A 72,089-nucleotide genomic window follows, 5' to 3' on the forward strand; every position below is an offset into this window, starting at 1 on the left:
TGACAGCAGCGCCTGCGTTCGAATAGAAAAACTCAGCTTGTATTCCCTGAGTGTTTCCCTAGGCCAGGCTGCGAGCGAAAGCTGGGGGTTGTGCTTGGAGGCCAAGTAGCAACTTGTGCCATCCGACTGACTGAGGAATTACTTAGGGAACTCCCCTACCGGGGAACACCTGTGTCACCATTCTTCTGCGTGGATTGGGGCTGCACACCTCCCACACACACAAGAGTGTCTCCGGAGTCCTGAGTGTTGGGAAGTTCCTCCATTTGACAGCAGCATCTAGGTTCAATACAATCCCTTAGCTTGTCTTCCGTGATGGCTTGCCCTGCCAGAAGTGCGGGGGAAATTGGAGGTTGGGCTCTACAACGAAGTATTAGCGAGTGCCTATCCATGGGATATGGAAGTGTTTAACCTACATCCTCCAACCTAGGAATACCTGTGCCCCAGGAAAAATGCGTGGACTCTGTTTCCAGACCACCAGCACACGTGCGAAGAATTGTTCTCGTTTCCTGTGTGTGGGGAGGCTCCTCCAACTGACAGCAACACCTGGGATCTAATAGTATCCCTTAGCTTGACTTGCAAGAGTGTTTTCCTTCACAGGGTTGTGAACGAAAGTGGGGGTTGGGCTCTAAACCTAGTATTAGCGTGTGCCTCTCCATGGGATGTGGAAGTGTTTAACTTACATCCCCCAACCTGGGAATAACTGTGCCCCCAGAAATATGCGTGTACTCTCTTTTCTCACCTCCAGCACACACACGAAGTCGTTCTCTTTTATCCTGAGGGTTGACAGGCTCCTCCATCTGACAGCTGCCCCTGGGTTCAAATAGAATCCATTAGCGTGTCTTCCCTTTGTATTTTCCTACGCCGGGCTGCAAGCTAAAGCTGTTGGCTGGGCTTGGAATTCAAGTAGCTGCGAGTGCCCCCTGATTGACTCTGGAGGTAATTAGCGGACATCTCCATAACTGGAAACAAGTGTGCCCCCAGCCTTCTGCCTGCTGTTGGTCTCCCCAGCTTCCCCCCACACAAGGCTTTTTTCCAGAATACTGAGTGTGGGGAAGTTCCTCCAACTGATAGCAGCGTCTGGGTTCTAATAGAATCCCTTAGCTTGTCTTCCCTGAGTGTTTTCCTAGGCTGGTCTTACAGGGAATGTGGGGGTTGGGCTCTAAGCCAAGTATTGGCGTGTGCCTCTCTATGGGCAGCGGAGGTTTTTAGCCGATATCCCCCAGCCTGGGAACACATGTGCCCTCAGAAAATGTGTGGACTCTGTTTCCCCACCTCCAACACACACACGAAGTCAAATATGGTGGAATGACTGCTGTTATTTTAGGTTCTACAAACTCTTAAATGGATTGATTTCTATCTCCATTATACAAGCACTCCTGGGTAACCTTTATATTCATGTGAGGATCAAAAGAGTACTCATTAATTGTATTACCATACTTGTACTGAATTAACTCTTCTGTAACAGTATAGTGGCCACACTTCTTAACAACTGCCTCTGTAAGTGTCTTGTAAGTCACAAATATTTATTATAAAGAAATTATATAAAAAATAATAACAATTACAACAACTATGTTGTTTATAACGATGATAGTGTTAGCATCTCCCTCTCATATTAAACAATACCCATCACTGGATTCCTTAGGAAGCAACGCCAATGCATTTTTGGACTCTTCTAAGTCTTCACCCAATGAAGCCTTTTTACTCACGCTGGTCCACCACAGCCAGAATTGCTGTTACTTTCATGGTTGACTGCCACGCTGTGATGTTCTGGGCTTTTTCTGGCACCATGCGTCTATACTTTGTAGTCAAGTTTCCACGTACCGAATCTGATTTCCAATATATTGTTCTCCAGAGCCAACAGAGGGGCCACTGGAAAGAGGCAACAGATAATGTGGTGAACCCAAACTGAATACCTGTTTAAGGGATGGACACATAACATGCAGTGGTGGACGGATGGAAAGACAACATCAATTCCTTTACTCCTGTAAAGAGAGGGGGGCAAATGGTGAACTAAATCCCAAAGAGAAAACACATTCATGGTAATAATAATGTTTAACAGTGAAAGAATCCAAACAAAAGGCAAATATAATATCTCTGGGAAGAAGACTTATTACAAACTGTTTCTTTCACGTATATACCCTTAGTAGGAATAACATACTTAAAAATCTTCAACCAACCATAGTTATTTGCTCGTAATAAACTTGGGAATCTTGAAGCATATTATTCACTATCAGTGTTGAAATAATGCAATCTTGGAAGATAATTTGTAATTGAGGATTAAAAAAAGAATATTGTGGATTTATCTAACAATTTAAATAGGAATAAGGAATATACTTTTGGGAAAGCTCTGCATAGAGAATGTTGGAGGAAATGCACTGAAAATAGGCAAGTGAGCAAGCTCCCTTGAGTCTGGGAAGGTGAGAGCAGCACATTCAGAGAGTCTATGAAGTTATTACAAGTCTCAGAAAGGTATGCAATTAAAGTGTCTTCCTAAGCAAAATATCCTTCTTCAGGAATTTTTATCTTGATATTTCTATGATCTGTGTGGTCACAGGAAGTCAAAGTTATGGTGGTGGCTTAGAAGTTCTTTTCTCTCTGTCTGTAGTTTACAGGGCATTGCTACAGATGGGGCAGCAGAGATCTGCGGTAAGCTGTTCCATGGGGTGGGGGAGCAGTTAGAAATGATAAGGCCAGAAATCTAAAAGACTTTTAGACCCTCCCCTCCTAACTGGCAGACCTTTAAAGTAAACTAGCACAGGTATGTACCTAAGCCAGAGGATGAGAGGCAAATTTAAAGTCCCTTTAGTGTTACTGATCAGTCAAGGGGTAGGGACCACTCTGGCCAGGAACGGCAAGACCGTGGATGGGGTGGATGGGTAGGAGGAGCTGACATTTGCTTCTGATCTGAGAGGCAGGGATGTGTTGCATAAAAGCCGACAGTGCTGGAAAGATGCAGTAGGTCCACAGCCCAAAAGGAGCTGTCATATTCAGGGAGGTCAGAGAGCAAGAACCAGAGTTAGTGATGCCAGAGTGTCAGCAGCGTGGCAGCAGTGATGTCAGTATCTGTGTCCAAAACCCACCTAACCCTACATGAACTCATCTGCCTACAGCGGGCAGGTAAGTAGCAGAAATGTGTGGAGTGGGTGCAGCCACTGGCAAATTGGCAAGTGGACATCCTAAGGAAACACACTGCTCACAGTCACCATATTGGAAAGAGTGCCCCACACTGTCAGATCTCCTTCTCATTGCCAGAAATTAGGAGTTTATTAGCAATCAACCCAGTTAAAAACCCAGAAAAGATATCATTTATAATGACAACAAAGGCACAGACTATTCAGAAATAAATTAATTAAAAATGTTAAGATGATTCTGATAAATGACTTAAAAAAAAGAAAAAAAATATGATGATTGAATGAGCAGTAGAATGCACCATACTCTTCATTGGGCAGACTCAAGCTTGGGGGACATAGAACATTATTTCTCCAAAGTAAATTTAGAATCTGAATGCAAATTTAGTTAATAATCCAAAATGGATTTAAGAAAAACATCTGAAAGGTGATCGTATTGTTCTTCCAGAAATATGCACAAATATACAAATAAAATAATGAGGAGGGAAGTTTGAATTTGCAGTATTAGGGATATTCTGGAAAAAGATTAAATAGGACCAACTCTAGGAGGCATTAATCTATGGTCGTGGAAAAAGTATAGAAATAGTGCACTGAGAGTATGAATGTAATACAATGCATTTCAAGAATAGACGTGGATATATTTGAGATTTTAGTAATATTATAAAACTGACACTTCAAATCAGTGGATTCAAGTACTGGAGTAATTAGCTAAATCATTGGAAGACCTGGCACAGTGTCCCCACTTTTGATATTAAAATAAATTCCAGATAATTTATTAATTAAAAAATAAAATACCAGAAATAACCCAACATGATTTAATCTGTTCAGATATTCAAATGAGAAGAACTTTCTAAAAAGCTTTTGGAACAAAGACCAATAACAGCAAAGGCCTAGGAACTCATCAAGGCCAGAAACGCCCACTGTAAAACAAAACTAACCCTCTCCCAACCCTCTCACGGCCCTGTGTTGCTCTCTGATACTTTCTACTCTCTCTTCTTCCCTTTAAAGTCCAGTTTCTTGGAGAAGTGCCAGCGCTGATGACTCCTCCAGGGCTCGGAGCCCTGCATCCCCCACGGCCCTCACCGCGGCACTGAGACAGGAGTTGCACTGCCGGCGGCTGTGTGTTTCAAACCAGTGGGCATTTTCAGCTCCTGTTTATTTGATTACCAGGTAGCTTTTGCCGTGGACAAATATTTTCCTCTCAGTGGAATGTTTTCCCCCCTTAATTTTTGTTTTACTTAAATAAATTTTAAAAGCCCAGGCAGAAAAGTGTGTGTGCACATATGCACACACACAGATACACACAGATCTGTTTTTTAAAGGCTACCTTAGTCCTCCTCCTCCCTTTCCCCAGTCTCGGCAATTAAAGGTGGGATTTAGCCCTTGCTTTTTTGCCCCACACACCCCCAGTTTCTCACTATGCTCCCTTTAGTCAGTGTTCAAATCCCTCTTAAGCCAGGTTACAGCCTTCTCTGTGTTGCCTCAACTAGCTTTCTCCCAACTGCTCTACTGTTATTTCTCCTGGTGGATTTCTCGTCTCCCATTTGCCATGTTCATGGCCCTTTTCCAAAGGGCCTCTTCTTCAGTCCTCCGCCTGGCAGGACTGAATCGCCCCCACGGCCTCACCCACAGCTCCTCTGAGCTCCTGACTGGTGAATCCAGCTTAACAACAGACATCACCCCTCAGATGTCCCATAGACACTTTGCACTCAAACTGCCACACACAGAACCATCTCAAAATCAGCTCTTCCCCTTACACTGCCCCTGCAGATCCTCTTTCAAGATGGGTCACTGGAAAGTCACCTCAGCAGCTCTGTGGCCCACCGCCCCAGCCCTGCAGTCCTACTGCAGCAGTCATCACTTCTGCCGCCCATGTCCCTCTCCCTCTGCCCAGGGCCTCTCTGCAGGCGTGTGACACTTGTTGTCTGGGTTACCTGGATTGTTCCCAAAACATCCTTTCCCCCCAAAATATGGGCCTCTCCCAAAAATAGTAGCTTCCATTCTGCTGCTAGGATAACCAGATATTCTTCAACATAAACATTATGCAATTCTCTTACTTACAAATATTCCAATATATACCTGTTTCATTAAGGATACATTCAAGTCTAAGCACACAAGGCCCATCGTGACAGACGCCATGTGCACCTGATATTCCCACATATGGATCCTTTGTTCTAGCCCTACTTGTTGTTCTTCAGTCTAGCCAAGCCAGTTCATGCCGTGTACACTTATGTCTCTACCTCTCTGCATGAAGTGTCCACTCCCTCTAACACACATTAGAGAGCTAACTTCCTTTCACCTTTCAAAATTCAGTTCAAATATTTCTAGCTCTAGGAAGTCCAATTTGTGTTCACCTGGTTAGCAATCCATCAACTACTCGCCAAGTCTCGCCTGGCCTGGGGAGTGCAGACACCAAGTCTTATCTGTCTTGGTCTCCCCAGCAGCTGATACAGTGTTTGGCATAGCAGGTGCTCAGTGTTTTTTGGATAGATAAACGAATGAATTGGTAAAGAGATGAGAGGTCTACAATCCCCCCCAGTTACTCAGCTGCCATTTTGGGAAGTTCATTCTGCAGAGTTAAGGAAATGTCAGTGCAGGTGGTGGGCAGACAGAACAGAGGTGAGGGCGTGGGGGAGACAGGCCTGGTCCTGGAGACCACAGGAGAGGCGTGGGTGGGATAGCACTGGAGAGAGAGGGAATGGACGGTTCGGGTGCAAGGAGATGTTGAAGAACAACTGATATTAACTGCAATAAATTAAATGGAGAACATAATATATGAAGGGAAGATCAAGTTAACACAGCAAGGGTGGAAAAGGCAGTACCAGAGACAAAGAGCTCTCACTTCATCCCTCACAGCATTTCACTTATGGCGCCCGCCCTCTGGGAAGGCAGCGTCAAATTTTTGAGAGACTGGTGTTTGTGCTGTGGGTGCTCTAAGTACAAAATGGTATCTTATGGCTTCCAGATTTTAAGACTGATAGATTATTTCTCTTATGTCCCATGTCTGAGTTCTCAGACAGCAGGATCTTTCGCTGGTGTGGGGAGAGCTATTGTGGTTAACAACTCAGGGTTACTCTAATAATCTCAAAGGACAGTGGGGAATTCACTAAAACAAATAAAAGAGAAATTTCACTCAGAAAAAGCCATATGCCATATAGAACCTTGTGGGGCCCTTGGGGGCAATATTACCGCCAACTCATCTAATAGTTTTATGTGAGTGTGCTGAAACTCCAAGCTCAAGTCACTTAAACACGTATGAGGCCCAGGGTCCAGGCTGTGGTGCTCCAGACAATGATGGGAGGATGAAAAGCCTGACTACAGCCTCCGACAGGATCAGTCCAGCCACGGAGCACAATGGACACGGACACGATCATGCACCATCAAGACAAGAATCAAGTGCAATTCATGCCTAGACAGGAGAGCAGATAATCTCTAAAAAGTGGAGGGGTCCCTGCCAAGGCTTGGCAAGAGTCCTTCCAGGCAGAAAAGCAGAGAAAGATACTTCAGGCGAAGGAGACTAGGGTTGGTGGCTGGGTGCGAGGCCTAACGAAGCTCAGGTGGAGGGCTCCAGGATCATCTGTCAGTAGCTGTTCCCCTTCAGCAGCTAAGAGGCATAACTAAAAAGGCAGGTGGGGTGACATTAATGATCATGGGAAAAACTGGGAGGAGGAAACTGAGGTCAGGAGATCACCACCTAAGGCAATTTATTTTAGAGGAACAAAAATAATTCGAAAAGCACTTGGAAATTCTACCTCCCATGAATGAAAAGAACACAATATAAGTTTCACTCCAGCGTTGAATACAGAAAAACAGACTGCCTACTCTCAGAAATGGATTGAATTTTCTAATTCGTCAGGGATTATTTAGATAATAGGAAAACAAATAAATCTGAACAATCTCTCTAGAATAGCTGTTACTCCATCCTGTTATGTAGGGAGAATGTAATTTAGGAAAAAGTAAACTCCCTCTATCTGTAGACTTATAAACAGGAAGCACAAAGAGGTGCCTTTGCAGACATGAACCCGCATGCATAAATGCAAAGCCTATTGACCCAAATCCTTTCTTGTCTCCTAAGCTTAAAAAAAAAAAAAAACTACTTCAAGGCAGTGGTGAGCTGAAAGGGCTCAGATACAAAACGTGCACTTCATCAGCCTTCTAGTAGATAAAAGTGCGCCATGCATAATAGAAAAGATAACGTTTCCTATGGAAATCTATTTTGAGATGCAACAATTTAAAGGCAACTGAGAGCTCAAAACCAAGTTCAACCAAAGAGAAACCGAGCCCAAGCAAATGTACAGAAATGGACAAAGACATTGGAGAAGGAGGAGATGTGTGCTCTACCGATACTCCAGATCAGCAAATTCATCTTGAATTCAAGCCAGTGATGTGCCATGAGGTCACTCAAGGAATCAGGCAGAAACCATATCAAAGGCAGGTGTGAGATGTGGAAGGGGTGACCCTGTGAACCTTGCTGCAATGAGGCAGGATGCCCTTGCGGGCTTTCTGCACAGGCCGGCTGGCTCACATGACTCTGTTTAGAAGGATATCAGCCAGCAGCTGTGCCACACGGGCTACAGCCCGAGCTGAGTCAAATCTAGTAACGGTTCTGAGTTCATCCTCAGACGACATGACCAGAAGGATCTGAGAATCAATGGTGGAGACGTATCTGAATGAGTATTCCATTTCATTCCTTGGAAGTAAACATTCAGCTTTGTACAACATAAATATTGACAAAGATACACACAGGCACCCTATTTGAAAGCCTGACTGCATAATTGCATCTAATGGAGAAAAGTGGGCTCCTTGTCGATATGCTAGGTCATTGTTTGGCTCGGTAACCGATGCTTCTGAGACCCAAAGCATATTCTAGTATAACCGACAGCACAGAAATCTCCACTGATGACTTACTCATTTCAGGGTATTCATAAAATAACCCCAGTTTGCCCATGGGATACAGACGGTTGTCCCATTCCCATCGTGGGGTGGTCTGTTCTGCTTCTGGAACTGAGGCACCATTAGATTAATGACCCAGCTGTCAAACAGATCAAATTATAAGGCAGGATATTATCAGACCAAGGTCATAAAAGTATTACTGACATTTCAAGCTGAACACATCATCTTCCCAAGAATTTAATTTCTTGATTTCAGGATAAATTTCTTTTTATTGCTGCCTCACTACCCTCAAAAATTGTGAAAACTAGTCCTGACCACGTACCTTGGGTTTACCAAAATTGTAACGACTACTGCTACTTTATCTCCTACCTCCTTTTCAGGTGGGCATTTTAGGTTTTAGAAGATGCCTTCCCTCATTTGTCTTTTTTACCCCCATTTCTCTGCTATTATCCACCATGGCCTTTCCAGTCTGAAAATCTCACAGAAAATAAGTAAAAGACAGAAATACAGGGTCTGTGAGCCGGTGATAAGTGCTGTGAAGGAAAATAAAGGAGGGTGAGGAATGTGTGCTAGGGAGGAGTGGGGATGGGGCAGTGACCTTTGAATAAGGCAAAGAAGGAAACAAAGGGGTGGGCAGAGGAGGGGCAGAGGGAACAGTGATTACAGGCCTGGAGGTCTCTCACGCTGGAAAGACAGCATGGAGACTGGTGTGGGCCACAGTGAATAGGAAATAAGTGGTGGTTTTGGGGGTGGAGCCTTAGAGGCTGCCATGAGGATGTGGGCATTTTTCCCTCTGAAGGAATTGCGGAGCCATGGAGGGTCACCGAGCAAAAAAGTGATACTCTAACGTTGGATAGAACAGGTCCAAGACCCTAATTTAAGCTGAACAAATCAAGGGCCAGAGAAGTGGCATGCCACCTCAAATTCAGTGCAGAGCTTGAAAGAAACACAGCCTCGACTCGCAGCCCAGTGCTCTGCCCCCTTCTGGATGCTGTCCCACAGAGCTGTCTCTAACGTTATGTTTTTTCCTCACTCAGAGGCTTGTGGGCCAACTGAATGCTTTCCCCTTTTTCAAATGGCAATTTTTCCTGAAAGGAAATCAGAGTTGGCAGTGAAACAAGGCATGGACCTGTAGCCTACAGAGCTGTTGTTCCTGAAAGCAATAGCTGGCGCGTGGTTTACTCGTGGAGTTCAGCAGAAGAGACAGAGCAACAACAGACAACTTAGCGTCTGGCTGAGCTTCGACTGACTGCACTGCACGTTTGGATGGATTTCAAATTTGGACAGTGAGGCGGCTTCACATGAAAGGCAGGTGTATACATCATACATGCCCACACGTCTGTATGCATACACACGTAGACACACACAGAGCATATGATGTGACTTGTAAAGAGCTGCCTCTTCTTGGTTTCCCACGGCCTCTAATCTCAGCATTAAGCTTTCACTGGCCATGCTCCCAGGTTTGCTACGAGATTTCTTTGCAATGGAACTTGCCCTTCGCTTCACAAACTTTCCCCACTTCTTTCAATGACATTAGGGGAAGAGCAGGGAGCACTGGGAAGTGCTGGGGATATGGACTCGAGATACCCCTGAATCTGAATCCACACTTCATGGCTTATTTTTTATTTAACTTTATTTACATTCAAAATGCAACTGTTGCAGATCTCAGAAGATGACTTACACTCACTGCTATGGCAGAATGTTGCGGTTAGTAGACCCACCACTGGATCCTCTTATTCAACACATTCTTCCAATAATTCAGATATTACTGTATCACAAATGCCCATTTCTATATTTTGATATCTGCTTTCCAGTATAATTATCTTCCTTCTTTATTCTCTAAATCTTATGATTTTAAAACATATTTCTGAGAAGTGTTCCACAGGCACTTTACATATGATAATTTGATAAAGAGATCCTGGAGATCAAAACCACATTTAAATCCTGAGATAAACTCAACTGTGTCATATACATGGCTAGGTTTAGTCTGCTTACTTTGTTACTTTGTTTAGTAATTTTTGTTTCAAACAACAAGATCCTTCTGTATAGCACAGGGAACTACACTCAATAAATTTTAATAGCCTATAGTGGAAAAGTATATGACAAGGAATATATATATATATATATGAATCACTATGCTGTACAGCAAGAATTAACACAATATTGTAAACCAACTATACTTTCAACAAAAAAAGTTGAAATAAAATTGAGAGATGAAACTTCAACTGCCCAGGCTGCTGTCAGGATGAAATGATTCAAAGCAGGCCAGGTATTAGCAACCCCCCTGACACATCAAAACCCCATGGGGGATCTTCCTTTTGAGCAGCACTGGCTAACCGGCTGTGGTCACATGTAAATAGGGTTGAAATCACTTAGACCCTTGGCTTGGGATCACCGTGGCCACAGGGTTGGGGGTCACTGCAGCACCTACGAGAATGATGGGGCCAGCCTGCTGCTGAAGCCGCTCCCCAGGCCGCAGCCCAGAGCACTGCAGGCAGGTCTGAGGTCCGGCCGGGGGCGCGCAGCTCCACAGCCACTCGGAACCCTGCGGTGCGGGTGGCGCTGGGACCACGCTCGTCCATCACCCTCCCTGGCACCCAGACTCGGGATTCTCCTGGGGAAATTTTTCTCTGCCTCATACTTCCTGTCTCAGTCTCTTGTGGAATGAGGTCCATGCCACAGGGAAGCAGGGCTTTTACCCTCCGGGACCCAAATCTATCACGGTATGGATCCAGGGTGAAACTTCCATGTTAAATCACCTGGCGCTCCCTTCTTGTGCTGAAATGCCCTCCCCTGTCGATGGCATTAGGTCGTATTAGAAGTCCCGACTTGCTTGTCCTTAGCTAAGACTCTGAGCCTCTTGCTCAGTCTTCCTGAGTGGAACCACTCATCTGTGGCAGAAAAGCTTGGGCTCTCGTCTACCTATCATTGTCCACAGTCTTTTGGGTTTTCTGTTGGTTTAAGGTTCTCGTGCAGGGATATCAATTTGCACATGAGAAGCACCTGTAGACATTTAAAAAAATACAGACACTGGATCCTCCCCCTTCTCCAGCCAAGGCTTGAAGCTTTCTTCCTCTAGCAGGGGTTACACAATCATTTGCTTGGGAATTGACCACACATATTGGCATAATCATAGTAAATTGCCCTTTACACTGTGCTTGCCACGTGGCATTTTCTACTTCATGTTGTCTTTTTACCTTCATTATCACATTTAATCCCTGAATTATAGATTATCACCATTTCTGTTGAGGACACTCCTACTTGCTAATCTTGAATACAAGTATCTTTGATTCTCTTAATCTATTTCATTCCTGAGTTTCCTGTTCCTGAATTTAAAGAGTGAATTATGGACACATGTATTTATGATTCTCTTATTATATTTCTCTGACTCATCCTCTAACCAAATCATATCTGGAGAAGAGAGATTTTCTCTTTTAAACATTTGCTTTTTCTTATTATATAGTAGTGCATACACACAGTGGAAAATGTAGAAAACATATAAAGTAAGAAAATTACAGCCATACATTATCTAAACACCAAAGGACAATGCTATGTCATTTTGGGCATTTAACTATTTTTCTAAATATTTTATCATAAAATTTCCCTAGGAAAGTTGCTTAACCCTGGAATTGTACTAGCCTTTTGTCCAGTACAGAATAACATTCCCAGAAATGACCCCAACATCAAAATAGTATGTGAGGCTGGGAAGGCCACAGGGCACTCAGCTTATTCTCTGAGTCCTACAAAGAATGCTGTTAATTCACTGATGTTACGCATTCGATGCCTGTGAGTCACTCACTCACTCAGCTGGCTTGGACTGAGACCTATGTTATACCAGGTGCCGATCCAAGTGCTGGGGAGACCCCAGAGGGAGCCTGGATCACGGCATCACTGTCCTTCTTTATTTGCTCCCAGAATCCTACTCAAGAACCCTACATGGGATTGGGGGGATGGAGGCAGGTGAGATACAGTGAAATTCATTTCATTATGTTCCTTTAGACATATTTGAATAGCATGAAAATAGTCGCTAATTTTGATAAGTTTTCTTTTCCCTTCCTATGTATTTTTGAGGATGGGTATAGCTTTGGTGCAGCAAGAGTAATTGATAGATCTTTGGTATGTTAGGATTTTATATGAAAAATTAAGAATGAAACTGCACTTAAACAAAGAGAAGAGGCAGTGAGGAAAACACAAGCCACCCTCGAACTTGGCTACAATTCAGAATTCCTGGTTTTCAAAAAAGGGAATCATAATTCAAATAAATTCCCTAAATATTTTAGCCCCTAGTAGAAATACATGGAGGCAAAGTTCAGCTCACTGGAACCTAGAACAGTGTGCTTACTTAAGCGAAGGTATAAATAGACCACAGATACTATAATGCATCCTTTACTTTAAACTAGTTCATGTGAGCAAGTTTCATTTCACATGAATTGCTCAGTACCAGTTTAGGAAATATATCCTTCTTGATTGGTAAAAATAGCTCACGGATAACCAGATTCAACAAAATTTAGTGTTAAATAATTTACTTATTTCCTTCAGGAAATGCTTTTGAGTAATCTGAGTTAAGTATTTCCTCTATCTGACCCTATATCTTTTCACAGAGAAAAGTAGTATTATTTGCACATGACCTACTTTTACTCCTCTGGAAATATCTGACTGTGAGCTCAGGGTAAGTGTTGTCTACTGCACAGTAGGGAAAAAGAAGATTCATTTCACAGCGAAGATCAGAATCTTTTTTTTGAGGGGCGTGGTGAGCTGGGGGACAAGGGAAATGCCTTTGTTTCGAGACAGACCCCAGTAATCCATACTGAAGCTGAAAGTTGAAGCCATTATGAAGAAATGTGGGAGGACACACTGACACGCAAAGGTGTTCACTCTGCAAAAACAGAAAGAAAGAAAGAAAGAAAAAATAATTTAACTGCCCTATAAAGAGAATGGACAGAAACTTGGTAATAAGGGTAAGAGAAGGAAGGTTAGGGAAGGGAGGAGAAACAATGAAAGGGAACTTGGATGCGGTGGGCAGAAGAGCAGTTTTCTGGAATCTAAAATGAAGGATGATAAGAAAAAAAGTAAAGTTTAAAAAAAGTTACAAAGTTTAAAATAGTTTAAAAATTAAAAAAAGAAGTTAAAAAAATAAATTTTTTATAGTGGCATGGAAGATTTTAAAATGATGGAGGTTTTTTATTTCAAAATTCAAGTTGTTTGGGTTTCTCCCCCATGCTCCAAACAACAGTAAGATCTGCTTGTGTAAGTGGTTTTGGGGGACACCACAGAGAGGGGCGAGCTCTGCAGTTACGTTGGCCAGGAACAGAATGCTGGTGTGGAAGGCAAGACAGAAGAGAGATCAACAGTTTCATGAGAACAGAAACTCAAAGCCAGAAATTATCTTAAAAAGTTTAGTGTGGTAGGCAGAAAAATGTTCCGCCACAATATGTCTATGTCCTTATCCCCAGAACATAGGAAGAGGTCAGATTCCCTGGCAAAGGGGGCCTATGGTTGCAGATGTGGTTAAGGTTGCTAACCAGTCGACTCTAAGAGAGATCACCTGGATTATAGATGTGGGCCCAGTGTAATCACCAGGGTGGTTAAAGGAGGAAGAAGGAGGCAGAAGAGGGGAGAGGGGAGAGGAGATGTTATCACAGGATCAGTGTCAGAGGCACACAACCATGCTGACCTTGAGATAGAGAAAAGTGGTCACAGGCCAAGAGACGCAGGTGGCCTCTGGAAGCCTCAAAGTCAAAGATACAGGTTCCCCTGAGGCCTTCAGGAACAGCCGTGCCAACACTTTGACTTCAGCAGGCTTCTGCGTTCAAGAAAACTACAAGGTTATATTTGTGTTGTTTAGAGGAGACTTTTTCTTTTTTCTTCCTACTACCATGATATTTGGGGATACTAGTTAAAACAGCAACAGAAAGCGAATACAGTAAGCTCCTTGAAATGTTCAGAAATTGCAGATAACACTGGACTGTCCACTTTGATGTGGGATTGGGCTTATGTGAAAATCAAAAAGACAGTGTGACCTTTGCTAACATCTGCTTTTCTCATTTTTAGGAAGAGAACAGTAAGTCAAAACCTCTGTTGCTATTATTTTAGACAAGTGTCTCTTAAAACATTATGTAACCCTGTGCCTTAGGACCCCAAGGGATTCTCTGTTCTTAGAAGAACATGGATTCAGAGAGACAGGGTCTTACATCTGAGTCCCACAGTGGTCTCTTATTGGCAATGAGAGCTTGAGCAAATCAGTTACCCTCTTTAAGCCACAGGATCTTCATTTGCAAAAGGAAGATAAGAATAAGGATTGTTTGGGTGATTAAATTGTACACACACACACACGCACACATACATATATGTACAACATTTAATACAGTGACTAGCACATACTAGGCACTCAACAAATTCCTGTTATGGATTTTTAAATGCATATATAAAAGGAGGAGAAATTTGCAGGAAGTTGTGGGAAAACTTAGTTCATGGCCCCAGAAAGGGCCATCTCTCAATGGGCTCTGATCAATCAGTCCCCAGTGGTGGGCTAATAAGCAGAGACTATAGCACTTGAGGATTTATGTTAAACATAAAAAGGAAGGTATTTAAATATAATTATTAAACAGCAGGTACGTTTATACTGTTGGCTGGATCTTCTTATCTGGAGAACATTACTAAGCAGAGAGTCTCCCCAGTTTTAGAGTTGGGCACGCAGGAAAATGACGTGGGTCGGTGGGCCGTTCTCACCCCAAGATCACATGACTGAGTACTCACGGAAGTAACACCTCTTGTATGTTATTCCAGATGGACTGTCCTCCCATGATTATAGTCAGCTGTGCCATCAGTTCAAGGAGACAGCCACTTGGGTCACACTGGAATATTAGAAAGAAAATCTCATTTAAATTTTAGATAGCTCTAACATGAAATAAAGTCATTATTTTATGCCTAAAAGAATCTAAGGAACAAAGAGTAAAGACACTCTTCATTGGGCAACTAAGAGAAAACCTGAAACAGGTTAGACTGTCAGAACACAAAGCTGTATTCACACCTCTTCATTTCTGTATTTTTACAGGGAATACATCAGATCTCATGGACAAGTCACAAATCTGCCCTTAAAGAATGTGATGTAGAAACACGAGGAGTAGTAGTTGACAAAGTGGAACAAGAACACCTTCATGGCTGGGTTGTTCTCATAGTCAGTCTGGTCCTTGGGAGCTCTGCAGCTAGAATAAAGAAAAGGTAAGTCTGCAAAACTGTGAACGGCTTTGAGACCCTAATCAAAGCCACGGACACATGAGTTAACACCCTAAATATGTATATATATATATATACACAATTCACACTGTTTTCATATCAGCTGTTTTGAATTTCTTAACATATCCACTATGTTAATTCCAACTTTACACACTGTTGTAAGAGTTTCTCCCACTAAGAACGAAATATCCCACAAGGCAAAAAAAAAAAAAAGTCATCCGTTCCTTAAAATTTATAAGCACAACAGTATCCAATGGGCAAGAACTGTCCTCTGTCAGGTGTAATTTGAAAGAAAGCTACTTCTCAACACCCTGCTAAATAATATTCTCTTGTCTCCCTGAACAGCAGTAAGGTAGGACTATTGAAGGAGAAAAACAAAACACGGGGCAACTTGCTAGAAACATTTGGGGAACATAAAACGGTCATCCTCCTAGTTCAGAATTTGAATTGGTCTTAGTATTTTCAGAAGATGACCACTGAGCAGACCACTGGGAGAACCACCCAGCCACATGCAACGTGTGGGTAGCACTTAACTTAGGCCGCTAAGCCGCTGGGTGGGATACAAGCCAGAGAGAAGAAACATTTATTATAGAAGCCGCAGCTGATGAGAATGGAGCTACACTAACAGGAACAGCATGGGGGGAAGACACATAACAGTGTGATTAATTGTCCTCTCCGTAACGCGCAAGCAAATCTGCCTCTGGAACCACAACCCTCTTCCACTTATTTGCAATACAGAGACTATTTACTTTCAACAATAGGGTACATTATCTAATATAATTGAAATTATTATTAAACACTGACATATTTACACAGAGCTTGGACATTCTAAAGGGACCTTTGTCCCTTTTACTAATGCAAAAATGGAGCTAATTCACTTCTCATATAGGCTAGAGAAAATACGTTTACACTTGAAGTTAACTAAAGAGTGTAATGTACTGCAATTGAAGTGCCTAAAAGATAATCTCTGTTTTGACCTGGTTCTAAAACTTGTGTAGAAATTATCTCAGCTGCAGGAGGAGCTTACCAGAGTCAGTCATCATGACTGTCACTTTCTCATATATGGCTTTCAGGGTCATGAAGATGATAAAACTGATGAGGGAACCAGTGATGGGCGTGGCCCACCTGCACAGTCAGGTACTTTTGGATTGGGTCTGTTCCACTCAGGTTCTTGGGAAGTTTTGCAGGAAATACAATGAACACTGAAAGTCCGTAGACAATGATCCCAATAACTGAAGCAATGGTCAACAGGACCTGACAACCCAAAAACCCAGCAGCATGAGACTCACTAATGATCGTATTTTTACACAGAAAACTTGCCCCCAACCCAGCTTAAACAGAAAACATGCATGTGTTGTAAACTTCACATAAACGTGAGAAGTGATATAAATAGCACGTAAATGCCATAAGAGACGTGAATATCAGGCATGTTAAATTTTAGTGGAGGACGAATGAAAGATGTCAAAAAGAATGAGTGCATCCACTAATGTAACACGCTGGCAGCAGGAGCAGCTGTGTGTAGGGCATAGGGAATATATGGGAACTCCACTTTCTGTGAATTTTTCTGTAAACCTAAAACTGCACTAAAGAAGAAAGCCTATTAAGTATATTTTAATGGGTGAAAATGGGGCAACTGGTGGCATGTTCTTTTGGAGGGAAGTCTGTGATAGCAGAACAAATGAAAGTATCCCTTCTACATCTGTAGAATTACTTAGGTTATGAACTAGTTGTAACCCATGAAGGGGATATGCTTCCTTTCAAGGGGGAACCTATCACTGATTCAGGGTTCAGCAGGTGCTAGCTGTCGTCTTCATTCTGAATAGAACCAGTGAAGCTGTGGACATGCCCTGAGGGAAACAGTGGAAGTGACAGCAGGTCTCTGCTGATGAAAGCTTCACATGCTTTTCATACTCCTTGAGATCTTAAAATGGCAGGTATTCCTACTCCCTGCATTTGCACAAGATTCATGTCCCTGATCCACTGTAGTTCTGACTGTGTGGACCCAAGGGCAGCGGGGGTGTCTGAAGCATAATTTCACGTGGCTAATAGGGTTTCAGTTCCTCACTAGGCAGGTTTCTTCCTGGCCACTGAAGAATGCGCATTAAAGATCCCATTTTTAAACAGTTTTCCTTCCATGTACCTTCTTGGTCATAGTCCAGAAGCATGTACTCAGTGTCCCTGGCTGCTCCTGATGGCTGCCCCAGAGAGAAAGCTACAAAGAATGTGAATTTCAGGACTAAGTGAACCACATCATGTTATTTACAGCAGCGGGCGGCTGGCTTGCACCTGCAGGGGAGAGCAGAGGGAGTGCTTACAAGTCCCTCCTGGAGCCACACTCCTGCATCTGGATCCCAGCTCCCGATGCTAGCTGTGGGGCCTTGTGCAAATTTCTTAACCTCTTGTGGCTTCAATCTCCTCACCCATATAATGGGGGAATAACAATAGCAATTTATAGGACTATTATGATGAATCAATTATTTACTAATTGTGAATACAATTGGAACATTAACCGCAGGCATGTGAAAAACTCTACCTAAGTATTAGCTACGAATATGGTGACCAAAGTCTTAAAAAGGTGTTTTACTTAGTTTTTAAGCCATCAGATTGTAGAGAAAGCATTTTATTTTCTCCTCTACTCTCTTTCATCATCCTTTTCTTCAGTTAAATCTTCATGCTTGTGAAAGGAATAACTTTTTGGTGTGTGTGTGATTAAATGTGAAAATTAGTTAAGGCTGAGAAAAATGTATTATAGAAGGTATATTAAGCCTTCCTCTCTTGTACAGCACATATAGGCCATTTAAATACTATGCATTTTTAAAAGTCTACATAATAATTTTTTAATTATGTATTAAGTAAACATAATAGTTAAGAATCCTTAAATGCTTACTATTGCTTCAGCACACATCTATTTTTCAAAATCCTCACAATCACCCTGTGGGGAAGGTAATATTATATCTCTTTTACAGATGAGGAAATACAGCCACGTGGAGATGATGCAATTTGCCCCAAATCAAGCAACTATTCAGTGAAAGTACTGAAATACTCAAAGAACCGAAAGACACACTAACTGTATAGCACTGTCTCCTACATGGTCTGTAAAATCAATTCTAATTCATTTCAGAACTTTTACAAACTTGACACAATTCCATTTTTCTTCCAAGCACTTAATGGGTTCAATATTTCTTAAGAAACAGGAAAGCTTTCCGTTCTCCTTCCTCAAGTTTCTTCTTATTTATCATCTTTTCTGATCATAAATGTAACATTTGCTCATTAAAGAAAATTTGAAAGTACTCAGTAGTGGACAGAACTGCTGTCATGGATCTGTCCCCAGTCTTAGAAGAGGACCCAGAACTTGCTTTAGGATAAGTAACCTCTATTTTGTTTATAGTCCTATGATTTAACCTCGATTGACCCACTCTTTCTGAAGCACCAGAAGTAGATCTCAGTTGGTTTAAGACAAATAATACCCCTCATAGTATTGGCCTCTCACATGATTGGAGAATTGGCAAATAACCCAGGAAGAGCCACTATTATGTGAAGAGATACATACTGGTGCCCATGTGAACCATAAGCTTCCTCCATTAAGAGAGGAAGCTGCCAAAAGAGACCTGTCTTGGTTTGGATGGATGATCTGGGATGCTGCGTGCCTAGAAGCAACATGCTGAGACATCTTTGGACACAGAATGAAGACAGGACAAAAGCAGCCCTTGACATCATCTGGGCTAGAGTATCTCTCCTTGACTGAAGCCAGACCTCAGACCTGAGGTTTTCATTTACAGGAACCAATAAATCCCATGCATCCCCATTTTTTGGTTGTTGTTTAAACACACTGGAGATTGATTTTGTCACCTACAATCAAAAGACTCCAACTCTGAAAATGAATAAAAAATAAAATAAGAATAATGCTTTGACCTATAGACATAATTTCTTCAGAACGGTGCATTGTTTGTATATTACAAATCATTTTATATATTAATTTTATTCTCAAATCTATCATAAGCATAACACTTTGACATGTCATAAAATATTTTCATGGACACACTTTTTCATGGCTGCATACTATTCTACTTTGTGAAGAGTTGGAAGAATATTTTGGCTGAGATTTTATATATATATATACACATATAAAAGTATGTCTGTGACTTGCATTCATAATGACTTTTCCCTGCCATTTTGAAATAATTCCTGATTAAATTTTTTCAAAGCTGAATTAGTGGATTAAAACATATGAATATTTTTGACTCTTGATATCAACTGCCAGACTGCTTTCTAAGAAGGCTTGAGGAGTACACCAGAAATTAACACAGCATTGTAAATCAAACATACTTCACAAAAATTATCCAGTAACCTAGGCATGGGATTGGTGATCACTGACATTTCATCCTCATAAACAGAGCTGTGTCACTTGAGAGGTGGAAAACTATTTCATTTTGATGTGCACTGAGTGAATTACCATTGAAGTGTGACATCTATTTTTTCCTTTGTGAATGTGTGTTCATCTTCTCTGCCTTCTACGCTCCTGAGATATTTTGATGTTACATTTGAAGTGATCTGAACTCTCTATGTATTGAAGGAATTAGCCCCTTGTCGGATTTGTAAACAAATAACATCCTCTGGTGTTTTGTTTAAAATTAGGATGCTTCTGATGCATGGAAATCTTTGTATAATTTCCTCTGAAACTTACTGTTCATCTAGAGGTTGTATACTCATCCATATTTATTTCTAGTTCTTTTTCTATTTGTGTTACTTTTTAAATGTTTCTGGAATTTATCATAATATATGGTTCACTGTATGATTTCAATCTTTTCTTTTCCCCCCAAGTAGCTAACAAGTGTTCCATTCACTGAATAACCTTTATTTATCTCCCTGATTTGTAATGCCTTCCATCTCTTATAGTAAATTATTATTGATATCAGAGCCCATATCTGGACTTCCTGCCCTATTTTCTAATCTGGCTATTCTTGAACTAGTAAAACTCTCATTATCTTATTAATTATTATATTGCTAATATGATTTTATTCACAATAAACCCAAATGAATTTTATAACTTCTGATATTTTGGAGATATGAACTTTTAATCTAGAATCATGTGATTAAAGCATCTTTTATATCTTTCAGTAGTTTACTTTTATTTTTTGATAGTTCCTACTATCCTTTAGTTAGGCTATTCTTGGACATTTTACCTAGGTTGTTACACTTGGAAAATTTTAGAAATCTTAATGCCTCCATCTGGTCTCTTAATCAGACCCTGGAGAATCCTAAACCACTGATCTGATTTGAACAAATGAGGTGAAAAGAATTGGGGGAAGCACTGTGTGCAGAAGAGACTGTGGAACCTCCAGAGTGGCGCCCTGTATTGGCTCAGATGTTCTCTGGAAAAAGTTTTCTCTATGAGACTACATAGTTCCCAACTTGACTTTCAGTTTTCTCAGCAATTCACATTAGATTTTAAAAGTCTGTGGCAGGTTCTTACCCAGAAAAAGAGCATTTGCACAAAGGGTTATATGTATACACTTTCCCCAGGTGGTAAATGGAACACGCTCTTCTTCCTTATTAAAAAAACAAGTTTAGTCAATCAAGGGATTACACCAATGAAATGCTATTTCTCCTAACTGGTCACTAAATCCTAAACATAAAAAAAATAATAATTTTCAGACATTGCCTCCTTGTTTGTAAATGCATGGGTTTTTTTCCTGTTTTTTTTTTCTTTTCTTTTCTGTTAACCGATGTCAATCACACAACAAAATATGTACAGTGTTCGTTTTAATACTATTTTTTGAAAATGCACATGTGAACAGTAAACTGTTTCCCTGCCATGGTCTGAGCACTTGACAAGGCCAAGATTTAAAGCTCTATTCCTTAGCTTGCCTTTGATTTCAGAAGTGAAGGTAGTGACAGCTTAGAGTCTGTGCAGGACAGAAAGAGTCACAGGTGTCTGCAGCTAACTGGTCTCCATTGTGTGTTTCTTGGTTGAGCTTTATGTGTTAATTAGCTACAACTATGAAGTTTAAGAGTTTCCATTTTAGAGTTTATATTTAGAATTTTTTAAGAGATGAAATCAGTTAGACTCAAGATTTAACTGGATTATAAAACCAGATATAGTATAATAATAGCTGTAACTAAGTACATGGTCCTTCCTCTGTGCCAGGAAGCCTTCCAAGTAGATTCTGTACATTACTTCGACCCGTCCTTACCACTGTCATGGAGAAGCAACTCTCTTATTCTTATTTTATAGGAAACTATGGCACAGAGAAGTTAAGTTGTCCAAGATCACTCAGGAAGCAAGCTGCTGTGTTCAAATATGAATTTAGGCAAATTCATTCCCAAGATCTCACTACCACAACGCTGGCCTCTCTAAACAATGGAGCATGCTTTCGCAAGTAAAGTAAAATTCTTCAAAAAAAAAAACTAAAAACAAAAGGCAATTTTTTAAATAAGGAAGAACGATAAAGTTAAATGAGTCTTCATCTTCAATTTTTCAACAAGCATGTTCCAATGAAAATTTAAACTAATTAGCTGGCAATTTTAAATTTAAACTTGGCAGTTTAAATGACCAAAAACTTTTCTTCAGTATTTTTTGTATGCTGCCAATATGATAAGTTTTTGTTTTTCAGGACTCAAAAGCATTATGAACATCTAATTTTGTCTAAGATTCAGCTTTCATCTCTGAATGTACAGTCTTTCACCAACATATGCTTTTACCCCCATCTTCAGTTGTAAACAATGGGAGCTATTCATAATGGGGATTATTAGAAGCTTATTACATTGTAAAAGATAAATGTCACTTTCTATTGGTAGCTGAATGTCATTTTTTTCCATTTATAAAAGAGGATTTTGACCTGCTCTCTCCATATCTTTTCAGTGCCAACATTCTGTAGATCTGTGATTCATTTATTAAATCTATATTTGGAGACATTTTCAGATGCTCCTAATAAAAGCATTTTTTCCAAGTGTTATTCATGCTCATAACCTTCTGTCCTGCTCCTGCTGACTGCAAGAACAAACAGCTCTAAATTATCTCAGCTGATGGAAAGAAGCAATAATACAAATGACTCAAAAATCATCTTTTCATAGCTCTAGAATGTTGATACAAAGATATACAGTTTTATTTTTTTAATTTTGCAGCAGGAGTGGCAGCAATAAATTTACATTTCCAATTATGTAAAATGCCATGCTCAAACACTGCTCAAACACTGATGGCACCTCAACAAATGTTTCCCTGCTTCTTCTACCCTTTCTCTGACTTTAGGATGAGAGTCATGCTTCTTTGTGCACATCCCAACAGGAAGGGGGAGCAGTGACCGGGACTTAGTTCAAGACAAAGGGGCACTTAGTCTACGATGAAAACAAGGCCACATGTGAAAAAATGGGAGTCAACTATAAAAACCAATTTGTCTTTCCTTCTACATCTATGTTATTGCAGCTAATTTATATTTTGCATTTTTTTATTGGTGTTATGAAAGGATGCAAATCAATGCCTCTTATACACTTATACCAGTCTTTTTCTTTTCCCCCTTTTTACTGTTATTATGAAGGAAGGGCCTCACTTCTCTTCTGTGTCCACCATTCCAGGCAGTGCTCCTTCACCTTGGCTACACATTAGAATAACCAGAGGAGCTTTAAACACTTCCCTATGCCAGAATGCACCCCAGGCCACTAAGTACCATCAGAGTTTGCAGTGGTGGAATCCAGGCACCAACATTTTTTAAGATCCCCTGGTGATTCCAACATGCAGCCAAGGCTGACAAGTCCAGAAGTAAACAGACTAAAGTGCATCTAAACATCACCCGCTTTTCCTGGGTAATCTCATCTATCTCCACGTGGGGACACCGCGCCTCCTATTCTGGTCGGACTTGTTCTTCCTGCTCAACCGTGTCCCATTTGTACTCAAGTTCTGCCTGGCGCTGCTTTCAGAACTCCAAAAGTAAGGTGACTAACAGAGAGAGAGAACAGCAGAATGTGGATCTTCAGTGATGACTGATGCTTCAGAAATCTGTACTTAATATTTATTACACTTAACACTTTGGTAAATGGTTAATAAAATCACATTATATTTATAGGCGATACTAAAAAAAATGAGTTAATACCTTTTGTTTAAGAAAAAAGAAAATGTAGATAATTTATTGAACTTTTGGGAACAGACTAGCTCTCTAGCTCAGGGGAAAGGTATTAACGTGATGGTCAGAGGCAGGTGACTGTGTCTGATGCTAAAGTACCTGCTACCAGCACATTATGCCCACTAAAAACACAAATATCGGGAGGAAGGGTGGGTATAGCTCAGTGGTAGAGCACGTGCTAAGCATGTACAAGGTCCTGGGTTCAAGCCCCATTACCTCCATTAAAAAAAAGTTAAAAAAAGCACAAGTAACTGTCACAATTTTAAAGTACTGCACTGTCCACCCTCCAAGCCTTCTCCTCACATTCCTCTGTCTCTTCTGTCCAAAGGACCTGAGGGTGGGGAAGGGGATGAGAATGCTTTAGTAGCCCCTGCATTTCTATTTTCCACCACCACAGTCACACAAACTTAAAATAATATTCTTAAATATGGAAAACTGCCATTTTCCTCAATCATCGGTAAAGTAATTTTTAGAAATCGTCATTCTGTTTTAAGACTCATAACTTTAAATAGCAGACAAAAACAACATGAAATGTTAATTGAAAATGTGGCTTCAGGGTAAATTCCCTAAGCCCTTCTTCCCACCAGACTGTTACCACTAAGCCCCAACTCTAGAGAAATTGCAGAATAACCACTGTTCCCTCCACCATTGTATCTGAGTCTCTACAATGCTCTGAGAATAAAGAGGAAAAAGACACAGTCCCTGCTTCCGGGAGCTCCTAGGTGCACAGGACTCATAGTGAAGTGATGGCTGAGGAGGCGTGTTAAGAGGGCTTGGTTAACAGTCAGCAGAGGGTGCTCAGGGCAGAGAGCCGGAACTGTAGCCAAGGCTCTCCCAGAGAAGGGAACCACTGTGCTGAGTTCTGAGATGCCCTAGAAGTGATCAGGTGAAGGTATAATGTTAAGGCCATTTCTCCCTGGGGAGCTGCGTATGCAAAGGAGGGAGACCAAACAAAGCCAGGTCCCTTCCAGGAACTGTAAATAGTCTAGAAGCGAGCACAGGGTGTGGGAGGCAGATGAGGCAACCAGGTGGAGAGATCACAGGGGCACATCACAAAGGGCTCTGTGTGCCTCCAAGGTAGAGGAGACATGCAAAGTGATCTAGAAAGAGACAAGATAGAGGCAGGGAGGACTATTGACAGGTTCATGTGAAGGCCTGCTGAGGCTCTGCCAGGAGGAGAGAGAAGAAAACATTTCAGCAGGTGGACGGATTGGCCACAGGTGTGATGGAAGGGCAGGAAGAGGTCAAAGATGCCGGCCAGCTTTCTGGCTTTGGCAGTGTCTAAATAATAGTGCCATTCTGTGAAATAAGAAGGGCAAGAACCTCCTAGAGGAAAACATAGGCAAAACATTATCTGACATACATTGCAAAAATTTTCTCCTAGAAGAAATAAAAGCAAGAATAAACAAATGGGACCTAATGAAACTTACAAGCTTCTGCAGAGCAAAGGAAACCAGAAATAAAACAAGAAGAAAACCTACGGAATGGGAGAAAATTTTTGCAAGTGAAACCAACAAAGGCTTGATCTCCAAAATATATAAGCAGCTCATATGACTCAATAAGTAAAAAATAAACAACCCAATCCAAAAATGGGCAGAAGACCTAAACAAGCAACTCTCCAAGGAAGACATACAAATGATCAAAAAATGTTCAATATCACTAATTATCAGAGAAATGCAAATCAAAACTACAATGAGGTATCACCTCACACCAGTCAGAATGGCCGTCATTCAAAAATCCACAAATGACAAATGCTGGAGAGGCTGTGGAGAAAGGGGAACCCTCCTACACTGCTGGTGGGAATGCAGTTTTGTGCAGCCACTATGGAAAACAATGTGGAGATTCCTCAAAAGACTAGGAATAGACTTACATATGACCCAGGAATCCCACTTCTGGGCTTGTACCCAGAAGGAAATCTACTTCAGGATGACACCTGCACCCAAATGTTCATAGCAGCACTATTTACAATAGCCAAAACATGGAAACAGCCTAAATGTCCATCAACAGGTGACTGGATAAAGAAGATGTGGTATATTTATACAATGGAATACTACTCAGCCATAAAAACCGACAACATAATGCCATTTGCAGCAACATGGATGCTCCTGGAGAATGTCATTTTAAGTGAAGTAAGCCAAAAAGAGAAAGAAAATTACCATATGAGATCGCTCATATGTGGAATCTAAAAAACAAAAACAAACAAACAAAAACAAAGCATAAATACAGGACAGAAATAGACCCATGGACAGAGAATACAGACTTGTGGTTACCAGGGGGGTAGAGGGTGGGAAGGGATAGACTGGGATTTCAAAATTGTAGAATAGATAAACAAGATTACACTGTATAGCACAGGGAAATATACACAAAATATTATGATAAATCACAGAGAAAAAAATGTGACAATGAGTGTGTATATGTCCATGAATGACTGAAAAATTGTGCTGAACACTGGAATTTGACACAACACTGTAAAATGATTATAAATCAATAAAAAATGTTAAACAAAAAAAGAAGGGCAGGAAGAGGGGCAAGTCATGAGAGCAGACAACTGATTCAGTTCTGGCTGGGTGCCTGTGGGCTCCAGGAGAGATGTGCAGTAGGCAAATAAGAGTCTAGAAATCGGGAGAAATTCTAGGCCGAGCCAAGTAGTTTTCCTGTTTCAAGAGGCTAACGGGTGTGAGTGGACAAGCTCACAAGAGGTGTAAAGGGATAGCTCTCACCCTCCTGCATATGGGAAGCATCTGTGAGCCTTTAAAATATAGTGCACCACAGCCTGGAGTGGGGCCTTTGTACTGTTTATTATTTTTTAAATACTTCTTTTCTTTTTGTGGGGAGTATTGAGCATTATTTATTTTAATGGAGGTACTGGGAATTGAACCCAGGACCTCTTGCATGCTAAGCACATGCTCTAACACTGAGCCGTACCCTCCCCACCTTTTTTTGTTTTTAGACATTAGCTCTACCGAGCAGTCAGGGTTGAGAATCATCCTGCAGAGAGCAGAGAGTCTTGGGGGTAGAGAACAAGGAGAAGCTGCCTAGAGCCCTGCAGACCCCACCAGGGGCAAGCGGAGACGCAGGGGGCCTCGGACGGGCAGTGAGGAATGTGAACTCAACACTCCCCAATGGTGAAGACGACAAACATGTTTCAAGCACCCACTTCCCAGCAGTGTTTGTTCTGACGTTACTAGTTTTCCAGTAATACTGAGTGAGAATAGAAATAATCTGGACACAGGGATCAAATTCAAATGCTGATTATGACCATTATTAGCTGCGTGATTACTGATTAAAAGTTACTCGTCTGCCACGTGTAAAACGGGGGACCTAGCACCGTGCTCGTGGGCTGCTGTGAGCGTAATGAAATGACATCTATAAAGGCGCTCCTGACTCTCAGAGGTAATTGCTACTTTTGTCCCCAATTGGGACACCAAGAAACAGAGGCACAGAAAGCTTCAAACATTTGCCCAAGATGAGGGTTGGGATCAGGAATCAAGCCAATGACTTCTTGGATCCAGAGCCCAGGATCTTCTTACGAACAACACGGCACTGCCCAGGCTTCCTGCTCCAAAACTCGTCTCCCTTTGGCTCAGTTCCATGGTGCCTGTGCTGCACAGATGTCCTCACTGCCTGCCTGCCCTCCCGGTGTCTGACCCCGGCACTCCTCCCTCTGTCCCACACAGCGCTTCCTTGGGCACACCATCGCTCATGAGGTCATTGCTGTGGCTACTCGGATGTTTACAAGGAAACGCAGGTGGCAGCCCAGCTTTTTGCTATAGATGCTGCTGTCAGTGGAGGCAAAGAGCTCACAGTTGGTGAGAGAGACCTCTTGTGGTCTCCTCCTTGGCTGGAGAGCTGCATGAAATCCAGTTTCCCTTTGCAAATTAGACATCCAGTATGAGAGATATGTAAGGACATCTGGCCTCTCAACATAGAAATTATGCCCCCGCAGTCGTTCTTAACATTGTAATCTCCTGGCTCCAGCAGGGAGCAGAGGCCATGGCCTGTTGTCCACCAAATTTTGTTTCCTTGCACAACAGCTACAATGGGGTGAGTTAACACCAGACCAGAAAATCTACAAAGCCCTCGTGTACTATTTTCTGACACTTGCTGGTCACCCAAATACCCCAGATCCTCCAAGTAAACAACTAGTAAGAGGAACTGAGCTGGCTCATCTGTCAGACCCCTGATGGCAGGACTGATTTGGCCTCTCCTGCTCTCGGGATGATCCGTTCTCCTTCTGTGTGCCCTTCCCCGAGTAAAAGGGACTGTTCTTTGTTTATGGGCTAGGGAGTATTTGTGGCTGTCTGACCAGAACCTTCAGAAGTAGAGCTCTTGGTGAGAGTGGAAGCATGGCACCCACGTCTCATGAGCTCAGCTACCCAACAGCCTCATCTAGCCAAGACTGTGGCCAACACCAGGGGTCCATGCTGTTGAGTGTTGGGTCTGGAGAGCAATGCCTTCGCCACTGAGAAGCTGCCCCAACACTTTTGACCTTGTCCCCATCGAGGGGGAGGTGACACATCCACGGGATGAAAGCCACGAGGACACTAGGTGACTGTGGACCAAGCTGTGACTGGCCGGTCCTGCCCCCCCATGTGACCCATGTTAGCCTCAAGTGCAGAAAATCCCCAAAGAGACCCCTGCTTGAATGAATGGGTCACCTATAAGCCAACTGTCCTCGGGCCGCCTAAGAAGCAACACAGTATACACAGTGAGCCACCCACTCACTGAAGTCCCCAAGGCTCACAGCTCACTAATGTGACACCTGGTACCCCCAGCAAACAGAAGACCCTTACTTTATAATTGACTTGAGAATTCTACTGCCAACACTGCCTTCCACCTTCCACTTATGAAGTTCTTTCCACTCTGTCCCCTGCTCTGCAATTGTGAAATCAGTCCTGAGCTCCTCCATGAGACAGGAGGGAAGGGGGACAGGCACAGCCATTAAAAGGATGGCACAGCCATTAGCACTGAGACGGTGGAAAAGTCAACTCCCAGTAGATCTTGAGCTTCAATACACACTCACTGAAATACAGTAGGATGCTAAATGGCACTCCCACAGGTGCCAGGACAGGTTCAAGGCTGACCATGAAAGGTCAAAGGGTGAGTGGTGGCCCAATTCCTGGGAATCCCAACACCTTCCCCAAAGCTGTTGGAATAATCCTCACACTTATTAGCATATGAAAATCCTGAGTGCCTAAAAACTAACAACCACACCTCGTGGCTGCTCTCTCTGCTGAGGGAGACATCCCACACTATGTCAGAGGAGTGTGTATCTATTTTTACTTTAAACTGGAGCACACAACCCCCACGCCTCATGGCCTTTCTCTTGCCTTCTGAAACAGCCCACTCTGTCTGTGGAGTATATATCTATCTGAATAAATCTACATTTACTGAACTGTGGCTCTCTCTTGGATTCATTCCTGTGCAAACCAAGGACCCACATTTCACGAGGTGCATCTCAGGGACCCAAATAAGACCTGGGATTCGGCCATCCTCTCCCCCAAATTTTCCTGTATCATACATTCCTTCCCAAAGGATCTCACCTTGTGCACTGTAAAGTCGACAACACTCATGTGTCCTGACCTGGATCTGCTTCTGTGTTTATCATTTCTTATGTCCACTAGAACATCACATTCATGAGGACAGGGATTTGGTTCTGTTCACAAAGGAAACACCAGCACATCACAGGTGCTTGAGAAGTATTAGCTGAATGAATGAACTGTAGGAAGTCCTGGGAATTCAACTTGGAACTCCTAGCCACTTGGCTCCAAGCTGACTCCAGTTGCTCCCTCCTACTCATGGCTGACCTCTTGCCACCATTCTCTGCTCTGCCATCACCTGAGCCGGGATGAGCTGAGATGAGCACACACCCCGGAGAGCACGGTGAATGGTTCATGTCGTTGCAACACACTCGCCCTCTGACTGCCAGGGGTTACTTTCGATGGACAAACTGAAGGCAGCACCATGTGCACCGCCCTAAACTACAACTCACTTGAAGCACCAGGACTGCACACAGGGGAAACGCTGGCCCTTTCCAACCTAAGGAGAGGGACTATGGGTGAGAAGAGGGTCTCTGTCAACTAACAGTCTCTTTACAAGCCCAGTCTTAGAAAAGCTCTTTAAAGACACTTTTGGTATCTTCCTTGTGTTTCGGTAATCCCTCTAGATTTTGTCATTTTAATCTATGCATCAGAAATACAGATGCTCTTGAAATCTCTATTGATTTTCAATGAAGAATATCCTCAATTTCCTTCTCTGCTAAGAAAATTACTGCACTTTATATTAAAAAAAAGCAGCTTCCTTTCATGAGTTTCTATCTTCAAACACCTAATTTCACAAGAATCAGTGAAGCAGGACATGAAAATCACGCTGTGCTTTATCACCTACAGGTGGGCAAGAATGAAATGAATGAGTACTGATCTCATGAGACGGAAAGGCTGGGGCTGTCTTATTCCTGCTACAGATTGAAGGGTCCATATCTGTGAGGGAGAGGAAGGACCAAGGATGAGAAACCAACATTTTCTAACCCATTTCTCTTTTTCAGAGTCCCAGACAAAACAGTGTGATTGCATCAACAAAACAAGAACATCTGCACCCTTTTAAATGCACGCTACAAGTTTACTACTACACACGGCACTCTGTCATTGACCTAAAGGCTGATGACAGCCAAGAAATTTGCAGGGATCTTATTTTGTGCTCATCCCTTTTTGTCTTTGGAACCTCAGGAATTTTGCCTCCTCTCCCTGAGTGTCATTTTCCTCATCCTTCAAATGGAAGTGTAACAGTCATTCATTTACTCAGTGTCTATGCGACAACAGGAGACGGCTTATGAAAACAATAATTAAAAAAAAGCAAGACAGCAATTCTAATCTGTGCTGTCTTCCTCCTCCTCCCTGAACATGAACTTACAGGCTAAAATGGCATCTTTCACTAAATCCCGAACGTAAGGAGCAGTTCTGATAAGGAAGTCACAGGACTGCAGTTTAACCGAGAAATGACCCTGTGAAAAAGAATGAGTTGCCAGCAAATCCTCAAAACCAGTAAGGGTGCAAACCCTGGGAGCTACAGGCATGGGTGGGAGTTCCTTAGTTCCCCATTTCACAAAGCCGAGAACTTTGCAGGGCCCATGAAAGACACAGATAGCCCAGTACAACTACACCATGTTTTGGAGTACACCGGGGCCACATCACTGCTGACCTGCACTGCTGTGTGGCTCAGAGCAAGAGCCCTCGGCGGGGGTGACTGTGTTTGAGGCTGGACAAGAACTTCCTGTTCTGTCTCTTTTGCTCTCTCTCTTCCTGCAATAAAACAACTGGTAGGACTCTGGTGGGGAGCACTGTACCCACATTCTCTGGCAAACCACACACCAGACAGCTCTAGCTGATCTGAGAGAGGACTCTTCAATGAACATATATACACCAAAGTCAGGCAGAAGGCTGCCTGTGACCTTGGGAATCCAAACCAGCTTGTCCTGTTAATCAGGATATTACACATCTAAAGAAAGTGTGCACCAGATGAAGACGATGCTTTAGACAGCGTCAGTGGTTATGTCCAGCAGTGTCTAAGGACAAGTCCTGCTCTGGTAGATGGGAGCATTTTGGTTGCTTTAAGAGTTTGCTACTGAAGGGCTGGGACATTTCATTGGGCCTTGAAACTCCAGACCCCTTTACTCACAAAGGCAGACAAGGAAGGCGAGCCAGCTCAGCCTTTATTCCAACTTCCTAACCAAAAGGCTATGAGGTTGAAAATATATTTCTCAGACTCTTCTGCAACAAGGGTTCCAAATGTGGCTTTAAAAATGCCCATTAGAGATTGAGATTTGCAAATATTAACTACTATATATAAAAATAGTTTAAAAAATAATTTTCTTCTGTATAGTACAGGGAACAATATTTAATGTCTTGTAATAAACTTTAGTAAAAAAATATGAAAAGGAATTCATACATATATATGTGAATATGAAGGACTGGAACACTGTGCTGTACATCAGAAATTGACACATTGTAACTGACTATACTTCAATTAATATATATATATGTATATATATATATAATGCCCATCAGCAGCATGTGTCACTTAAAGCAGAAACCCAGATGAATGGAGGCAGAGGTGGTTGGAGGAGCTACGTTATTTTGCTGGGGTGGATGCAGCCGGCATGACAGATATCTAGAAGAATGCTCACAATAGCCACTCACTTATCTGCAAGTGAGTTAGTTTAACAGCTTCCTGAAATCCTCCCCACCCCTCCTGATGAGTGATTTTTCTGGAAATCACTAGGCGCAGCCTGGAACTCAAAGGTAAAAATTAAAAACTGCAGTCAGGCAGCGAAGAGACTGGCAGGACGCATTGGACAAAAGTAGGTCAGAATCAACAAGGAATGGGGAGGGGATAAAACGTGTGCTGAGGACCCTGACTTCAGGGGTGGATTGTCTATGTTGAGGACTCTGAGTCAGTATGAGTAGATGGATTGGTGTGGACTAAAATTGTGGCCATTGTTCAGATAAGTGTGTGATTTGGAGTATATTTATTTGAAGAGGGTTTTTTTTTCCCCGTTCAACATTGATCATTTCTAGGGAGAAGAAAAATACTCTGTCACACAACATCTAAGTGCAAAAGAGATGCTACGGGATGATGGTGGTATGAGAAATTTCAGTACTGCAGTTTCAAGCTTTCCTTAATGTGGTTAACAGTAGTAGGTAGTTAAAATAAGGTACTTATTATAAAGACATCATCATATGTACATATCCTTAAAGATACACATATGGTGCTATAAGTGGGCCTGAAATGTGCTCTGCATTCTAAAATCCGATGAAATAAAATCAGTAGCTCAATATGCCTGCCAGCTCTAAAATCATGATGTAGCTCATGATCACAGAAAGCAAGATCAGCAAGGAAATTTGAGATTTGTCTTTTCCAGTGTCAAAGTTAATATTTTTTGCTTTACTTAAAAAGCATACTTTTAATTAGGGGTGTTAGCATCCATTGGTATACGGGGTTCAGTAGATGTGTTCAGATGTTTTAGACAGTGAATCAGAGCAAAGACTGAGGATTAGACAGTAGTTAAATGCCTCACCCGTGTGATCAGCATCCACAAACTGGTATACTGAAAATCCTTAAAAGTGAGAACTTCATTAAAGCAACGAAAAGTGAGGGGAAAAAATAGCTACAGACTAGTGGAAGTTTCATAACTTGTAAAAATGACAGAAGGCTACTCATGAGGATATTTTTAAAAAACCCTTCACTTTAATAAAAACAAACAACAATCTGACAACAGGTTGCGCACTGCTCCCTGTAGGAGAAGCCATGCAGGTGGACTCTTATGTGAATGGGGCTGGAGCTGTAGAATTAGTTAGTCTTGCAAGTAACTCAGTTAAAAACAAATGCAAATGGGATACACTTCTAGAATATCTGAGTAAACATCTTGGAAAACTTACTTCTCTATGAAGCAATGACAATGGCAAAATTTGTCAAAATTAACCTCTGTAGAACTCTGGAAATTAAACCAAGACTTCCAGCAATCTGGGGACTGTTAATTTGAGAAAAAAAAAACAGCTAAATCTCCATAAAGATAGTGAGTTTTGTGGCATTGTAACTTGATCTACCCCATCCCTGTATCCTAACCTAAATGGTGGCCTTTAAAAGCAATAGTCTCACAGTCAAGGTAGGGGCAGTAGTGATTTAAAGTTACCCAAGAAATCCGCCCCCAGAAAGCTGTCACTATTTGACCTATCACAAACTCATGCTGTGCAAACAGCCTGTCCCCAGAGTGTGTGTAGGAAACAATCAGCAGTGAGTATTTAACATTACAACCGCCTGAGGCAGCGGGACCAGTAGAGGCTAACTAGATGCTGACTAGGAAACTTAGAAGGCAAAATTGAGTAATGAGACTTTCTGGGGGTGAAGGTAGGGTTAAAAAGCTCCAAAAAATTTTGAGAATTGTAGAAGGCCGTACACATGTGTGGCACAGGGCAAGGAAAGATCTGAGACAACCTTAAGCCTTCAACTCTGGCTGAACTTTAGGTTCTGCATAAGCAAGAACTAAAGGCTACGGAAGAGCTACAGACTACCTGCCGGTGCCGAGGGCATACCACAGCATGCAGACACACAGCCACCTGGCATCAGCTCAAACGATTGGCTCCAGGCATTGAAAGAAATCACTGTCAAATCATTATTACAGTGATGACAACTAGGCTTTCTTCACACACACTATCTCATGGCCATGCATGATAAAGAATACAGATTTTACAGAATTTGTTCAGGAATGTAACTAAATAAATAGCTGCAGCAGCAATGACAATGGAAGCAGCAATAAACCCTTGAGATGAGGAAAATGTGGCTTTCAGATCTGCCACATTGTAATATTTTAAATGTCCAGTTTTCAACAGAAAATTACATGATGTACAAAGAAACAGAAAAGTTTGGCCATAACAGAGGGGAAAAAGTAGTCAATAAAAACTCCCTGAGGAAGCCCAGACACTGGACTTACTAGACAAAGACATAAATAAGCAATTACACATATGTTCAAAAAACTAACAGAAACCATGCCTAAAGAATTAAATTATGTGAACATCTCATTTTACAGAGAATATCAATAAAAAATTTATATTAAAAACCAACTAGAAATTCTAGAAATACAAACATAATGACTAAAATGAAAACTTCAATGAGTGGTTTCTCTGTAGATATGAACTTGTTGAAGAAAATATCAGTTAACTTAAAATTACTGAGATTATCCAGTCTGTGGAACAGAAAGAAAAATGAATGAAAAAAATGAACACTGTGTCAGAGATAGGTGGGACACCATCAACAATACCAATACACACATAATGGGAGCGCAAGAAGGAAGGAGAGAAAAAAAGGGGCAGAAAGAATATATAAAGAAATAATGGCTGAAAACTTCCCAAATTTGATGAAAACTTTAATTTGTACATCCCCGCAGCTCAACAAACTCCACGTGGTATAAACGTAGAGACATCTAAAATAGGCATATCAGACTCAGTGTGTCAAAACACAAGAACAAAGGATCTTGACAGCAGAAAGACAAAAGTGGCTCAACATATACAAAGTCTCCTCAGTAAGACAGTTGATTTCTCATCAAAAACCATGGAGACTAGAAGGCAGTGGGATGGTATCGTCAAAGTAATAAAAGGAAAAGACTGTCACCAAGTATTTTATAGCCAGCAAAATGATTCTTTAAAAAAATTAAAGGAGAAATTAAGACACTCCTACAAAAACAAAATCTGAAACAATCCATTGCTAGCAGGCCTACCCGACAAGAAATACTAAGGATAGTCCAGCAGGTGTAAATGAAAGGACACTCACCTGAAAAATAAAGAGCACTACTACATGAGTAAAAAAATAAAACATTATTAATTGAGTATTACATGTAAATGTTTTGTTCTATTTGATGTAAAGGACAACTGCATAAAACAATACTTATGAAACTGTGTAGATGCACTTATAAATGCATAAAGGTCTAATTTGTAAGACAGTGACAGCATGAGGGGGGGAGGGAAAAGATTGATACCAAAGCAAAGTTTTGGTGTACTATTGAAATTAAGTTGGCATTCATGTGAACTAGATTGCTTTAAAACAAGATGTTAATTATAATCTCCAGGGCAATGGAGGAGAAGTAAGGAGGAGGAAGAGGAGGAGGAGGAGGAGGAAGAGGAGGAGGAGGAAAAATATAAAATAAACAACAAATTAAAATGGCACACTTGAAAATGCTTACTTTGTACAAAAAAGTGTAGTAATAGAGGAATGGGGAAAAAAGACATATAGAAAGTAGACAGCAGATGTAACTTCAACCTGATAAGAAATTACATTAATGTAAATGAATTAAACATTCTAATCAAAATACTAAAGGCAGAAATAAATGGAATAGAGAATAGATGAACAACAGAGAATAATCAACAAAAAGAAAAGTTGGTTCTTTGAAAAGATCAACAAAATTGACAAATTTTTAGCTAATATTAAAAAAAAGAGAGAAGATTCAAATTACTAAAATGAGAAATGAAAGGAAGGATGTCATTACTGCCCTTACAAAGATAACAAGGAATATAAGGGAATATTATGGATAATTATATAGCCAATGGATGAGATAATCTAGATGAAATGGATAAATTCCTAGAAGGACATAAATGGCTGAAGCTAATTCAAGGAGAAATAGAAAACTCAAATAATCCTACAGTAAGTAGTGACTGAAATAGCAATCCAAAACATTCACACAAAGAAATGCTAGGCCTGTATGGCTTTGCTGGTGATTTCCATCAACTACTTAAAGAAAAAACAAAAATAAAAACAAACAAAAAAAGAAAACAATGCTTCACAAACTCGTCTAAAAATAAAGAGGAGGGAACACTTCCCAATTCATTCAATGAGACTAGTATCACACTGATACCAAAACCAGACAAAAGCATCACAAGAAATTTAAAGACTATCTCTTATGAATATAAATGCAAAAATCCTCAACAGAATACAAGCAAATCCAATCCAGTAACATATAAAATAGAACACAATTATGTGGGATGCATCCAGGTATGCAAAGGCAGTTCAACAAACAATAGTCAATTCATGTAATATGCCATATTAATAGAAAAATGGATAAAAACTAGAAATAGAAGAGAACTTCCTCAATTTGACAGAGAACATCTATGAAAAACCTGGAGTAAAGATGATACATAATGTTGAAAGACTGAATTATTTCCTCCCACAATCAACATTGTACTAGAGGTTCTAGTCAAAGCAAACAGACAAAGAAAATAAAGCCTCTAGATTAGAAAGAAACAAACAAAAGTGTTTCGATACCAGATGACATGATATTATATATTGAAATCACAAGGAATCCAAAAAGGAAAAAAAAGAGAGAAAAGAAAAAAATCCTATTAAAATTAATAACCCAGTCTGACCAAAATTGTAAGACACAAATCAATATATAAAAAAGTAATTATATTTCTATACAACAGCAGTGAATAACCTAAAAATAAAATGGAGGGAACATTTTCATTTACAATAGCATCAAAAAGAATAAAATACTTAGGAATATTAAGAAAAACATGTGGAATACTGAAACTTGTATATAGAAAAACAAAATACTAGTGATAGAAGTTAAAAATGACCTTAAATAAATGGAAAGCTCTTCTGTGTTCATGGATCAGAAGCCTTATTAATGTTAGAATGGCCATTGTCCTCAAAATGACCTATAGATGCAATGCAACTCTGGCTTTTTGGCAGAAATGAACAAGCTGATCCTAAAACTCATATGGAAATGCAAGATACCCAGAATAGTCAAAACAATCTTGAAAAAGAACAAAGTTTTAAAGTTTCCAAATTCAAAACTCACTAACAAAACTCATCCACACAGTGTGGTACTTGCATAAAGGACAGAAAAATAGATTGAGAGAAAAGAACTGAGAGTCCATAAACAATCTCTTACACGTAACCATTTAATTTTTGACAAAGGTGCCATGACAATCCAATGGGGAAAAAATAATCTTTACAAAAATGATGCTGGGACTCCTGCACATACACCTGGAAAGAAAGAAAACTGACCTTTTATCTTAACACCATTTAAGAAAGTTAACTGAAAATAAATCACAGACCTGAAACTATAAAACTTTTAGAAAATGAACAATGAGAAAATCTTCAGGACTTTGGATTACAAATACTTGTAATATATGACACCAAAAGCACAAACAACAAAGAAAAAATATCAAGTAAACTGGACTTCAGTAAAATTAAAATCTTCTGTGCTTCAAAGGACTTCATCAAGAAAGTAAGAAGACAATCCACAGGATGGATGAAATTATTTTCAATATTTTCCCTGATAAGGGACTTTTATCCAGAATAGACAAAGAAGACTTAAAACGTGACAATGCAAAGACAAATACAATAAAATTGGGCAAAGAATTTGAATACATGTTTCTCCAAAAAAACATACGAATGGGAAATAAGCACATAAAAAGATGTTCAACATCAGTAGGCATCAGGGAAACAGAAATCAAAAGTACAATGACATGCCACTTCATACCAAATAGGATGACAAATATATATGATATAGGATATATAAATATGTATCTATAAACCCGGTAATAAATAGTGTTGATGAGGATGTGGAGAAACTGGACTCCTCATACATTACTACTGGAAATATAAAATGGTGCAGTCACTTTAAAAACTACTTTAGCAATTCCTCAAAATGTTAAAAGTAGAATAAATCCCAGCAATTCCATTTTCTAATATATCCTCAAGAGAACTGAAAATATGTGTTCACACAAAAACTTGTCCATGAGCATTTACATCAGAATTATTCATCATCAACTGATGGATGGACAAGCAATGTGGAGTATTTATAACAATGGCATATTATTTGAACACAAAAAGGAATTTGGGTACTGATATATGCTATACCATGGATGAGCCTAGACAACGTCACACTAAATGAAAGACAACAAACAAATAAGGCGGCATACTGTATGGTTCTACTTATATGAAATGCCCAGAACAGGCAAATCCATAGAGGCAGAAAGTAGAGTGGTGGCTGCTGGGGGCTAAGGGAAAGGAAGGTTAGGGACTGACTTACTAAAGGTTACCCGTTCCTTTTGGGGGTGATGGCTACAAAGCCCTGAAATGTACTTAAAACCCTAATGCACACTTTCAAATGCTGTATTTTATGGTATGTGAATTATATCTCCATAAAGCTGTTATTCTTGAAGCTGAGCCCACATATGGAGCAAATGGCATATCACTGACTGCGACATCTGGAGGGGGAGTGACCCACCTGCCCACCTCGAAGGAGAGCAGCACCTGACCCAATGTTGGAGGGGCACGATATTCTTGCTGACGGACACTGTGAGTAGCACAGACGAGGGGGCCAACAGAGCAAGCTGAGTTTGTGAAACAGGGTGAAGACACAAACACCTCTCAATAAAACCATTAAGAGTGCACAGTCTCTAGGAGAATGCATCTTTGTTTTTTAAATCTTTTTATACCTGTTTCATTTTCTATTACCTTATTAATCCTTAGTTTTTAAACAGTTCTCTATGTTTACACTTCTCATTTCATTTTTAATTCTCTTGGTTTTGATCTGTTATTGATTATTCACAGGTTTTAAATATTGTGTTTTGATATTTTTCTTCATTTTATTAAGGCTTTTAAAAGACATCTCAACTCGACTGCTATTCTGCTTCAACTTGCTCTTCTATTACTGATTATACACTGTTTTCAAACCTTCTTTTCCTCAATTCTTTTAAAATTCTCTCTCTCTCTCGTTTTTAAGTTTTATTTCCACATAGGCTTTAGATAGATAAATGAATAAACTCCTTTAAGGACCACAATAGATAACTGATATACCTTAAGCCACAGTGCCAGAGAGATATGAGCAGTATGAAAAAGCAGAGGAAGTATTCCCAATTAAAAGAGCAAGAGAAATCCCCTGAAAGAACGATCAATGAAATAGACATTGATGGCCTACTAGATCAAGATTTCAAAAAAGAAGTGATCAAATTACTGAAGGAACTAAAAGAGATAGTGTTTAGAGACATAAAATATGTCAAAAACAAAATATGTAGCTATAAAGAAGAGCCAATTAGAATTGTTAAATTCATTGGCTGAAATGAAATCTGACCTAAAGGCTGTAAAAATCAGGCTAGATAATGCAGAGGAACGAATAAGTGACCTAGAAGAGAGGACAACAGAAAGTACCCAATCAGAACAGCTGAGAGAAAAACAAATATAAAACAATGAAAGCAATGTAAGGAACCTATGGGATAATATAAAGCATGCCAATCTATGCATAATAGGGGTTCCAGAAGGGGAAGAAAGAACAAAGGGGATGGAAAAGGTATTTAAAGAAATCATGACTGAAAACTTCCCAAACCTAAAGAAGGATTCAGACACCCAAGCACAGGAGGCTCAGAGGTTCCCAAACAGGAAGAGCCTAAAGAGACCCACACAAAGACATATCATAATCAAGATGGCCAGACTGAAGGATAAAGAAATGATTCTAAAGGCAGCAAGAGAAAAACAAAGAGTGAGTTAGAAGAGAAGGCTTTCAGCTGATTTCTCTACAGAAGCACTACAGGCCAGAAGGAAGTGGCAAGATATATTCAAAGTTCTTAATGAAAAAAAGGATGCAGCCTAGGATACTTTCTCCAGCAAGGCTATCCTTTAGAATAGAAGGAGAGATAAAGAATTTCACAGAGAAGCAAAAACTAAAAGACTTTAGCAACACTAAACCCATGCAAAAAAAATATTGAAAGGTCTACTCTAAATAGAAAAGAAGCAGGATGCTACAGAAATGAGAACTCATAAATGGAAAGGTGATAACTACCATGAATTACAAATAGAATAAACATGAAATTGTAAAAGAAGATATCTAAATTATTGAGTGGGAGAGGGAAGCAAGAAAATATAGAGTATTTTTTCTTTCTTCTTTTTTTTAATATTTTATTCTTGGTTAAATGGGTTTGAGATTACATTTCTATCTGTTTAGTACACACAGTTAGAGTAATTGGTTAACAAACTTACAAAAAATTGTAACCACAAGCCAAAAACTTACAAGTGAGTCACAAAAACTAAATACAATCCAAGATGATACAAAACAAAGTTACCATACCACAAAAGGAAGAAGAAAGGAACAAAAAAGAAATACCAAATCAACTGCAAAATAAGTTCAAAATAGCAATAAACACTCATCTATCATTAATTATTGTAAATGCTAATGGACTAAATCCTCCAGTCAAAAGACAGAGTGGCAGACTGGATAATAAAACAAGAACCTTCAATATTCTGCATACAAGAGACACACTTTAGGGAGAAGGACACATATAGATTGAGAGTGAATGGACGGAAAAGGATATTCCATGCAACTGGAAATGCCAAAAAAGCAGATGTAACAGTACTGATTTGAGACAAAATAGACTTTAAAACAAGGGTCATAAAGAAAGATAAACAAAGACATTTTATAATGATTAAGGGAACAATACAAGATGAGGATATGACAATCATTAGTATATATGCATCCAACATGAGCACCTAAGTACATAAAACAACTACTAACAGAGATAAAGGGGGAAACTGATGGGAATACAATCATTGTCAGAAATTTTAACACCACATTAACATCACTAGACAGATCTTCCAGAAAAAAAATAAAGAAGACAACAGAGAAATTAAATGATACAATAGAAAAATTAGATTTAGTGGATATTTTCAGAGCATTACAACCCCCTAGAATAGGATATATATTCTTTTTAAGTGCGCGTGGAACATTTTCTAGGATTGATCATGTACTTGTTCACAAAAGAAGCCTCAACAATTTTAAGAACATAGAAATTTTCTCAAGCAACTTTACTGACAACAATGCTGTTGAAACTAGAAAACAACTAAGGAGAAACAAAGGAGAAAAAAGGGAAAGCATAGAGATTAAACAACATGCTATTAAAAAACCAATGGGTCAATGATGAAATCAAAGTTGAAATTAAAGAATACCTTGAGACAAATGAAAATGAAAACACAACCACAGAAAACTTTTGGGACGCAGCAAAAGCAGTGCTAAGAGGAAAGTTTAGGGCGATACAGGCCTTCCTCAAATAAGAACAATACCAAATAAACAATCTAACCCACCAGTTAAAAGAACTAGAAACAGAAGAGCAAAAACACCCAAAAGTCAGCAGAAGGAAGGAAACAATAAAGATCAGGGAGGGAATAAATAAAATAGAGATTAAAAAAAATAAAGAAAATAATCAAACCAAAAGCTAGTTTTTTGAAAGAGTAAATTAAATCGACAAACCTCTGGCCAAACTCACAAAGAAGAAAAAAGAGAGAACACAAATTTGTAAAATAAGAAAGGAAAATGGAGAAATTACATCAAATTACATACAAATACTGAATATCATATGAGAATATCATGAAAAACTACATGGAAAAAATGGATAACCTAGAGGAGATGGACAAGTTTCTGGAAACATACAGACCACCAAGTCTGAATCAAGAAGAAACTGACCACTTGAACAAACTGATCACTAGGAATGAAATCGAATAAACAATAAAAAAAATCCTTACAAATAAAAGTCCAGTACTGGACAGCTTCACCGGGTAATTCTAACACACACACAAAAAAGAACTCATACCAGTCCTTCTCAGACTCTTCCAGAAGATTGAAAAGAAGGAATATTTCCAGACACTTTCTATGAAGCCACCATCACCCTGATACAAAAACCAGGCAAAGACACCACAAAAAAGAGAATTACAGACCAGTATCACTGATGAACACAGATGCAAATGGTCCTTACCAAAATACTAGCAAATAGAATCCAACAGAACATAAAAAAGATTATACATCATGCTCAAATGGGGTTCATCTCAGGGACACAAGGGTGGTTCAACATATGCAAATCAATCAATGTAATACTTCACATCAACAAGACAAAGGACAAAAACCACATGATATCTCAATAGATGCAGAAAAGTTTTTGATAAAATTCAACACCCATTTATGATAAAAATTCTCACAAAAGTGGGTATTGAGGGAGCATATCTCAACATCATAAAAGCTATATATGACAAACCTATAGCCAGCATAGATCTCAATGGTCAAAAACTCAAAAGCTACCCACTAAAATCTGGGACAAGACAAGGATGCCCACTATCACCACTCCTATTCAATATAGTCCTGGAAGTCCTAGCCACAGCAATCAGGCAAGAGAAAGAAATAAAAGGGATCCAAATTGGAAAAGAAGAGGTAAAAGTGTCATTATATGCTGATGACATGTTACTATATAGAGAAAACCCTAAAAGGTCCACAAAAAAGCTACTAGAGCTGATCGAAGAATTCAGCAAGGTAGCAGGTTACAAAATTAATGTTCAAAATCAGTTGCCTTTCTTTACACTAATGATAAATCAACAGAAAAAGAAAGTAAAGAAACAATCCCCTTTAAAATAACACACAAAGTAATAAAATATCTGGGAATAAATCTAACCAAGGAGGTGAAAGAATTTTACACAGAAAACTATAAACCATTGATGAAGGAAATTAAAGAAGACTTTAAAAAATGGAAAGATATTCCATGCTCTTGGATTGGAAGAATCAATATTGTTAAAATGTTCACACTGCCCAAGGCAATCTACAGATTAAATGCAATCCCTATCCAATTACCCAGGACATATTTCACAGAACTAGAACAAATCATAATAAAATTTATATGGAACCATCAAAGACCTAGAATTGCTAAAGCATTACTGAAGAGAAAGAAAGAGGCTGGAGGAATAACTCTCCCAGAAGTCAGACAGTACTATAGAGCTACAGTCATCAAGACAGCATGGTATTGGTACCAAAACAGACCTATAGACCAATGGAACAGAATAGAGAGCCCAGAAATGAACCCACAAACTTTTGGTCAACTCATCTTCGACAAAGGAGGCAAGAATATACAATGGAATAAAGACAGTCTCTTCAGCAAATGGTGTTGGGAAAACTGGACAGCAGCATGTAAAACAATGAAGCTAGAACACACCCTTACACCATATACAAAAATCAACTCAAAATGGATTAAAGACTTAAACATAAGACAAGATACAATAAACCTCCTAGAGGAAAACATAGGCAAAACATTATCTGACATACATTTCAAAAATTTTCTCCTAGAAGAAATAAAAGCAAGAATAAACAAATGGGACCTAATGAAACTTACAAGCTTCTGCAGAGCAAAGGAAACCAGAAATAAAACAAGAAGAAAACCTACGGAATGGGAGAAAATTTTTGCAAGTGAAACCAACAAAGGCTTGATCTCTAGAATATATAAGCAGCTCATACGACTGAATAAGAAAAAAATAAACAACCCAATCCAAAAATGGGCAGAAGACCTAAACAAGCAACTCTCCAAGGAAGACATACAAATGATCAAAAAGCACATGAAAAAATGTTCAATATCACTAATTATGAGAGAAATGCAAATCAAAACTACAATGAGGTATCACCTCACACCAGTCAGAATGGCCGTCATTCAAAAATCCACAAATGACAAATGCTGGAGAGGCTGTGGAGAAAGGGGAACCCTCCTACACTGCTGGTGGGAATGCAGTTTGGTGCAGCCACTATGGAAAACAGTGTGGAGATTCCTCAAAAGACTAGGAATAGACTTACCATATGACCCAGGAATCCCACTCCTGGGCTTGTACCCAGAAGGAAATCTACTTCAGGATGACACCTGCACCCCAATGTTCATAGCAGCACTATTTACAATAGCCACAACATGGAAACAACCTAAATGTCCATCAACAGGTGACTGGATAAAGAAGATGTGGTATATTTATACAATGGAATACTACTCAGCCATAAAAACCGACAACATAACGCCATTTGCAGCAACATGGATGATCCTAGAGAATGTCATTCTAAGTGAAGTAAGCCAGAAAGAGAAAGAAAAATACCATATGAGATCGCTCATATGTGGAATCTAAAAAACAAAAACAAACAAAAACAAAGCATAAATACAGGACAGAAATAGACTCATGGACAGAGAATACAGACTTGTGGTTACCGGGGGGGGTAGAGGGTGGGAAGGGATAAACTGGGATTTCAAAATTGTAGAATAGATAAACAAGATTACACTGTATAGCACAGGGAAATATACACAAAATGTTATGATAAATCACAGAGAAAAAAATGTGACAATGAGTGTGTATATGTCCATGAATGACTGAAAAATTGTACTGAACACTGGAATTTGACACAACACTGTAAAATGAGTATGAATCAATAAAAAATGTAAAAAAAAAATACAAACCAATTTGAACCTGTTGAAAAGACATTTGCTCAAAACAGCACAGTAGCAATGAAGTTGCTCTGGCTGGCAGGGACTTATTGGATTCCTGTGAGTGCTGGACTCCTCACATGGAATTCCCTTGGCACTCCAGGACGCCTGTGGTTGTCCCCATGGGTTTGTGGCCATATGTGGCACACACAAGTCTCTGGCTTTGCCACAATTTCAATGCCTTTTTTGGCTTATGAAAGGTTTTGCACTCAAATGGAGTTTTCTTGAGTCCACTCACTGATGTCATTTACCAGATTTATAGTCCAGATCTGACATTCTGGACTCTTAAAATCTTGCAGACATTCAAATGTTTCAGTTTGGATGTGTATTCACCTCTGGAGGCCTGGACCATATTCGATAAAGCCACCCGGACAAGTTCAGCAAAATGCAAAGAAATTTTTCTCTCTGCTAGACTGAAATGTCTATGAAGGTATAAAAACTTCTGCATCTACAAATGTAGGGAACCAACTCATCAATAACATATCTATCCGTAATGCATGGACATTTAAAAAAAATACTGTATTTACTCCTATCAAATTCTATCTGGCTTTTGCCAAACTGTGTCCTAAACTGTAAGGAAAGTATATAAACTTAGAGAATTTTTTACCTTTTAAGAGAGAAAGGAACCCTCCTACTCGGTTGGTGGGAATGTAAATTGTGCAGCCACTTTGGAGGACAGTATAGACTTTCCATAAAAAACTGAAAATAGACTTCCGTGTGATCCAGCAATCCCATTCATGGGTATATTTCTGGAGAAAAATATAATTCAAAAAGACACATGCACCCCAATGTTCACAGCAGCACTATTTACAATAGCCAAAACACTGAAACAACCCAAGTGTTCACTGACAGATGAATGGATAAAGAAGTTGTGGTATACTGTATATATATATATACATATATGCATATATATACACACAGATATACACACATGAACACACACACACAATGGAATACTGATCAGCCATAAAAAATAAAATAATGCCATTTGCAATAACATGGATGGACCTACAGGGTATTATGCATAGTGAAATAAGTCAGAGAAAGAAAAACAAATATTCTATGTATTAACTTATATGTATATATAAAAAATAGAACAAATTAATTACTATAATAAAACAGAAATAGACTCACAGGTACATAGAACAAACTGGTGGTTACCAATGGGGAGAAGGAGGAGAGGGGAGGCAGGAAAGTTGTAGGGTATTGAGAGGTAAAAATTACTATGTATAAATTGGATAGCTTACAGGGCTGCATCATACAGCACAGGGAAATATAGCCATTATTTTATGGTGACTTTAAATGGAATATAATCTATAAAAATATTGAGCCTCTGTGTTGCACACCTGAAAATATTATGATGTAAATCAACTATTCAATTACAAAATTTTTCATCAAAGTTTTCTTTTCATATTATTTGCAATAAGTTAGAAGCCAGAACTGTCAATAGAAACATAGTGTAAGTCACAATTTTCCAGTAATACCATTTAGAAAATAAAAAGGAACAAGTGAAATTAATTCCAGTAATAATTATATTTATCCCAAAATATCCAATATACTATCATTTAAAAAGTGTGATTGACACTTTTAAAACTTATTAATAAATATTTTACATTAGTTTTGTTGTATGAAGTCTTAAAAATCTATTATGTATTTTCCACTTATAGAACATCTCAATTCAAAATAGCCACATGTGGCTAGTGGCTACTATACTAGACAGAGCAGATTACACCATTCACACTTCTGATAAATTACCTTCTGTTACTTATTTTAAAAACTTGCAGAAAAGGCTTTAGATATTCCCTGTATCAAACAAAGCAACCTTGACGGGTGGGGAGTATCTTCATTATAAAGTGAAAAATAAAGGTAAGAGAGCCATGGTTACATGTATGTTAATGTAACAATACCTTCTTAATTCATTCAGGACTTTACAATCTTTCTTCATATGCCAAGGATTCACTGTCACTGTACAATATTTTTCACTGTTATTTTCTTTGGAATTGAGAGGCTTCTGATGAACCTGCTTTGTGCATCTGTACATAAAAGAAAACAATAAAACAGCTACAAGAGCTACAGTGAATGCCCCCCCATTAATTTAGAAGAAGTCTCACAGTATTTCCCAACATAAATGCTAAAATATAATTCAGAACACTTTGTGATGGTCAGCATGATTTTAACAAAAAAGTAGATAATTACCTCCCTGGTGTCAATGTTCTTTCAGAGATGGGTACCCGAAATTTAGTAAAAATGATTTTGCATATATCTTTGAAAGAAATGCTAAGAAATGACCTTTTCTGTTGGAAATTAGCCTGCTTTTACATTCTGCAGTAGGCATACGTGTTTACAAACCAGGCAGGAACTGGATCATATTTTACACATACTTTAGAAACTGATTTGAATTTTGCTTTCTACCTGCAAGGCTATTTCTTACATAATTACATAAGCTGGCCACTATACTAAATTTTGTTTCACTGTTTGCTTAATCCTCACAACAACTCTGTAAGCTGCTATTATTACCCCCATATAACAGATAAAGAGCTTGAGGCAGAAAATAATTTGGGTAACTTGGTAACTGGTGGAGCTCGGTAAGATTGCAGCCAGTCTGACACTCAAGTCCATTCTTCTCACCGATGTCTGATACTGCTACCTACATTCAGCAATGACAACTGAATTCATATTTAAGTGTGTCATTTCTAAAAGCGCAAAGCTATAGTAGTACTGTTGTGTAAATTATTCTTTTCAGATGTGATTGCCAAAAAAACAAAAACAAATAAAATCAGGGTGCCACTGAGTGGAGGGCGAACTGCATATGGATGGACAAAAGGGGACTTTGTGAGGACACAGTTGCACAACTCTATAAATATCTAAAATGGCTGATTTGTACAATTATAATTTGTGAATTTTATGGCCTGTAAATTACACCTTAATACAGCTATTAAATTAAGAAACTGGATATCAAATTAAGACTAAAACACACATATATATATATCACACAAAGAACAACAGGCAAATATCATTATTTACTGTACCATTCTTTCATGCAGCTTCCTTTCCACACCCATTCCTGAAAGGATGACTCAGTTTTATAATATTTTAAATTATTTAGCAAATAATTTTTGACAGACTACTATGTACCCAGGACTAATCTAGGCACTTGGAATAGATCAATAAACAAAACAAAATTCCTGTCCTCACGGAGCTTGGTTGGAGTCTAGCTGGGGTGGGGGGTGGAGATGACAATTCACACAACAGAGAGGCAGAGGAAGTGGCATGTTAAGAAAGAGGAACCATGGAAAAAATAAAAAAAGGGCAAGGTAAAGAGAGTTTAGGGCATGGGATGATGGTGATGTTGTATTAAATACCAGAGCAGGCCACACTGAGGGCTGAGGTTAGAAAAAAGACTAGGAGGTGAGAAGTCCCAGGTAGACGGAATAACCATCACCGAGGCCAGTGTGCACCTCTCATGTTCCAGAATGGGGGCACTGCTGGAGCTGCGGAGAAGGGTCAGTGCAGATCCTGTATGGCCTTGGAGGACGTTGCAAGGACTGTGGCTTTTACCCGGATTGAAATTGGGAGGCACTGCAGAATGACGACACAATCTAACTTAGGTTTTCACGGCTCACTTGACTGCCGGGTGAGAATAGTCAAAACGGGTCAGAGATGAAAGGAGGGAAGCCTCTGAGAAGAGCTGTGCAGGAGGAGAGGACAGTGGCTCAGGGTAGGGAAGCAGCAGTGGAGGCAGGAGCCATGGTGAGAAGTGGCTGGGTTCTGGATCTGTTTTAAAGGCAGTGTTAAACCAGATCTATTGACAGAATTCATGTGGTATGTCAGTGAAAATCAGAATAACTCCAAGTTTTTTGACCCAAGCAGCTGGAAGGATTAAGTTTCCACTAACTGAATGGGGAATGTTGCAGAAAGGACCAGTTTGGGGGGGTAGGACGACAAAGAGCTCAGTTTTTACACATGTTGATTTTAAGATATCAGAGTTCCAAGTGAAGATGTCAAATCAGCAGAAGATTGTAATAGTTCAGAGTTGGAGAGAAAAAGTCTAGAGGGAGGCAGAAATGTGGGAATCATGGGTCACACAGGTGGTAGAGGAAGACATGAAACCCAGATACTCAAACATTAAGATAACCTGGCATTAACCATAGAAGTTGTCCTTGAGGGCCTGCCTACTAGGTGTGGATATCAGTCCTATTTCCCAACCACTCGAATTTTATAAAGGAACTTACAAATGAATTCGTGCAAGACACTGCCTCCAGTGGGTGGATCCAGAGAAGGAGTGGGAGAATGGGATGCTGCACGCTACTCCCTACGGTAGAATATATGTGTGTGTGTGTGTGTGTGTGTACGCATGTTTGTGTGCACAGGGGGATGAGACATACCTGGCTTAAGAAAAAGAGCAAGTAAGTCTAGAAGCCGAAAGATGAAAGAAAATCCAGATCTGGTAGAGGGAAGAGGGGAAACACTGTGTACTGTAAGACATATCCCCATACTGCCATTTCCCACCATCCTTTCATCAGGAACACAGTTGGAAAGGGGGGAATTATGTAGATACGTGTGATGTACACAAACTTTCTGACTATGTAACACTTAATATCTACATATGTAGCAAGTTAATGATATTTATATCTGCTTCAAGTTTAATAACAAGTTCACAACAGAGGGAAAATAAAATATTGAGGACTGGTAGGAGTATCATAGAAGGCCTTTCAATGTTCACAATGGAAGCAAAAGCAGCTTCACCCCACAAAGAATGTCAATAAGAGTCAAGAATGTTTATATTTGCTTAAGAAATTGAGAGTTACAGCTTCCTGCTTTAAAGAATTAACTTTAAGACAGATACCATACTATAAGCAACGTCTATACTGGAGCTTTCTTAAAGCCATTTTTAGTTTCTGCTTGTTCTGATGTACTCCAGACACTCTGCAAAGAAAACCTTCTTTTCAAAGGCTTAAAGGAATAAAAAAAGAAATAACACTGCATTCTTTTCAGTGTTCTCTGTACTGAAAGTCACTTGCAAATGAAGCACCCAGACACAGGTCTACATTTTTAACAATAAAGTCGTTTGCGCAATTTTTCAATTGCTATGTGACTTTGGGTCAGTCTCTCACTAAGAAGCAGAATGGAGTACCAGAAAATGACACATCAGGTCTAAAACTACAGATGTGGGAGATGAACCTACACCAGGAAACAGCTAAGTGGGAGGGTAAGGTTTACCTTTTAAGTTACCGTAAGTGCAGTTACACCTGCTCCCTGCTTCCCCTGTGAAGTGAAGAGCTAGTCTTTTCCAGAAAAGCTCTCATTCTGAGAACTGTCTTCTTTAAAATATTCGGAGATTCTCTTTTAAGGTTCTTGCACTTTTAAGCCTTTCCCCAACTCTACATCCTATAACAAGTGTAAAAATTATCCTATAGCCTATTGTTACAGAACATACTCTACAAAAGCTGAGGTTTCCCAGGGTTTGGATCCCAGAACTCTGCTACCAGATAATCCTAAAGCTTTCCTTCCATAACAGACTCTTCCGCCAATTCCCAGCTGCGGGCAAATTCGGCTTCTTAGACCAGGTAACTTTCTAACTCTGCCTACGAACACTCTGCTGCCAGGAAAGGAACTCTCAGACCGAAAGCACACAATGCCCCTAGTGAGGGTTGCCTCCTTCAAACAATCAAGATGCCATCACAAAGCAAATATTTAAACCTACTGCAAAACCTCTAAAGACATCTTACAAACAATATAGTTTGTATAGATGCATACTATTTGCTCTGGAATAGTGATTTCCAATGGAAGGAACAAAGGACCACATGACCCAAGCAATTTTTAAAACTGCACATAACCATCCCTCTTCATGTCAGGATTCAGGCAAGCCCGTCTTACAGGCCTAGGTGTAACAGAATGAGAGCACCTCTAGGAGTAGGATGAAAAGCAGAGAGGTAGACTTCTAGTGAAAGGGGGTGATGTAACAGGGCCCATCGCCCACTTACCTACCACCACAGGACAATCATCTCAGATCGAGAACAAACACTTTGGGAAACAGAGTTTGTTTATATTTCTATGGATTTCTGGTGGAAATAATATCCTGAGTCATGTGAAGTTGTGGCTGCCAAATTGAACAGGGGACTGGACATTTTCACATTCAGGACAAAAATAGCCCCCGGATAGCCACCATATCTGCTCTCCCCTTTGCCTGTTAACCCCAAGAGCTGCAGGACTCTCCTGCTTGCAATGACACCCACCAATTCTCACAAATTCTTGCCAAGTGCACGTCATCAGCTGGTGGTGTCAAAGTCACTATTTGTACTGCTATGAAGTCCCTCCATTACTTTATATCCCTTCTATTTTCTCTCTTGTCTTCCTAGCTACACTTGCATACACAAGATGGTTACTGCACTAACATTGCCTCTGTAATCAGTCCAGGATATAGGAAGTAGAGATTCAACTGTAACCAGTCCCAGAATACTTGTCATGCCACTCTAGTGTCCCAAAAAATACTCTGGCATCCCTCATCTCACCCAAACAACCACTGCATTACTTAGAGGTTGTAAAATTAGAGGGCTTTCTCTACTGGGAAACACTGTGGCTTGTGGTAGAGTTGTGATTTCAGTTTTTGCAACTGGTTACAGGCAAAAAGACATGGTCCACAAAATTTCTTCAAGCGTTTGGAATTTAAACTTTCATTAGATACAGAGCCGGAGGACTAACTGTAATCTATGAATATATGGTCATATTATCAAATAATGTTCATGTCTACCTTACAGACATGTAAGGACTTGGATTACACCTGCAGCCTGTAGGCCTTTGGAATTGGATGTGAAGCATCCTGTGAAATAAAAACCTCCTATCCAGTCACAGAACACCTTACAGACAACATCACACTAATGTCACTGAATACATTAGTATAGTCCATGTATGGTTAAGTTACACCTCAATTTCTCAGAGATGGAAAGGAGATGTCTAGAAAAGATGGAAAACCCAATTACTAAAACAGCTCAAAAGTTAATGCAGACTCCTGCACCTCCCAGAGCAGAGGGCGGAGGGGGCATTTCCCAAAACTCTGTCCTTCCCCAGGACGTGGCATGTGGGGAAGCAGGCAGGAATGTGTGGCTGGGACTCGGAGGTGGAGAGGTGATGAAAGCAAGAGTGGAACTGCTCTGGTCCTAGAACAACAGAGCTGTAAAATGCTCGGCTTCAGTACAACCCACTCCCTCTCCCACTTTCCCTCCCACCTATGTGACAAACAGAACATAACCAGGCACTTTCTGCCCATGATGGTGACTACTAGCAGGAAAGGGACCAGGATAAAAGCATGTCTTATAAAAGATGTCTGATTTTAAGGCTATGTTATAAACAATGAACAGCACTCTCAGAGTGGGACACTTGTGAGGCGCTCAAGTAGGGAGGAGGAGGTTGAGGATCCATTTCCAGCACTTCCATGTCTTTTATCACTCCTATTTCTGACCTTTCCTTTGCCACTATTTGTAGCACTGCCATCACTGGCAGGTAAAGGGGCAGCAATGTGACTTGGCCGTTTGGCTGATGGGGCTACATTTCCCAGCAGTGGAATGAAAAGGCACTGGAAGACGATCAGCTGGATGATGTGAACTGTGGTCCTGGCCTGTGCCAAACACTAACCAGGTGACCGTGGGTTAGGCTCTTAGTCTCTCTGGGCTTCCGGCTGTTTACTTATAAAAGAAGGTTTTGTCATTGCACAAATATATCCAATATGAAATGTAACGTGAAAGTCTAACATAATGACATCTCACCTGCTTGCCTCAGGGAACTGTACAAGCACTGAACACTATGTGAATGTAAACACAGACTTAAGAAAACTTTTGAGGTAAAGCGCTAAACTGAACATGGAGATAAAGTTTTATGGATTTTCTTGGCTTTTTTTTAAATTGCAACACTGAATTAATAGTTATTAGCTATAATCCACACCACAACCCCTGCGAATAAATAAAGTAGGTAAACACTGCCTGGATGCATGTTTTGTCCGATGCTAAGCAGGGTGGGGGGTATAAAGGAGGCTGAACAAGTGAGTCTTCTCCAGTTACCAGCTAACTGAGGAAAAACATTGGAAACCACCCAGGGATGGTACCAAGTCAGTACTCAAAGCCAAGATTACAGGCTACTGATCATAAACAGTGCAGGAATACAAAGAGGAGCTAGAAGTATTTGGAGTAAATAGGGAAGACTCTATGAAGGGGATGGGGCTCCAACTAGTTCTCAGGGCAATTGTAATTTGTTTTAACTGAGGACTGGATAGGAAAAGGCTGGTGACTCCTGGTTTTTAATAAGGCACAGGTTACCATAGGAGGCTAATTTACATAATAATTGGAACACATAATGTAAGTACAAAATGATGATTGGTCGAGACTACCTGACTGAGATCTGGTTGTGTTAAGTCTTTGACTTGACTCTAGATGTTGGAGAGCCAAAACTGTAGGTTGACTGAAAGGGGGGGAGAGAATATCCAAGAATTCAGCAGAAGTAAAAAATAACGTATCAGGGATGAAAGCTCTTCATCAGAGTATCAGCAATCAGAATAGACACTTGAAACCAAAAACATACAGTTCAAGAAGCTGACAAAATATGGAGGGTGGTGATAGAAAGATAAATCAAAGACCACTCCAAGCCTTTGGGTATTTAAGACCGGAAGAATGATTATCCCACTGAATAAGTGGAGACGCTGCAAGAAGAAAGATTATGAAATCAGCTTTAGACATGTTGAATCTGATGTATGAGCTAAGAGTAGGTTTTCTCTAAGAAGCTCAAAATTCAAAACTGAAGCACAGATGTTGAGTACAGGCTTAAGATGCAGATGGACAAGACATGATAAATCTCCTAAAAGAAAACATAGGCAAAACATTATCTGACATAAATCTTAGCAACATTCTCCTAGGGTAATCTACCAAGGCAATGGAAATAAGAGAAAAAAATAAACAAAAGGGATGTAATTAAACACATAAATTTCTTCACAACAAAGACAACCATAAGTAAAACAAAAGGAAACAACAACCTACGAATGGGAGAAAATATTTGCAAATGATACGACTAACAAAGGCTTAATATTTAGAATATATAAACAGCTCATACAACTTAATAACAAAAAAACAAACAGCTCAATCCTAAAATAGGCAGAAGACCTAAACAAGCATTTCTCCAATGAAGACACAATTGGCCAATAGGCACAGGAAAAAATGCTCGATATCACTAATAAACCGAGGAATTCAAATCAAAACTACAATGAAGAATCAGCTCACACTAGTCAGAATGGCCATCGCTCAGAAGTTCATGAATGATAAATGCTAGAGAGGCTGTAGTGGGAAGGGTACCCTCTTACACTGCTGGTAGAAATCTAGTTTGGTGTAGTCATTATGGAAAGCATGGAAATCCCTGAAAAAACTAAAAGTAGACTTACCCTATGACCCAGCAATTCCACATCTGTGTACATAACTGGAAATAACTCCAATGTGAAAAAATACCTGCTCACCAGTATTCACAGCACCACTGTATACAATAGACGAGACATGGAGGCAAGTTAAATGTAGTAACAGATGACTGGGTAAAGAAGTTGCTGCATATTTATACACTGGAATACTACTCTACCATGAATAGGACAAAATAAAACCATTTGCAGCAACATGGATGGAGCTAGAGATCGTCATTCTAAGTGAAATCAGCCAGAAACAGAAAAATACCAAATGATACCACTCATATGTGCAATCTAAAAAAAGAGAGAAAAAGACAATATGAACTCATCTGCAGAACAGAAACAGACTTGCAGACTTAGTAAACAATCATAAGGTTACCAGGGAAAGGGGAGTTCGAGATTTACAAATGTTAGCCACTACATATAAAAAGAGATTTTAAATAAAGTTTCTTCTATATAGCACAGAAACCTATGTTCATTATCCAACAATAACCTATAATGAAAAAGCCGATACAGCCACCAACTGAGGAAGCAAGAGAAGAAAGGAGAGTTAGTTATGCTGGGCTAGAGCCCACTTCTAAAATACTTTTCAGGCACTGATGCTGCCCCAAGTACACTGAGCCTTCCTCCCAGGGACAGGCTGACATGACATGTGTCCTGCAAACCTGGGGCAGCAGAGGCCGTCCCCAGGTCTGGCCCTGGGGGAGATGGGAGCAAGTCCACCTGCTTCCCTTGGGGCAGCACCCCTCCCCGCAGCCCCCGCCACCTGACTGTACCACGCCTGCCTCTCAGGAAACCACTGGCTTGAAAACAAGTGAACCACGAACCTGGGGCAGCGGCAGGGAGATGGGCAGCGACCTGGCAAGCTGGTCGACTTGCCCCCATCTTCCCCACGGCCTGTCAAGGGCTCGGCCTCTGCTCCTCCAGGCACGGTCAGCAGGTCAGCCTGCTCCCGGGAGGAGGGCGCGGTGTGGTCGAAGGCAATGGCTGGTTATGGAGTCTGACCATGGGGGCCCGTGGATTTGCTTCAAACTCCCCAGCGCATGGCCTGAGCTTGGCCTCTGCTGCCTCAGGTTCGTGGAACTCAGGTTACAGGTCAGCCTGCTCCTGGAAGGCGGTGCTGTGCTGTCAGGGAAAGGTGGCGGCTGCGATGGCGGGATTGGGGCTGCCCTGTGAGAGCGCGGGGTTTGCGACCATTCCCGCTGCCGCTGCAGCCATCCCAGCACACTGATCACACCGAGCCCACCTCCCAGGAGTAGACTGACCTGTAACCTGAGTCCCACGAACCTGGGTCTTTAGAGGCCACCCCCAAGGTCAGGCCGCGGGTAAGATGGAAGCAAATCCAGGGGCTCTCATGGGGCAGCCCCCATTCCATCCGAGGCCCCGCGACCGCACCGCACCCGCCTCCCAGAAGCAGGCCATGATCTGAGGGCCAATAGGAGATGCTCCGGAGCCGTCCGGCGACCTCCCACCTCCCGGGGCTGTACCTGCTCTCCTAAACCCGGGTATAACCGGCTGTAAAAATGCGGTGTTCAGGAACTACTAATACCGGGGTTACCACGAACCACAGCAGCGGCTGGGACCCGCCTCAGGGTCCCAACGGGACGCGCAGCCGGGACCTCACCTCCGCACCCCTCCCTGGGCGCATCCTCAGCTGCACAGCCCAGGCGTCACCCGCCGGCTCCCCGAGCAGCGCGCTCCTACCAGCGCCCTCTTAACTGTCCGGCAGCGGCAGCCGAGCCGCGGGCAAGCGGCGGCCCAGGCCCCAGGCCATGTTCCTCTTCCAGGAGCTGGTCCAGGAGCAACCGGCTGCAGCCAGCTTCCACGCGTTCTGGGTGGGTTCCGGCGTCCGCGAGTCTGTCCGTCTGCGCGTGCGCGCCCCTCCTCCTCCCGCCCGCAACGCAAACTGCTCGGGTGGGTCTCCTGCTTTACCGGCCCTGGCCGCTGGGGCCGGGAGGAGCCAGGTGGGGCCCCTCCTGCTTGTCCCGCCGGGTCTCAATCCCCAGAGCCTTCACCCAGCCACCGACTGGGTCCTGGCACTGAATTAGAACCACGACTGCCCTGGGCCAGGCCACACCCCGCCAGCCCCAATTCCCCTGCTCACCTTTTCCTCCCTGTTACTACCTTCCCACCCCTGGCCAGGCCCAGTCTCCCACCAGACCTTGAAGACACGGCTCCTTCTCCTCACACCGAGGTCCCTGCCCTGACACTCCATCCTGCTAGGTCCTAACCTATGGCCCCTACACCCACAAGCTTACCCCTCATGTCTCAGCACAGGACACCCAACATCCTGAAATTGTCCCCCTCACCTCTCAACCAGGTCAGTTCCAAACTGATCGGGCCCCACACCTCTCCACCTGTACCCCCTCACCATGGGATCCCATTCACTCTGAGTGCACCCCTACCCTGAGCTCACTCCCCCACCCCTCACCCTGTGGTTGAGGTGGGGAAATCCGGGCTCCAGTAATGATGACTACTGCCACCAGTGGGGGATCCAGCCTAGTGTGCACATTCATAGTTAATGTCTGAGGCTACAGGGTGAGGCAGGCTGGGCTGAAGGTGGTTCCAATTCACGCCTTGGCAGCCTGATTCCCGCAGCTTGTGCCTCAACTGACCCGATGGGTCAGGTTGATCCCAGGCTGCCAGGCACTGGCCTTGGGCTTTGGGTGGTTGATGGTACTGATGGTGATCTGGACCCCTAAGGCGGAGGCATTGGGCACGCGGACGTTTGGGGTGGGGGAGTTCAGAATTTGCACTTGAGCCCAGGGGTAGACAGCAGATGGTGGGCTGTGTGCATGGGGCTGTGTGCGTGGCCTGGTCTCAGCCCAGGTGGGTGCAGGGAACTTGTTCATTCACACCAGGCCAGAGGGAAGAGGGAAGGGAGCTGTCAAGGCGTCAAAGTGAGGAAGCCAAAGCTTTAGAGCAAAGTAGGAAGGTGCACTGGCCAGGCCACCATGGATCTCGCCGCGACGCTGGTCCCTTGCATCAGGGGAGACTGGCAGTTGACTGGCCAATGAGACATCCCCTGCTGTGTTATAGTTTACAGACAATTGAAGGGATTTTGAGAGGTAATTTTAATCCAATAATTGTCACTTTCTCTGCAGTAGATTAGGTCCAAAGTCATGGTGAATCTGGCAGGGATCCTGCCTGAACTCCAGCCTTGGACAGTGGAGGACCCACCCAGGAATCATCCACTTAGCTCTCACCAAAAGTCACTGTAATAGAGAAGAACAAATCTGACTCCATATTGGATCTGTTCCTTTTCCTTTAACACTCTGCCGTGTTTTCTAGGCTTAGACTTGCTAGTTATGCACCTTTTGTAAAACAATGTTGCCTTTAGCCTGAAATAAACAGGAGAGCCTATTCCCAAAACTCTGAGCTTTAAGGATATTAATACTTTGCACTCCTATAAAGATAACAAGTTGCAGAATAGAAAAAGTTTGTTTTGTTGCAGGTTTTGCAGAAACACCATGATCTGACCCATGTGGACAGCTGCAAAGGATTCCAAGAACAAAGAATTCCTACACCAAGAAGTTTGCAACAACCAACCACAGCCCCTCCCCTTTTTAGTAGAAAAGGAGCCTGAAGTTGACATGGTTCTCCAAGATATTAGTCCGCCATTATCTTGGTTTGCAGCTGTTTACGTAGACCAGGTCATAGTGCCTCTGTAAATCCTCTAACAAAACAAAAGTAGTTTTCTATTCTACAACCTGTTGTCTTTATACAAGTGCAAAAGTGTTAATATCCTTAAAGATCAGAGCCTTGAAAGTAGGCTCTCTTGTATATTTAAGGCTAAAGGCAACATTGTTTTACAAAAGGTGCAGAGCTAGTAAAACTAAGTCTAGAAAAGAGGGCAAAGGGTTAAAGCCAAAAGGACAGATCTTCTATGGAGTCAGATTTTTTTCTTTTCTATTATACTATATTCTATTTTTGTTTTAAGTATATAAGAATAAAGTTTAGCCTTTTCCCATTTTAAACTGTGCAACTTTAAGGAGCATTAATTGCATTCACAGTGCTGTGAGACCAACACCACTGGTTTCAGACTATTTCCTTCGTCAAAGTAAAATCCTGTATACAAAGTGCACCCCACGTCCTACGTCCCCCAGCCCATGACAAGCCCTAATCCCCTTTCTCTCTCTATGTCTTTACCTATCCTGGAGGTTCCCTATGAATGGAATCATATAAAAGTTGGCTTTTTTTTTTGTTTGTCTGCCCACATATCTTAAGTAGGGATGGGTGAAATTTTAGCTTGTTTGTTTTCATGTGAATTAGCATTTTTGTATTTTGAGAGGAAAATCCAGATTGATTAAAGATGAGACGTACCAAATGAAGCCCTTTTAGTAACTCTATGCATAATCTCGGGGTAGGCACTGCTGTTCTAAGTGTGAAACCAGAGCCAGAAGGGAGATGCTTAGCTCTTCTTGTGGCAAAATAAAACCAAACAAAAGCAGAAAACAAAGGAAAAGAAAGACAGGTGTAAAGACAAACCACAGCCTGGAAAAACCTTTCCTCATGACCCAAGGTCGGAGAAAAGCTTCACATCCCTGTGGTCCAAAAAGCTCTTGAAGCCCAGTGTTCTGAAAAGAAACAAAACACACAGAGTCAGTTCCAACGAGAGGCGGTGCATGTGGCCGGTTTGTGCTAGAGATGCTCGAACTCTCAGGTGAGGACACAGGCAGAAAGACAGACTGCAGAGACAGCATTGGCCACCATCACCCTGGCAGGTCTTTAGCCCGGTGACAACCAGCCCTGGTGACAACGTGAGCAGGCAGAGGCCCCAGGAGGTACTCTGGAAGGAAGAGCAAATGGATGCTCCTCTCCGGCAGAACAAGGTGCAGGATACATCAAAATTCCACAGGTGCATTCCTTCCCTAGCAGTGCTGAGCCTTAGAGAAGATCCCACCAAAGTGCTTGCACAATTTTCAAAGATAATGTTTCTTCAGTAACATGAATTCAAAATAATCAATATGTCATCAAGGGATTTTCAGAAGTGACCTGCCCTGGACGCGTACAATACACACACATAAATACACACATATACACATAAATATATACACACATACATACAGGAAAAGAGACAGACAGACTGAAACACAGAGAAGCAGGGGGAGACAGAGAAACAGAGAGAGAGACAACTCAGAGAGGCACTGAGAGACAGAGACAGAGAGAAAGAACACTGGAGCTGGTAATGAGTGGAACTCACATACATTTTCACAAGTCAGTCTATGTGTCAGAACCTGGTCCCAAAGTCGATCCACCCTCCAGGGGAGGGTGTGGGGATCCCACAAGGGTGTGGGAACAGAAGGCAAAAAATAGGAAGCCATTGTGGGGCAGCCCACCACAGAGGCCGAGATGGGACACTGGGCCTGTATGTCAACATGACAGAATGACCTAGGAGGTTGTATGCCAGAGCGGAAGATGTCAGAGTTGTATTTAATTTCAGTCTCACGACTGGGAGCGGGGAAGCAAGCAGCAAGGAAAGTGACTTTCTCCAGACCCCAGGGCAGACCCCGGCCTGTGTGGGGTGTGCTTTGCACTCTGCCAGCCCTCTATGGGGTCCTTCCTTTGCTGAGTCTGTGCACGATCTCCCTGTGATGCCAGCCCGTGGGGGTGACAGATGCAATAGATGTTTCTAGGTCTAGAGACAGGATGGCTTCTCTAGGAAGCAGGGGCCAGAATGATCCCCACTGTGCTGATGGGGGATTGGGGAGACCCTGAGAGGCACATGGCTTGTCCAGGATAACACTGCTGAGTAGGGGGAGCCAGGTCTGAACCCAGCTGTGTCTTCAGAGCTGCAGCACTGGTTGCATCCAGGCCTCCCCAGGGCTATGGAGGGGCTGAGTTGGTGTCACTGTGTGTGGACATGGCATGGAGTGAGAAATGAGAGATTGGAAGCCCAGAAAGAACCTTGAGGAGCTTTGTGTCAGGAGGAAGCTTGGAGAAGTGGACCCCAGGAAGTGACCTCACTTCCCTGGCAATAGAGCCCAACAGAACTTGGAACCGAAGTCACCAGGCACCCACTCTGTAGAGAAGTCCCTACTCAGCTCACCTGGTTGGAGACAGAGGCATGTTCTGCTGCATTCCATTATCTTGAGGCCGCAGGCCCCGGAAAGCCCGCAGCGAGGGTCTCTACCAACGCTGCTGGCACTGGGTCAGGTCTCACCCAAGGCACCTCTGGCCTTTTGGCCAGAGAGACCCAAAGGTAACCCAGGGAGGCCCAGGGCAGGCCCCTCCAGGCTGGGCCACCACTCAGATCCCATCCAGGTAGCCACACGGCCCCATCCTGCCTGGTGGAGGTGGAGCAGTCATGTTGGGGATGGGTATCTGCCTCAAGAAAGAGCAGGACAGAGGCCTGGGGGGCCCGGTCACATAGACAGCCCAGGACAAAGCTGGCTGGCTGATATGTGGAGAGCCCGGGAAGGGTCCTGCTGCCCGAGGTGGAGCCCATGCTCTCTGGGTATGTATTTTCCCTCCCGGATGTCTGAGCTGAACAAGGTTCTGGTCTGATCTAGCAGCAGAGGGTAGAGTCTACAGAATCAGGAGTGTTCCTGGCCGGGAAGGACTCTGAGACTTCCATGCTGGGTCAGCTGCTGGTCACTATCATTGCAGAGCCAGATACCACATATTGAAAAGAAGCTGATGAATAAGAACACCAACGCCCCCTCCCCAAGTGAAGGGCTGGTGTGTCACTCTTCTGAGGGCTAGCGCAGACTCCTGGTGGGTCTGGATATGGAGGGGTCCCCACCACCATGGCCCACAAATCAGTGGGGCAGGCCTCCGACCCAGACATCACCCAGGGCTCTCCCAGGGACCTACCCGGGGCTGACGGGTAGCTCAGCACACCCTGGTCTGACCTGGAGCACCGTGCCCACCTCGCTGCAAGTCAGGTGGAGGACCAGGAGCCCCCGAAGCAGAGACCAAAGGTCAGAAAGGCAGGGCTGGTGTATGTGTGTAGGTGAGGGTGGGGCAAGGGCTGGGCCACACAGGGAGGTGTCCCTAGAGCCTACTGTTGGGACCAGAAAAAAGAATGGCCTCAGACCACCTGTCTGGAAAAATTCAGTCACAGAACACATCCTGTGGGCACTTTCTGGGTGGGAGCTGTCTGGAAAGCTCTGGGAAGATTTCTGTCCTTGTAGAGGCACATGGAAAGGGAGGCAGGTGTGTAAAATTTTCCTCTCTCACAGCATGAGGTATTCCACAAGAATTAAAACTCTCTCCACTTGCAATAGTTACAGAGGAGGCAGGGGCAGGGGAAGATGTCAGAGGCCAGAAAAAGGATGATCTGGATCCAGCAGGAGACACCGAGCTCCCTCCTGCCTTTCCTGCAGCTACTCCTGAACCTTAATCTGCAGCTGAACTGCTGGGTAACGGAGAACCAGTTCAGGAAACACCACCACCTGGGGCAGAGCCCCTTCTGCACCCACCCACACCTTCTTCTCCAAAATGATCTCCAAAATCCCATCATCAGTCCCTTCCCCCTCTCAAACTTCACGTCACTTCCGCTGGAGATGTTTTTGTTTCATTTTCTTTAGTTTCCTTTGCTTGTTTCACATGATTTATGACATCCTTTATTTTTCTTTTCAGAGTTTCATGTAATAAAATATAGACTTTTCCCCTTTTAAATTGTGCAATTCAGGAGCATTAGGGACATTCACAATGTTGTGCGACCATCACTACCATCTAGTTTCACACTATTTCTTTCCTCAAAGTGAAACCTTAGATCCAGAGCACACACTACCCTTCCTCCTCACCCAGCCCCTGACAAACCCAAGTCCTCTTTCTCTTTGCGTGTCTTTAACTCTACTGGTTGTTCCATGCCAATGAAATTTTAAAAAAGGGTTTTTTCCTCCCTGCCCACATGTTTTAAGCTGGGGCTGAGGACTTCTGTTTGTTTTCACTTGAAACAGCATTTTTATTATTTTCAAGGGTTATCCAGGGGGATTAAAGATGTGATGCACAAAATGAAGCCCTTTTAGTAACTCTGTGCATAATCTCATGGTAGACACTGCTGTTCCCCCTGTGACATCACAGCCAGAAGACACAAGGGAGATGCTTAGCTCTTCCTGTGGCAAAAACAAAACCAAACGAATCAAAAAAATTATTAAAAACCCAGAAAAATTGCTTGAAAGACAAACACAACCTGGAAAATGCATTCCTCATAACGCAATTTTGGAGAAATTTTTCCCATCCCTGTAGTCCAAAATCCTTTCAAAACCCAGTGTTCTAAACAGTAACAGAATAGGCATGGGCAGTTCCAATGAGAGGCAATACAGGTGGCCAGTGTGTGTTAGAGATGCTTGACCTCTCTGGTGAGAACAGAGGCAGACGGAAACACTGCAGAGACAGCACCGGTCACCATCACACTGGCGGTTTTTAGTCAGGTGACAACCAGCCCTGATGACAATGTAAGCAGGCAGAGGCTCCAGCAGATCCCCTGGAGGGAAGAATGAAGAGACGCTCCTCTTCAGGAGAACAGGGTGCAGGACGCATCAAAGGGCCACAGATGCATCTTTTCCCCAGAAGTTCTGATCCGTACAGTTCACCCCACTAAAGCCCTTACACACCTATTCAAAGATGCCTTTTCAAGGCTGTTCATCACAGCACTGGTTGAAACAGTCGGAATTAAAGCAACACTAATGTTGATGGAGAGGGGATGGGGTCCATTCGTTCTGGTTCATGTGGATGAAAGAATGCTGTGCAGTTGGAAAAATGGGTGCTTGGTCTCAACCCAATATCAAGGGAGGCCTCAGGGTGGAAGTATGCAGACCCACTCTCTGCATCCAGGGTCCCATCTGAACCACCACATATGTGTGAAATCAATATAGATGGAAATTGATCTGATTGTGAGTGTGTGAGAGACAGAGATGGAGAGAGACATACTGAGAGATACAGAGACTGAGACATAAGCACCAAATCATTCATGACAGTCACCGCTGTGGGTGGGAATTACAAATCTCTCCTCTTTTAGGCAATATTTCAATTTTTTGTACTGTGTCTGTATTACTCTACTAATTCTAAAAGGATTAAAATCCTATGCTAATGTGACCCATTCATTACTCATCTATGGAGTAATTAAAGTACATTAATCCTATTTTTAAAAGAATTTAAAGCCTTCTCAGGACTCAGTTCCTTGTCAGCTCCGTGGCAGCAGAGGTTCTCCAGGAGGTCGTGTCTCTTCTGAATCAGCATCCAATAGAGGTGAGGAAGAAGTACCCGACTTGGACACTGAAGACTACAATAGATGAGAGTCTGTTGAGAGAAATTAAGACCTACATTCACAGAGAATAATCCCATATTCATGGGGCAGAAGGCTTCATTCTACTAAGATGACAATAGTCCACGAATAGATCTAAGGCTTCAAAGAATGCCTACCCAAATCCCAGGTCGTGTTTTGCAGGAATTGACAATCAATCTAAAATTCACGTGGAAAATCCAGGGGGTCAGAATACATGAGTGAATCTTGAAAAAGAAGAACAAAGTTCGAGGAATGGAAAGTCAGATGGAACCCACGGCTAATACAAATCCTCTTTAAGCTGAAGATAACTGAGATTCAAAAGATGTAGAAGAAAACCTGTCATGGAAGACAATTCTCTCCTCTCCCTTTGCCCTAATATGTTAGTTTGATAACAAAGCCTTTAACTTTCACCATTTAACATGGTAGGAAATTTTCTGGTTGACTCCTGCGTGTGTATAAATAAACCGTTTCTCTCCTTCATCTCCTCCAGAAGTGGGCTCTTTGGGAGGGACTCTGGATGATGGGGACTTGCTCTTTTCTCACCTTCTTTAGTGACATCTTTTGTCCATGGTGAAGTTCTTAAAAAACAGAAAAGTCTCATTAATTTTGGGTCAGATTTGGAACATATATACCTTTGGAGACCCCCTGGAGGAACAAGGGGGTTCAATACTGCTGGGAGAATTCACTTGTCAAAATGCCTAACAAGACGCTATTTGCAAGGTTTTTTTTTTAAAGATTCTTACCCTAAAACAAATCCCCTATCTAAACCTTTTGGATGATCAAATAGAAAGAAAAAAGGAGAATCATGTCTGGCCTAAGAACACTTGCTTAACAAAACGGAAGGACAGAGTCAGTTTCAGAGCAAAACTTAAAATGCATTTATACTATCAACCCTCTCACCCTTTTGTACACTGTCCTCATGTAATCTGCCAGAAGGCCCTTTGCACGGAACTCGTGCTCATTTTCAGAGCTCGGCCAAGAGAGTGGTTGGTCCCCAGGGCCTGAGAGGGGCTATTTGTGAAATCTTCTCTGCTGAGACCCAGCGGACTGAAGGTAACTGTCTTCTCTGAGGGAGAGATAGCACACCGAGCCTCTGTGGAGGCATCTCTGAGGTCATCCCAAAGGCACACAGCTCTAAATCTGGACACGGGAATTTTGATTGGCATCTTAGTTGGAAATCTTCTCCTGGATAGAAAGAAGCATTCAAGACGTTGCAATTGGATGGGCAGGTCGACCTCTCCAATTAGTCGATGAGGAGGACACGCAATTCTCTGCAGAAGTAGGAACACCCATCCCTGCTCGGCTGACATCATGTACAGAGAAACAGACGCGACTCTAGGGGGAATTCAAAACCCACCAACCCTTCTTACCGACGTCAACGTCCCCACTTTATTCTCCTGTCAGGTCTCTGCACAAAAACTGTGGCTCATCCCCAAATATCACATACCCATCACCCTGTACCACTCTGTGTCTGTGTCCAACTCGAGCACTAAGGCCTGTGACCGTTACTGTCAAATCGTGTCCCCATTTCAGCCTGTCTCCCGCCATCATCCCAGCCCAACCTCGGTGTCTCTCTCCAGGTCAGCAGCACTCTTCCCACTGGCTTCCCATCAGCTTACCCTTCCTTGCATCCATTGCTTATTCCCCATACGTTACCCACAACGGTCTTATTAAAGTATGAGTCAGATCAAGTTTTTCCACTTTGCAAAATACTTTCGTGATTTTCCATTATATTCAGAAGGATATCCAGATTCCCTATCAAGGCCCTATGTGATCTGGGCCCTCACCCATCTCTGCAGCCTCAGCTCTCACCGTTCTGCTCCAGCCCATCTTCACCGCCCCGATGGTCCCCACCAGGACAGCTGTGTTTGTAACTCCAAGTCTCGTACTTAAACTTCTTCCAGCCTGGGAGGCTTTTCTTGTCTGTTACCTACGTGGCTTATTCTTTTGCTTTATTCAAGATTTTGTTCAAATTATTTACCCTCAGAGAGGACTTATCTGACCAGGTTATTTAAAATAGCACGCACATATTTCCTATTCAAACATTTTCTCTCCTAATATGCTTTATGTTTCTTTGTGGCAATTATTAGTACCTGGCAGTACATCATATATTTATTTGCTTACTAGTTTACTGTCTGTCTTTCTTACTAGACCTATATTCATGGAACCACAAATAATTGTTTTAACCAGTAACTTTGAAACCACCTTTAAATGAATTCTTTTATAAGATGAGAATTTCAGAGGCTTCCACTGGTTGCTTAGGGGAAAAAAGAAAAAGGATTCAGGTTGAACTAATTTATTAAGGACCTGGGAGTTGGTTATTTATTTTATACATAGTAGTGTGTACCTGTTAATCCCAAACTCCTAATCTAGCAAAAGACCTAGCTGACTACTATTTTTAAAAGACTTTTTTTCTTTTTAAACTGGGGTTGTTTGAGATCTCTTTTCTTCTTTGTTATTTTTCTTTTTTTTAAAGACTTTTTCTTATTTTTTTTAACATTGAGGTACCGCAAATTGAATCCAGCACGTACTCTACCCCTTGAAATATACCATCCCCTCCAAAGACAATTATTTTTATACTTTGGCAATACCATATTGAATTAAGACTTTTGTTCCATTTTCCCTTCATAGAGTTTATAACTGAGGGAGAGAGTCAGAGGAAATCCTGGGCCATCCCTTCCTTCTCAGCAGGGTACTACACAGCAGAGAAGCGTGGCTGTCTCCAGGCCCAGCTCACCTTTCTGCTCTGAGGGCCGACTCAGACCACTTCTCTTAAAAGCAGCGTGTTAGAAGCAGCAGAAAGCCAACTAGCGAGCAACAATTACAAAACTGACCCACCTGCAGTTGGACAATATCTGCCCTGAAACAAAACTCTTAAATCTCTTCTTCCTATTAGTGGATGGTTTTCTAAAATATTCCCAAGGAGATGAATCTCACTGCATTTTTCTGGATTTCTTGGGCCTTCTATGACTTTAACTGCAGGCTTGATTTTCTGCACAACATCTGCAGGGAAGCCAGGCAGAAAACGTGAACAGACCCTGCAGGCCACGGCTGAGGCCTCCGTTCAAAGCATCCTTGTTGTGCAGAGCCTACGTTCATGGGACCAGTTTCATAACTGCTGTAATTAGTTCTTATCCAAGTGTCCCACCGGAAATGTTTCTAGATAGAAGGTGGCCTGACACAGATGAGCAGTGAGGATGTGGGATGTAGATGGCAGACAGACTGGAAGGAGAAAAGGGAAATGTTTCTTCAGGCTTCAGTTTGGAAGATTTCTGATTTTTATATGGACATTAAACTTGGTCAGGCTGAAGCACCGTTTGCTCTAAGACGGGGTGATGTACACGTATCCCTACAACTTCTAAATAATATGTTGAAGCTGGGCGTGACAGCCTAGGGGACAGACAGCTTTGAGTGACACATCCGTTCCAGGATGCCTATGATCTCGGGCTCACAAAGAGGAAAAGAATGCACATATTTTGCCTCTGTAGTTCTATGTGAAATTATTTTGACCCTTGCCGGATGGTGTAAGATCAGAGAGCATGTAGTCTTTCTTACGTCGCAAAGACAATTCTTCTTGATGAGTCAGCAGACTGTTTCCGATGGCCCGGGGTCTGTGCCAGACATTAGCTGTCTAGACAAATACCACACAGCCCCCCATCCCTCAAGGAGATCACAGTGTGTTGTGGAAGATACAAATTTAAATAGATTTTCAAAACAATGAGGTAAGAGTCACTTTGCATCATATATACTATATGTTCAGAGGGGCTCTTGCACTGCCTGGGGCTGTGTTCTAGAAGGTAGGGAAGGTGTCAGAGAGGAAATGCTTTCTGCACTGACATCTGACGGATTCCAGCAAATCTCTAGACCAGGAGATTGTGTGGTGGGGACGGGATACTCCGCAGCTTCTGTGTCTCGTGCAGAGGTCTGGTCGTGTCTAAGAGCACTTTGCACTTAGGGAAGGAAGGTCAGTGAGGCTAGAGGCTGTGGGGAACTAGCGGAAGCTGAGGCTGAAAAAAAGCAGCAACGAGGTGATGAGAAGGTGTGACGTTAAATCAAGGAGCATGGACATCCTCACACACGCAGCGGGGAATTCTTTGGGGTTTTAAGGAGGAGAGTGACACAGATTAGTCATTAAAAGTGAGCAAAGTGGATTGTTCACTCTAAAGAACAGCACTGGGGGGACTAGCAAGGGGTGTGAATTAATGCAGTGGGAAGCAAGAAGCAGGGACATAGTTGGGGGACATTAAGGAATAGAATTGTTGTACTGACGGGGGTGAAGGAGTGGAAAAGTAAAGGAAAACTCCCAGATGTTTGGCACAGAAAAGGGATGGGATAGTGATGCCATTGTTTGAAAAAGTAAAACTAGTTCTGAGCGAGTGTAAATCCAGACAAACAGAGCTTGAGATTTTTATGGGCTAATCAAATGGGAATGTCTACTTGTCAATTAGAAGTATATTTCTGGGACTGAACTGAGATGTCCATGCTGGAAAAGATTTGACAGTTAATCAGTGGACAGAGAGCAGTTGAAGCCACGGGAATAAATGCCACCCACTGACAGTTTACCAAAAAAAGGGAAGGAGGGCACTTCTGGTTCAGAAAATATGGCAGACCAGAATCTTGAAGACCCACTCACTTAAGACACATAAAAACGTAAGACAAAATGCCACCGTTTTCCTGTTTTTTTTTAAGGGCACCTTTATTGTGGTATAATTCATGTACAATAAAATACACATATATCACATGTACTATTTGATGAATTTGATAAATATCTACACCCAGAAAACCATCACCATGATCAAGATAGCTAACATTTCCATAACTCCACAAGAGGGGCACTTTTCGAATCCCCATATTTATCCCTTCCCATCCCCTTCTCTCCCTGTGAACCGTAAGTTTGTTTCTCTATGTCTGTGGGTCTGTTTATCTTCTGTATTTAAGTTCATTTGTGTCTTTTTTTGATTCCACATGTAAGTGATATCATATGGCATTTTTCTCTTTTTCTGGCTTACTTCACTTAGAATGACTATCTCTACGTCCATCCATGTTGCTGCAAATGACATTATTTGTTTTTTCATGGCTGAGTAGTATTCCATTGTATAAATATACTACTATTTCTTTATCCAGTCACCTGTCGATGGACATTTGGGTTGTTGCCATGTCCTGGCTATTATAAATACTGCTGCTGTGAGCACTGAGGTGCATGTGACTTTTTGAATTAGAGTTTTCTTCTGACATATGCCCAGGATTGTGAAGGCTGGATCATGAGTTAAGTCCATTTTCAGCTTTTAAAGGAACCTCCACACTGTCTTCTCTAGTGACAATGCAGCCCATCTTGTGAAAGCAGAACCATGCTCAGAAAGTAACGGGTATTTTTAAGGGCCAGACATGAAGTGCAGTGAGTGTGGCCTGTTCAAGAATCAGAGGGCAGTCTGCCAGGGCTGGAGGAGAGTGACAAGGGAAGTGTAGTACAGGTTGGAGTCTGACCACGTGGGGACATGGCAGGCTGGGATAAGGAGCCTGGACTTCCAGTCATCCCTTGGTAACAATGGGGCACTGGTTCTAGGACTCACCCTGAAGTCAACATCCATGGATGCTGACGCCTCTTGTATAAAATGACATAGGACTTGCATGGGACTCATGTACATCCTCCCATCTACTTTTTTTTATATATACAAACTTTTTTTAATTGAGTTATAGTCATTTTACAAAGTTGTATCAAATTCCAGCATACAGCACAAGTTTTCAGTTATACATGAATATACACATATATTTGTTTTCACTTTCTCTTTCACTGTGTCCTCCTGTGTACTTTAAATTATCTCTAGATTACTCATGGTATCTAATAAAACATGAATGCTATGTAAGTTGTTGCCAATGTATGGCAAATTCAAGTGTTGCTTTTTGAAACTTTCTGTTTTTTCAAGAATATTTTCAATCCACTGTTAGTTGAATCTGCTGGAAAGGGAGCCCCTAGATACGGAGAATCCCCAAGCTCCTCCCTCCCACATCCTAAATTTTCACTGCAAGCACTGAAGGGGTCCAAACATAGAAGAGACCCATCTACCTGCTGGAAACCCTGAGGAATTCCGTCAGCGTATGTAGCGCAGGAGAGAAGGCTTAGGGCCAACTAGTGGGAAAGGAGGGCCTGCCTGGAGAGGATGGAGGAAGGACAGTAGTGGAAGCCATCACGTACTCTTACTGGAACTAGCTGATAGCAGTGAGGGACGCCAAGGAACTGGGTACACGTCACGTGTGGGGCGATCCTGGTCACCAGGTGCAGGGTTCACATAGCTGGGACCCAGTTTGCAAGATCAAAATAACATGGAGGGAGGGGGGCTGCCTCAGTCCCAGGATCCTGACAACGGCCACAGCGCTGTGACCCCAGCTAATGCGGTTCCCCTAGTAAGCCAGAAAAAGGAAACTCTGAGCCAAGATATTGCAGATTCCACCGCAGCCACGCAGATAACTAGATCTCTAACCTGAAAAAATGTAACCACCAGAAACAGGAATCTTTCCTTTTCTCTTCCTTTGGAACTTTGGACAGGGAGTCACACATCTTTGACGGGAACCACCATAAACCAATAGAGAGCTCACTTTTTCAGGAATAAGCATGGAGAAAAAGAGTGGGGTGATGGTTTAAAGCAGAAGTCAAAGTTGAAGCCCATCTGAGAAATGGTAAAAACATGCTTCTCAGTGAATTTGAGTTATGGCAAAAAGAAGGAGGAAGGTTAAGGAAATCTCTATTAATATCAATTCACCATAAAAGACTAGCCAGCCATAAAAAGATAGCACCTTAAATTAATTTTTTTGTGTGTGTGATGAAAAACAATGCCTTAATTTAAAACAAGGCTTGGGCCATCAACAACACTCTGAGAGTTGTTGACGAGGAGAACATAAATCTGCATATAGATATGTAAGTGTTCCAAGTCCACCGCTCAAAAACAATTAGTCAATCATGTGTCCAGTTGATTGGGAAATCCCAATAAGAAAATAACTCAAAAGTGGGAAAGACATGGGATTAAATAGTGGTAGTGAGCAATGAAATCCAAGATGTATATACGTTTATTTTCTTTGTTAATGTAACAAACTTAAAGTAACGGTCTAAAAAGTAGTAACTGGAGCACACAAACACACAGACATACACACACACAATTTGGAACAGCAGAGAGGTAAAATATGCTAAATTGATCATTATTGAGGAACAGGATCTAATAGATTATTTCATTTTTGAGACTCTTATAGGAATACTGGTCCAATTGCATAAAAATTTATGAACTTAGAGATGATTTATAAAGATTTAGAGAGAATTTTCTTTAAGAGGCAATATAGCTTCCAAATCACTGAAGAGAAAATTAACAATAAAAAAATTAATTAATCTAGGTAATATGGAGTAACACTGACCATATTTACCACCCTAAAATAAACCACAAAATGGATAAAATATATGAAGCAATGATTTTTAAGACACGTGGAAACGATCATCCACTAGGACCTTGCCTTGCCACCTCGATACCAAGGCTCCTAGGCCTCCTACTGCCATCACAAAGGATGTCCACCAGGAGGCGACATTTCCTTCCTCTGCTCCTACTGCAGAGCCAGTCCTGAGCAGTCCTTTTCCAGGTGTTGGCAGGCAGCTCCCAGAAGTGCTCTCGTGGGCCTTGGTCCCTTTTGGCCACCAGCAAAGGGATCAAGGATGAGCAGTGAGCCTCCTTCCTCATCCAAGACCTAGGAAACTATCTGACTTCTGAGCAGCCCTTCACTCTTGTCTGCTGTCTGGTACTCTCCACCCGGCTTCCCGAGTCCCCGGCACGGGCAGCCTGCACGCTGGCCTCAGCCCATCAGAATCTGTTCCCCCGCCAAGAGGCCACGCATGATCATGAGCAGGGCTCCAGGCCTCTGGAGCAGCGCGGCTTGGACTGGGTCCTGGCCCTGGGCGCGCGAGCTCCATGCCCTTGGTTGAGTCAGTCAACATCTCTAAGCTACAGTTTCCTCATCAGTAAAATGAGGACATAATCAATATGGAAAAAAACCAGAATCTGAGGGGGACTAAATTTCTGGTGATTGAAAATTATTTTAATTTTGATTTATACAGCAAAGGACATCATACAATTTTTACTACTTCGTATTTCTAAAGGACAGCTTCTACTATTAAAAGTAATGCATGCACGTACACACAAACACACGTGCAGACACACTGGCTCTGGTCCAAATACATCCCCACGGGCACACACACATGGAGTCGTGTACCACCCACACACTCATAACATACACACAGCCACACCCATCCTCAGGCGCACACACACACATAACATACAGAACCACATATATCCCCAGGTGCACGTGAGCACAGACACACACAAAGTCATGTACCACACACGTTCCCAGGTGTGCGCGTGCACACACACACGTCTTACACACTTTGGCGTTATTCTAAATCAATTTACAATTGAGGGTCACAGTGTCCATTGTTTTATCCACTCAGAAGATCCTGACTTTGGAGCGTGAAGCAGGAGCCCTCCTCTCTGGAGATGGTGTTTACCAATTACAGTCTCAGTAGAGCCAACATAACTGCTCTAGACCTTTGGAAGTGCAGGGCCAAAGCATACCTGGGAGCTCACATCCTATACATGTAAACATGTTAAGTGCACCAGGTTCTAAAGTCCTGCCTTTACAAATATACGTTCATTATAAGGAGGAAGACCAGGTTCAAAATTAGAATTCCCAGACACAGGGGAGTCCGGCAAAGAAAGTGAGTGTGTGGGGAAAGCTGATTCCCAGTCTCTGACCAGTAGCCTGACCCTTTTCTTCCCAATGCTGGGTCCATCCCTTGGCACAAGGGGCCTTGGATGTGCACAGAGGGACACTCAGAATTCACATACGGGATGTGCTCATACCCTCCGTGCATACAGCTGCCCTTCGGCCTCTCTGTGAGTCCTGGGAATCTGAACTTCTAAGAGAGCTGGTGCAGGCACTAGGAATGGGTCAGGGGCTGCTGAGACAGGGCATCTGGGGTCCTGGGTTTCTAGAGCACGGGATGGAGCCAGTGACCCTGTCCCCTTGGCCCTGCTGACTCCACCCCATCGAGGGCGTGGCCAGAGGAAGTGTCAGTGCAGGACCCAGGGCAGCGGGCCCCCTTGCCGGGGTCTAAGGGCAGAAGGCCTAAGGAAAGTTCTGAAGAGGATGTAAGGTATCTTCATTCCCATTAATTAAACAAAAATAAAAGCATACCACAGG

At 41.9% G+C, this 72,089-nt stretch overlaps 1 long non-coding RNA gene across 1 annotated transcript; it reads right to left on the reverse strand.

Moving 5' to 3' along the window:
- Positions 1-1,502: 1,502 nt before the first annotated feature.
- Positions 1,503-55,475, reverse strand: LOC140693904 (uncharacterized). Its single transcript, XR_012069608.1, has 4 exons — positions 55,245-55,475; positions 46,095-46,220; positions 14,778-14,875; positions 1,503-1,869 (listed from the first exon to the last, which is right to left on the reverse strand). It is a non-coding gene; the product is annotated as an uncharacterized lncRNA (long non-coding RNA).
- Positions 55,476-72,089: the final 16,614 nt, after the last annotated feature.

The sequence above is a fragment of the Vicugna pacos genome, unplaced genomic scaffold, assembly GCF_048564905.1.
Source record: "Vicugna pacos unplaced genomic scaffold, VicPac4 scaffold_20, whole genome shotgun sequence".
NCBI lineage: Eukaryota > Metazoa > Chordata > Mammalia > Artiodactyla > Camelidae > Vicugna > Vicugna pacos.